This window comes from Columba livia, chromosome 1 (assembly GCF_036013475.1).
Source record: "Columba livia isolate bColLiv1 breed racing homer chromosome 1, bColLiv1.pat.W.v2, whole genome shotgun sequence".
NCBI lineage: Eukaryota > Metazoa > Chordata > Aves > Columbiformes > Columbidae > Columba > Columba livia.
The window spans coordinates 143,781,838-143,853,642 of record NC_088602.1 but is presented as its reverse complement, the minus strand read 5'-3'; the positions used below and the strand labels follow the sequence as shown (position 1 = coordinate 143,853,642).

General features: G+C 44.0%; 2 protein-coding genes across 7 annotated transcripts in view; both read right to left on the bottom strand.

The window, feature by feature from the left end:
• The window catches only part of TIGAR (TP53 induced glycolysis regulatory phosphatase), a 12,707-nt gene extending 723 nt beyond the window's left edge, over positions 1-11,984 (bottom strand). The window contains exons 1-6 of the mRNA XM_065034530.1: positions 11,845-11,984; positions 9,716-9,753; positions 7,375-7,496; positions 3,803-3,880; positions 1,210-1,320; positions 1-736 (exon numbers count right to left, since the gene is read on the bottom strand). The exon at positions 1-736 is cut by the window's left edge and continues 723 nt beyond it. Of these exons, the coding sequence (XP_064890602.1) occupies positions 281-736; positions 1,210-1,320; positions 3,803-3,880; positions 7,375-7,496; positions 9,716-9,753; positions 11,845-11,876 (837 nt within the window). The 5' untranslated portion in view covers positions 11,877-11,984 and the 3' untranslated portion in view covers positions 1-280. The remainder of the gene's footprint in view (positions 737-1,209; positions 1,321-3,802; positions 3,881-7,374; positions 7,497-9,715; positions 9,754-11,844) is intronic.
• Positions 11,985-21,153: 9,169 nt separating this feature from the next.
• On the bottom strand, positions 21,154-60,795 carry CCND2 (cyclin D2). 6 transcript variants are annotated; one of them, XM_065034493.1, is made up of 6 exons: positions 60,589-60,795; positions 58,517-58,737; positions 56,762-56,977; positions 53,902-54,061; positions 42,791-42,921; positions 21,154-25,337 (listed from the first exon to the last, which is right to left on the bottom strand). In XM_065034493.1, exons 2-6 carry the CDS (start codon positions 58,709-58,711, stop codon positions 25,182-25,184), a joined length of 858 nt encoding a protein of 285 aa, XP_064890565.1. In that variant the 5' UTR covers positions 58,712-58,737; positions 60,589-60,795; the 3' UTR covers positions 21,154-25,181. The 6 variants fall into 6 exon arrangements, with proteins under 6 accessions (XP_064890565.1, XP_064890551.1, XP_021144073.1 ...); XM_065034479.1 differs by lacking the exon at positions 60,589-60,795 and adding an exon at positions 59,621-59,867; XM_021288398.2 differs by lacking the exon at positions 60,589-60,795 and adding an exon at positions 59,213-59,501.
• Positions 60,796-71,805: the final 11,010 nt, after the last annotated feature.

Below are 71,805 nucleotides of genomic sequence, written 5' to 3'. Positions count from 1 at the left end.
ACAAAAATAAGTTTTTAAAACTATGCACTGTAAGAGCACATATGAAGGTGACTGGAAGTATTATGTTTCTGTTTATAAAGAACATTTGTGTTATTTTTCTAGTGCCAATTTTTATCGGGCACTAGTACCACACAAATTCTTTTAAGATGGTGAGCAGTTGCATGTCTTCAGTTTTGCAGTTTAGTGTCAATAACTCCACTCAGTCTCAGTCATTACTACAGATACCTTTCCCAAGCTTAGTATAATGGTGATATAAAACCACTTCCCCCTATAAAGACTCCTAAAACACTTTTGAAGCTACACATTCAGCTCCCACATCCACTAAGTGAGAGTCTTGATTAAGACAAACACATGTGATTTCAGGTTTTAACAAATTTCCATTTTCAAGTTTTACAATGAAGTGACTAACTCCTGTATTGGGACTGACCGAAGACAGTTGAGACTTTGTTAAATTTGTTGGCAAAGTACAGTTGAGATCTGAAACAAAATAACCAATCCAGTTCCTCATGTAGGCTCCATGACTCACCACTAATATATTGGCATCTAGTATTTTAGAAGCTCCACTGTTATCAGAGCTAAGTTCTGCTTCACTACAGTGATTTGTCCAAGGGAAAACTAACTGTTCTTCAGATGTTCCTGAGCTGCTTGCTGCACCATGCATGTCTTGTTCTTTCTGTTCCAATCCAACAGCTAGCTGACAAAGAAATTCAAAAAAATCCCTTGCACGTTCTCTTACCTAAAGAGAAAGATCAGAAGAGTACATTATGAAGAATGCAAAAGACTTCAGCTTTCAGAAATCTGAGATATAACTATTTAAGTTAGAAGACAAACATTTATCACAGACAAGTCTCAGAAATCACTAAGTTACTGAATGCTGCCAAAACTCCTCTGCCCTGCGAAGCCCAGGTTGAGAGCAATTGCCATCATCCTCCTGCAAACAAGAGGAGTCAGTCTCAGAACCTGTATTTTAGTTCTAAAGAGATTCCCTCCCTGGCAGCCACTGCAATCAGGTGAAGTATCGAATCATAAAATACTAGCTTGGAAGAAACCACAAGGATCATCTGGTCCAACCTTTAGTGTTTTTAGCTTGGAAAACAGCTACCTTTGGTAGGGCTAAGCTCTCAATAAGATGTTCTTAAGTGCACAATAGCTGCATCTACATTGATGAAAAGGCCTAGAAACTAGAACACAAATAAATAAATATCATACTTCATCCAGTGTTTCTCCTCCGGAAGGTGTGAATGAAGGACACTGCTCTCCAGCAGCCTTTGCCATAGCCTTGAGGTCAGTCAAAGGCCTTCCTTCTGCAACTCCGTATTTCTGTAAGAGGCAGGTTACAAAAAGCAAGTTTAGCAAGATACAAGAAGTCTCCAGTACAGCTTCCAAAGCGAGCATCTCTTAACAGCTTTGTTTTCTTGGATTCTTAAGCATAATGAGCAGGCTTAACTACCTCATAGATTTTTATCCCAATACTGGGGGGAGGAGGTGTCTTTATATCTGCTATTTAAGTATATATATATATACATGCTGGGTAGAGAAATACATTAAGAGCAGCATCTCGCTTGAAGTACTGTCATTCAAAACATTACCTCCAGCCTGATCTTTGCTTTGACTTTTTTTTATGCATTCTTGACACCCTTAGCATATAAAATTCAGATGTCTTTGTAAATGAGGTCACACAGAAAAAACCTCTGTTTGTAGTGGTTCACACGAGGATAAAATCCATTTACTTTTCATTTGCAGAAAGACCACAGGGAATTACCTTTCACAAGTAAAAAAACCAATAGTTCTTCTACAGACCTCTGAAATCTCCACAACCAAGGAAGAGCCCATTTTAAAAATCAGAATTTTTGAAAGAGACAAACAAACACAACAACAAAACCAAACAAACAAAAAAGAAAAAACAGAAGTTGTCCATCTATTTAAAAAAAAAAAAAATAAGGTCTCCTCCTGTTTTTTCAAGACACATTTCTACTGCAGACAGCGTTTTCAGAAAACAAAGAAAGCAAAACAGATCTTGAAGGCATATGTTAACGGACTCAGAGAACATGCAATTAACTGCCTTCAATGGTATGTTTATTCCCAAGACATCCAAATGCAGAACCCATACATACCAGCTAGTTATTCTGGATCACTGGAAGTCTCATTATAAAACATAATATTTATTATCTGTAATGTATTTTACAAGACAGATACACTTGGATGTGCATTACAATTTTTTACTCTGAAGATCTTTCCAAGGCACACCACTAACAATGGTAAAACAAATGAATATTTCTCTCTCTGAAGATTAATTCTTCACTACCACTAACAGATGAAAAATACATTCAAATGGAAAGCCTTGGTGTTTCCCTGAAATGTCCAAAGACAGTAAAAATGCTGCAGTTACGATTAATATTTTGAGAAAGTAGGAGCTGATGCTACACTGTCACTCAGTTACACACATTCCAGAAATCCAGATGTTGGCGAAGAGGATACAGACACATACTCAGTAATGAGGCTTTTTTGACTTCTGTGTCACTATCCACTTGCTGTGAATATGCAGTTAGCTGCCATAATAATTAATTTCTTACAATCTTCGGAATTTAAATGTAATGAAACACATTTTTTTCAGCCTCTCAATCCCTTTCTCAAAAGCAAAATATTGGCAATTTAAGAATACTAAAATATGAAGAGATAAGTGCTCTGAAGCTGCTGAAAATTAAATTCTAATCTTAAATATTTTTCCAGTATTCTCTCATGAAAACAAAGCATGAGAGAATGAAACTTTCATAATAGGGTCAATGACATACGTTCTTTTAAAGGACTTTGCTTCTTTTCATGCAATTCAAACTTAATTTCAGTTATCCAGAGTAGCAACTTAAAACTTCTGGCCTTCAGACACCGTATTGGCATTTCTGTGCATCCATACAAACATCACGAAAGGGAAAAAAAAGAAGTAACAGAGACTTCAGAGTATTCTTTCTAAAATACTGTATCATGACCCATAATTTTTTGAAAAAGTCATGTGGTAAAGCAACTAAAGACGACTGGGTGGGCATTTAACTTGCTGGTTTCAGAGGAAAAACAAGAATTTCTGACAGAAGAAGATCCAAATAGGAAATGCTACAACCATGTTCTGCTACTTAAACACTTATTTGCCTGCTGGCAATATGCCATCCCACTTTTGGTTTTGTAGCGTTTCCTTATTTAAAATTCAGCTGACACTCTCAGTGTAGGATCTGAAGGGTGATTCATAGCAGGAGAAACTGTCAGAATCTGAGTTCATTCTGATCAAGACCTAGTTAAAAACAGACCAGAGGAATAATTATGAGCATTATCAGGCAGCGAGACTAATCAGGAAAGCAGGTTGTTTCATGGGCAGCAGAGAGCTTTCCAGCGGTCTCTATGCAAATGAAGAGGTATGAACAGCTAAAAAGCCAACATCGATTTGTGTCATCAGGCTAGAAGAGGTAGGCAGAGGGAGTCATCTTTAACACTCTACATATGGTGTTAGAAAACAGAGCCAGGTTTTTTATTACATTTAAAACAATCCCCTCTACATGTAAATCTTACCTTACTTAAATAATTTGAACATTACATTTACAGCACTAATCACTAAATTTTGGCTTTGCCTCACGATTCTGCAAACAACTTATAGTACCCGATGTGAAAAGTTCAGTTTTCAGTGATTAAAAACACAAGAAATAGTGCTCTCCGCTGTTAAATCTACCATTTAATAACACAAGATACATATCAGCAGTAAGTTACATTTTCGACCTGTTCAGTGTTCAATATTAAAACAAACTCTTTTGGCACTTACTCTCTCTCGAAGTCTTGCATCATACTTGATTTCCAAATCTTTGCAAAACTTATTTTTTCCTAGAATTGTGGCAGCAGTCTAAAAAGTGAATATACAGTCACATTATCAACCTGTTTTCTCATGTGACAGATAACACCATCTCACAACACCACAGTCACTGTGAATCACATTAGTAGTACCTAACAACCCTAACAAACAAGATAAAAAGATTTTCAGCCAGTCATTTCTGTCAGAATTGGATATATGACCTGCATCAGGTCACAAAAGGCAGAAAAGCTGCAATCTTCTGAAATTTCTTCCACAATTCAAAGTCCAGAATAATTAAAGACAACTAGCAGCCATGAAAGTTGGGCAGCAAGATGCAAAGCAGCAGTAGGATTTACTGTAATAAAAGCCACATCTTCTCTTGTTACTCACAAAGCAATCATGGTGACACATTCTTTACACGTCGTACATGATTCAGACTCACAAGCAATATATTCCTAAGAACTGATCAGTTAAAGCCACTGCAAAAAACACAGCATCTATCAAATGAAATTACTTTTTGGCAAGTGGCTACTTAATGCACCTCAGAAATCAAATACTCTTGAAGCAGTTAAGAGGCAGGAGGTTGTTTTCTGGCAACATACTGAAGTGTCAGCCTAAATGTTATGAGGAAAAAATAGCCTGGATGGTTCACTTGGGAAAACAAAAGAGTGTCCCAAGCTGTATTCACCTGCCTTTTGATAGCATGGCCAAGAGACAGAGAAAACCCAAAGGGCTTAGTTTGCTTTTAACAAGTCTGGACGTCTTGACTTTCGTGCAATGTATTTTTTTTCCTTCCGAGGAAGCATGTGATTTTGGGGGTGCAGGGAGGGCAAGACAACTGATCAAAAGGAAATTCTGATGCTACTTTGGAAAAAGTATTGCCTTATACAGATTCTAGTGTGCTGGCTAACTTGCTCCTGTTCTTAGATGCACTGAAGTACGGTACTGGATTGACATACGGTTTTGACTGGTAATATCAGCTGGAAGTCTTGTGCAAATGTCCACATCCAATTGAACTGACATTCAAAGCACTCATTCTGAAAAGGCTCCTTGGATTCTGGCAAATAAGAAGCAGCCTTGTTGTACTAACAAGATTTTATGACCTATTTAATGTATTGCTTAGCAAAGGCTTTATGTTGCAACCCTGAATTTCTGTCACAGAGTAAAGTCAAAATTCAGAGAGGGTTGAATAAATTTCCTTGTATACATGAATAGCATAGTTAATTGTATGATTGTATCCTGAAATTTCTCCAGGACTCGTTCAGTACATAGAATAGACAACATTCACCTATTGAGCACTAATTCATACTCTGAACTGCAAATAAAAATGAATTTTCATTTAATGTGCTGAAACCAAAATCTGCCCTGAAGAAGACATTTAACTTCCTCTCATCCTTCCTACACCATCCATTACGAGAACACCAACATGGTTCAGAAACATTACCACCTTATACACGGAAAAGACTCAGAGATTTATTTTTTTTTCTCAGTTCTCAGAGCTCAACCTGTCCCAGTCCTGAACCAACCTTTGGCACTGCAGGGCTCTTTTCCCAACAGCATAAGGATCTCACAGTAGGGCCTCATAATAGCCTGCAGATGCTGGTGTTATGCTCTGTTAAGCTTACAAGTCTTATAGAGTTATGCTCTGTTCACGCCACATCCCAGTCTGCCCAACTAATCTATTTTTTATTTTCACAGTACAGGTTGGCCTGCTAATTCCTGGACCTAATCTGGGACCTTCCCTCCTAGGCTTATTCTTTCAAACAGGCTTCCCTCCAAAGCTTCTCTCTGCATTTCCTATACATGCTCACTTTGCATCTGTTTTTACTCTCAGGATTCCTGCCCAGCTAGTACCACTCTTTGCATATACTCCCGTTTTCTCCTATCCTGCCCAGGCTTGGATGTTCATCTGGCAGCCATGGGCAGTAGCGAGAGGACGGTGTACCACTCCTGATTCCAGTAACCAGTACACGCCCTGACTACAGCCGATGGAGGAGATGCTGCAAGGAAAACTAAACTTTACCACTAACAGTTTCTGTAAAAAACCAGTTTTTTTTCCACTTGTGCAAGGGAATTTGTGCATTCCTCTCATACTTGAACTATGAAGTGACAACTTAAAAGACACTTCTTCATAGATATTTAGCTGCCAAAAAAAAAGGGAGTTCCAAGCTAATGGAAACTGCAGATTTACACATCTTTGGAAAAACTTCTGCGAAGTCTGGATAGCTTGTCAAACAAGTGGCAAAACACATTTCCTTTATGCAAAGGACAAATTCAGGTCTGTCATCTACATTATGAGAGTGCAAATGCTTCTCATGGAAAAGACTGTCTGTAATACAAGGAAAAAAATTACCAACATCACTCTCAAGCAGCTGAGCATTCAAAATCAACTCCCCTAAGGCAGGCACCTAGCACAGACAGTCTTAGAAATGTTATAATGCACTACGAATGTTTTTTAATTACAATCACTGCCATTCACACACTTAAATGAAGCAATGTGTCAGGCAGTTATTATATATTTAAAAAATATCTCATTATTGCACTCCTCCCGCCCTCCCTCTGTGGTTTGTTTTCTGCCTAAGTGGTGCTGCTACAACAGTTTATGGGACTGTGCTGCAAAACTGATGAGCAGTATTGATGATTTAAGTTTTAAGAAAAAAAAAAAGGGGGGATTTATACCAGATTCTGTCGATCTGATTTACAGCAAGACTTCATAGACTTTTGTAGCAGGGCAACAAAGCAAAAAGCAAGCAACCACCAGGGCTATCAAGAATTGCTTACTAGTTTCAATCACATGAAGTCTCCTGAAATCATAGCATCAGTAAAAGAAGAAAGAATTAAGGATAAGGTTTCCACAGGAGACAGGACCTTCCTGGAACAGCTGATCTATGCCTCTACATTTAAAAGTTCAACTTCTCTAATTTTTGAGTATTTTGTAATCTTGTACACAAAACCATACATAATCCCACTCAGTAACTAACATTTTTTTCCAATTTAATTAAACTAATAAAGTAGTGCATCAAGGTGAGAGGTGTGATATTACTTTCCTGGCAAAATCCAACCACTCTGCATATTTAATGAACCTTGTACTGAGTTTACAGCATAAATTGAACTTGCCTATACTGGTCTGCATTCCTCAGAAAAACACAGCACATAGCTGCCATGCATGACAGCACAAAAATATCACAGCAAATTTGGTTTGTTTCTTCAAAGAAACTGATTTCAGTCTGTGTTACCTCTAAGTCCCAATTACTCCTTTAGCAAGAGCATACACACATAAAATAAAGGCAAATCCGTAAGAACAACACTGCACGACACCCTGCAAAGCAAGATAGCCTTCACTGCTTCCTATCTGAGCTGTTTCCATTGAAATTCCCTCACACATAGAGACTACCTTGAATTCTACACAACTTAAACTGCAGTTCTAAGTCCATCAAAATAGCTTTTGGCTCTCTGTCACTGTAGTATTCTGGCATCACCAATAGCAAATGAATGTCAAATTCTGAAGCTAACATTTACATTCAGTTGCCTCAAGAAGCACTTACCTGCTTTGCTCGAAGGAGGTCACTTGAAAAGACATGAGTAAACTTCACATTACTGAGAAATACACCAGCAGCATCCGCTTGTCTGAAACCAGTTGCAGAGAGCGGTTCATCCACTCCTTGACCTACAAAATGAAAACCCATCAACATTAAGACATGCACATTTTAGATCATTTAGCAGCTGAGCAAGCATGGCAGCAATAAAGAATCTGCTCGGTCGTAAGAAAAATGTTCCTCCTTCAATAAAGTCAACCCTTAGTAGAAGTCACTGTTCCTCTGGTGTTCCCTAAACTCTGCCACACAAATTGTATGAAAAAAAAGAGTAAAGGCTAGGAAGACAGAAGTATCGTTATTGATTGTATTTATATTAATGTATATATAAGACAAATTTAAGCACAAAACAGAGGCCTATACTTTCTAAATGTAAGTAGTCATTTCAAATCACTTGTCTTTTTTAAAATGGTCACTGGTAGGCCTCCTGCAAGAGGAATCTCACAACCAAAACTCTGTAAACAGATTTGTTGATTGTAAATAAGAAAAAAAAGACAATACAACTGAGATACTGTTGTTGATATAAGAATACATATATGCAAAAAGTATGCACATGAGGAGAGTCACATCCTGACAAACATGAAATGCCTGCTCCTCCCCATTCCTTAACGTTGACAATCCCTTGAAGAAATAAGACAAGAAGAGATTCTGTGTAAAGCGGAAAGCAGCACACACTCTTTGCCAAAGACACAGTTTCACAAGAATTTTACAGCTGATGTAAACACAATCTGTTGTGGTCTCTTCCTCTCCCCTACTCCACCTTGCACATTGACACTTATGCTCATGCAGCTGCATAACTGACGGAACAAACCTAACTGAAAAGCAGTAACCCTTCCGAAAGTTGTTTTCAGCCAGAGTAGTCTGTGAAACTTAACCGGCCACAAAGCTCTAGGGCAGCACTGAGAGAGCCAACACTTTGGTAATCCAGCTTGAATGAAACAGGTGTGCTCCTGTCACAGCTCAGAGTCTGTAGGAGAACCAAGAACTGTGCCAGAGGGACAAACCTTCAACAAATTGCTATGCCCACACTTGGACCACCTATTTTACTTTTGTAGGGAGTCAAAGCAGAGAGCATGTAATTCTCATTAGATCCAGAACAACAACAATAACATTTTGCACCAAGCAAATGAATAATCATTTATACCCTTCCAATAGTAAAAGACAGGACATCAGAAGTCCAGAACTTGAATTCTGAACACTTCGTCCGTAATTCAGCCATGTGAGAGCTTGTACCCCACTATGCTGGCATAGGTCTTACACCTCTCAAAACACAAGATGCACATGCTTCTCTAAGAGTTGGCAATGTTCACATTGAAGAAGAACCCACTACATGTCATCTGCCACAGAAGACCAGGAAATTAAAAAGACGTCATTGGTACTTCTAAGAACATAACGTGTGGGAGTATTTATTCACTTTATTAGTAACACAAAGCCATGTTGCAAGAACTGTACATTGCAATGTCAAAACAGAGGTAGGAAAATCTGGAAGAGTGATTTTTCCTCATAGCATGCAGCATTGTATAAAGTTTATTTATTCAGAATACAACTCCACTAGGTTCCTTGTAGCAGTGAGCCTCAGTTTTCCTACAACAGACATCCAAGCAGCTCAGTGTTTTCAGTTCTGGATGTACCAGTCAGCAGTCACTACGGAGAAATCTGTTTTGAAATGTTTTGTCTAAAGACTGCCTTTCTAAAAAAAGATGGGATTGAACAGTTCAAGCATTTAAACAACCTTCACTTTTCATTTTCATTCTTCCTTGCTCTACTGTAGGCTTTTTTTTTCTCAAGTGACAGATAACCTTCTTAAGACAATAGCCTCCTTTACAACATGACCTTTATCTATCCTTCTGCAGCTCCTTACCAACTCTACCGTATAAACGTGCACCTCGCTGGTACTTCACCATAGCTGCAGCTCTCACTTCTCATGTGAGTCCCAGGAGCCCTTTTCCCAGTCTTCATACTTCTGAGATTTAACACAGTGCTATGGGACATTGTGGCATCCCTAATAACAGGTGCTGCTATCACTTTGATTACAGGTAACCTTTTTTTCCCATTTAGAAAAAGGAACTATTGGAATACTATTTGTTGACATTCTGTGGATACCAACTTATAATCTTAATAGTTCTATACAGCTATCAAGCTAATGTCCTGGCTTACAAATAAAGTCCTTAAAGTTTGCAATATTATTCCATAATAATAATTAACATTTCAGTAGTTGGTTACAGGATTTCTCATTGTGCAGGGAAGAATAAATTTCCATCTCTAACAAGCTAGTAGAATAACTGATACTAACCTTGCAGTATCTTGTCTTTGTTGAATCTTGTTTCTCCACTGAAAGAGATTATAAACAAAAAAAAAAAATCTTCACTCAAAACAGTTTTAGTGAGTGTTCAAAACCATTATTGTATTAGATACCAACAGAAGACAGCAAAGTCTGAATATGAAAGTGAGACGAAGTACAGCACAGCCTCTTTACAAAATATGTATTTGAAGACTTCACAATAAACCAAAAACATTTTCAAACAGTCAACTCCAATTATGCAGTCAATATTTACTAAGACAAACCTACATGGAATAAAAGGAAGGAAAGTAATTTCTTTAATGTATCATAAATGCATTATAATTTATGTACTACAACAATGCCTCCATGCTGGAGAGAAGGACGATGCAGGAAGACTCTGAAGTCCTCTTACAAAAAGCATGTACTAGATAACTGGACGTGTGCTTTAAAGGGAAGCCAATTCAAGAGATTATTAAAGATAGCAGCAGAGCAGGCTGCACACCTTGAGGTAACACAGCATTAAGAAACGAGAGCTGGAGAAAAACTACTAGAATGTACATCACCTTCTTCAGGAATTAAAATATCTTATATTGGAAACCATAATTAATGGTATTTCAAGAGAAGAGTGACTAAAACCATGTGCAGATTTATTCAGGAGGGAAAAATCTAACTAAACTCAACATGAACAAAGTTAAGCATGCTGACTTTGTTGAGACTCCTCACCTGACTAAAATGTCACGTGCTTAAGTTTTTGCAGCACTAAAGCCAAGTGTGCTGCTTAGTTTTTATACAGAGAGCTATCACCACTGCTGGGCAGAAGGCCTCAAGATGAGCCACGAGTAGGTAACCGATCACAGAAAGCCAGTGTTTTTAAGAGAAAACACTGTTTTAGTATGCTTTAAAACTCTTTCCTGCAGAGGGGGCAACAATTTAATTCTTCAGGCTCTACCCACTTCCTGACAGTTACTTCCAGCCTCCTGAGGAAGGTGTGGCAGGCTGGATACGGTCCATCCCGCTGGTCATCAGTTGGAGCAAAATGGGCACTTTTCCAAGTAGCACTAAGATAACAGAGCATACGCAAGTACAGTCTAATGGAAGAAATTACATGGTCAGTGGAAGCAAGGTCAGGCAACATGGGACGACTACAGAGGACTACTCTGGGTTCTTCCCCCAGAGGGTGGTGGAGCACTGGAACAGGCTCCCCAGGGAGGTGTCATGGCCTCAAGCCTGACAGTGTTCAAGAAGAGACTGAACAACAGCCTCAGACACATGGTGTGAGCTGTGGGGTTGTCTTGTGCAGAGACAGGAGTTGGACTCAATGATCGTTGTGGGTCCCTTCCAACTCAGGACGTTCTATCATTCTATGTTAAGGAGAAGAAAAAGTTTAGCTTTCATAAAAATTAGAGTTAACTGTCAAATGCAGGCAGCTGGATCTACTTCGTCTAGTTAGTGACAAATCTTTGTCAATATCCAGTGTAGCTCGAAAAAAAAACCCCATCTTGCCAATTTTAACTAAGTCACAAACACCAATCCATTAACATTTCACAGCAGAAACGTTAGACTAACATTCCTAAATGAGCGGTGCCCCACCAGAGAGCTCTTGGCAGGAGAAAGGTCTTATGACCGGTCACCCAAGAGTTCACAAATAGCACTTACTGCTGTTATGCACAACCTCACACTTCCATCGATACTAAACTACGCTGACATAGCTTAACCTGCCCGGAGCAGACTCACGCACCTTCTCACACCTGCTAACACCGGCGGCACTGGCTGCTCAGCCCCTCCCGGGTCAGGCGCCTCCCAGCCCGGCCCACAGCGATGCCCCCCGGGGCCGCAGAGCGCAGATACCCCGCCTGCCTCAAGGGCCGGGCCGGGCCGGGCCAGCGCTCACTCCGCCCGCGGGCTCCCTCCCGCCGCAGCCCCGCCCGACTGACCGACCGACCGCCATGAGGCCGTTACCCCTCTGGGGGCCACGCGCGGCCAACGGACCGCCCGCTATCGGGGGGCACAAGGGGGGGAGCGGAACTCCGTTGACACCACGGCCCGTCCCGGCACCGGCAAGATGGGGGGGAGGGGAAAGCAGCGAGGAGACGGGGAAAGGGCAACACCCGGCACCGGCGGGGGTGTGCGGCGGTACTCACTGCCGGACGACGGTCAGCCCGAAGCGAACCATGGCGCGGCCGCGCAGACGTAGCCCCAACCTCCCCCCGCCCGCCGCCGCGGCCTCCTGCCCGCACTGCGGAGCCCGGCCGCCCCGCGCCCGCCGCTGACGTCATGGCCCCGCCCCCTGCCGTCCCGAGGAGGCGGTGGGTGCGCGGAGGCGGGAAGGGGCGGCAGAGCGTCCTCTCCGGGGCAGTTCCCAGCACAAAAGGGTCCGGTGTGTTCCGCCAGCCCCCAACCCAAACAAAAGCAGCTGCCAAACCTCTTGCCGCAGGGAGTTGCTCAGAAACTTGGTTGCGTCCGCTGCCGAGCGCTCGTCATGACGTCACGCAGGTGCTCAGACGCGCCGTTACCTGCCCGCTCTCCCAGAGGTTGATCCTCTCTCTCTCTTCCGCACGAAACCCGTTCGGCGCTGCAGCGCACGCGTTCATTTCCTTAATATTTGGCAGAGGCTGTGGGGAAATGTGCGAGTTCAGTCTGCGTTTGGTAGAAGGAAGCGTGAGGAGGGGGAAAGGGGCTGCAGGTCTATGGGGCTGCAGCTGTAGGCAGCGCACTCACCAGCCCTGAAAACCTCGATATTTACAGTCTTCATTTTTTAAAATGAAAGGGTAGCTGTATCCATTCTGAAGCATTTTTTAAGGTTTTAAGGCACGTGTTCTTACTTTACAATTATAATCAGATGGCTTTCACCTTAAAATTCTGGTTTTTCACATAATCTCATGTTTCTGAGACTGGAGACTTGAGTAAGTTTACCACCTTGCAGAAGATGTGATATTTGTAATATTGCCAGCGCTGTACCCTTGTGGCCAGAAAGGCCAATGGCATCCTGGGGTGTATTAGAAGGGGGGGTGGTTATTAGTAGATGTTCTCCTACCCCTCTACTCTACTCTGGTGAGACCACATCTGGAATATTGTGTCCAGTTCTGGACACTTCAGGAAGGTCAGGGAACTGCTGGAGAGAGTCCAGCGCAGGGCAACAAAGATGATGAAGGGAGTGGAGCATCTCCCTTATGAGGAAAGGCTGAGGGAGCTGGGTCTCTTTAGTTTGGAGGAGACTGAGGGGTGACCTCATTAATGTTTATAAATATACAAAGGGTAAGTGTCACGAGGATGGAGCCAGGCTCTTCTTGTTGACAACCAATGACAGGACAAGGGGCAATGGAAACAAACTGGAACACAAAAGGTTCCACTGAAATATGAGGAGAAACTTCTTCTCAGTGAGGGTGCCAGAGCACTGGAACAGGCTGCCCAGGGGGGTTGTGGAGTCTCCTTCTCTGGAGACATTCAAAACCCGCCTGGACACATTCCTGTGTAACCTCATCTAGGTGTTCCTGCTTCGACAGGGGGATTGGACTAGATGATCTTTCGAGGTCCCTTCCAATCCCTAACATTCTGTGATTCTGTGTGATCATGTTCAGTCTTGTTAAAGGTAACTAAAACCAGTAAGAACACTGACTGGCAACAGAACTTTGCTCACAGTAATATCAGTGGTTGGATAAACTACCCTAATTAAAAGTCAATTAAAGGTCTTTGAAGCCAAATCGTACCCCCAAGTACTCATTGACAAAGATGGGAGCTGTTCTGAAACAATGGTTTCAGACGAGCAGTTTACAAGCAGCACATGGTGTGGGCATCTACAACGCAGGTGTCCACAACCAGCTGGGGCCACGCTGGCCCTTGCCAGCTGAAGTTCAGAACCTCCACCTGTTTTCTGAAAAATGGGGCAGATTGTCATCTTCTTCTTCAGGTCCTTTTCACCCAAATCATTTCAGTTCCTGGGATGTAGATGGGAGATTGGTGGAATGCGGTTTTGGGATCTGTAGTCCTGGGATGGGTGAACTTCATATTAAAACTGTTGCAGATTGATTTGTTGGACAGAGACCACTTTTGCTCCACAGCCATCACCATACTTGCAAAATAGAGAGGAATTAGGGGAGTTCTAGAGGGAGAGCAAAGCAAACCTACCAACTGTGAAAAACATCACACACACTCTGTATCACAATGATGTTTTCAAACTCCAGAGTAAAGCTGACATTTGAACTAGATCAAATAAATCAGCTCTCCTCTTTTTGCCTTGCAGTGTTCTTTCTGGGCCAAATGACAGCATTTGTGGGAAGATGTAAGACATCACTGTTTTGTAGTTCACACTTCTTGTCTATGCATTACCTGCTGGGTGAGTAGGGGGATTCTTCCTTCAGTTGCTAGGGTTTGGCATTCAGACTCTCACTTTCCTTAGTGAGAGTGAAAAAGCAAAGCCATAGAAAAAAAAAGTCTCTGAAAAGCAGAAGTTGATTTTGCTTTTTCTTCCCCATTTCCCGTTTTTGAAGATTCATGAAAAACCATGCATATATCTTAGCAAACTGTAAGGATATGGCGTAGAGGATGTTTTCCTCAACACAGAAATACAACATTCACCTCAGGAAAAGTCCCTGTGGCCACAAATCAAAGGATTCAAAATTATTGATATTTTAGGAAATTAACCATAAAAATTTGGTCAACTCATCACTCTGTTATTTATGTAGAATACAATAACAGGTAATACATATTTTATGGCTTCAAAAAGCAAGGAAAGAAATTGGAAAGTCACTTAAGGGTGAACAGAGACATCCGAGGAGCTATATAGCACATAAGAACTGAGAAAATATCATTTAAAGTTATTTTAATCATTTTGATAATGGCAATTTATAATAGTCAATGAGCGCAAGGGCCAAATTGCTATTATTAAATAATAGTATTATGAAATTACTACTGGTAAAATGGACAAAGTACCAGAAGAAGCAGTTACAAATCATGTTTTTCTCCTCAGAAGGCTGAAGTTTTATGGATTGCAGACAGTGCGATTAACCAAAATGTTAGTTGATCAGATAGCTGAGTGTATTTCCTTTAGGCTTTCACAACCAGATGGAAAAAAATGCTATCTAAAAATCAGCCATTTGAGAAACTCTTCTGGGTTGCCCAGAGATCTGACCTAACTTTGAAACTGGTTTTTGCTTTAACACCAAACGAATTCTAAACAAAGACTAAAACATAATTTGTTTCATGTGATAGCAGTTTAAAAGAGATGCTAAATAAAATATTTTATGCATCCGTGGGTCTGTTTCATTCCTTTTTTATCTTCCATTGGCAGTGTGGCACAACCCTGTATTTCTGCAGCGCCTCTCCTCCACAGATTTCAGAACTGACATTTTCAAAGGGTGAAACTGGTGACATGTCTAGCCTCTAAATGAGCCAGTGCCAAATGACTCAGCTCTGACCTATTTGTATTGTATCACCATTAAAAACAACTCTGTTTTGCTATGATGGTAAGACCCCAGCTGTGTTTCGAGCATGTTTCAGAAGGACAACAAAAAAATACAAGCTGACGCTGTTAGCATCTGTAATCTTGTAAGTACATGTTTTGATACAGGTTCCTTGCAAAAGCGACAGCCTTTCAGGCAAAATTTTAAAGAGGCTTTGTCTGAAGTCACACAGTTTGGGTTTGTGAGAAAATAGCTCAAACGGCCTACAGCTTCTGACTTAACAGCCTCATGATTTTGCTACTAGATAGTGTTTCCCCTTTCCATTGTTTAGTCCTCTTATCTTTGCTCCTGTGTCCTTCATCTTTATATCATATACACTTTTTTCCTGAGCATTAAAATTCTGATTTTTCATTTCTTCCCCATCAGTAATTTCTTTGATCTGCTGTAGCACATCATGTCAGTCTATGTTCATGAGCCCGTTTTTTAAACTGACCCATTGAAACTGCTTGTAAAGCACAACTGCTAACACAAGCACTGTTACTCATCAGATGAATAGTACTTTGAGGAAGTCATTTTGGGAAGAAGAAACTTCTGCAGAGCTGTAAATTAAAATTTTTGAATGACAACACTTTTTTTCTATTTAAAATTTTAAACTTGAATGATGTTGACTATCTGGTAAAGTCCTCATTATATGGATCACGTATCACTAACATCAGACAATTTCATCCATCTAGTTATCTCAGTTATCTAGTCTCCATGAAATGACAGTTGGCAATTAGGAACACAAAACTGAAATCATCTGCTGGACTTTCTCCTCTGCAGCCCACCTGTCACTCAGGATCTGATCTTGCTTCCTGTTCTTACAAGTACACTGGCCCAGCAGGAACTGGGGCTTAATTTCTTCAAGGCTTATTCCACTCCCACTCCTCTCCCTGTGTAATATGCCTCTCAAAGACCTGCTGGCACAAAGAAATACATAACTTGGTCAAACCTGTCGAGGGTTTAGATTGCAGGGTGACAATAAAACCCTGGCAGATGTATTGTTAACCTCCTCTCCGCCCCACTTCCCCCTTTTGCCCCTCCCTCTCCCCCCTTGCCGCTAAGGACAGGCGATCGGGAGCGAAAGAAGGACAGAGAGAAGAGAGTTGGAAAAATTAAAGATGTTTTACTAATGCTACTAATAAGAATAGAGAAAATAATACAAAATATACAAAACCAATCTTGAAAGTCCCAGCAACTGCAGAGCCGGCAACCAAAGTCCTGGATTGGACTCTGCAGCCAACCGGAGCTGGATTCAGTCTCTCACTAGGCCTGAGTTCGCAGGGACGACTAGCAAGGTCCTCTCCTAATGTCGGCCATAAGCAAAAGGGAAAAAGGGATGAGATCCTCATGATCTCCCACTTTTATATGAAGTATTCAAGTGAATGGAATGTTATACTCTGTTGGTCAGTTTCTTGGTCACCTGTTTCTGGTTGCCCCTCCTGCGAGATGTCCATCCGTGCTTATCAATAAGTTTGCATTCCATTGCTATGTTTACCAAAACATGTATCTGGTGCTCCAGAAAAATGCAGCTAATATGAAGGCTTTAGCTGACAGGCAAAATTCACTAAAAGAGAAACTTGTTTTTTAACAAAACCAGGACAAAACCCAAGCACAGAATTTGTGCTGTGGCCGGTTCTTGAATGGGGCAGGCTGGAGAACATGGCTGAGCAATACCTTTGCGGCAACTACATCAGTTGCTTTCATGGAAAAGTAACTTTAGGAAAGTGTTTAATTCTTTTTAAGACAGCTTTCACGATAATATAGCAGCTGCAATCAGGGAGCAGAGCCAGTCCCTTGTGATTGCCTGGCTGAACAGCAAAAAACTGTGGTCCTGTAAGAACAGCATTTCAGACCAATTTGCCCAAACTCCCAAGTTTAAGTCGGCTGCAGACGTTCTGGTTGATGGAGGTGTTCAGGTGAGCTCTTGGAGAAGTGAGAAGGTTCAGATAAACATTTGACTTTCTAGAAGACTCGGAAACCCCAGGCAGCTCCTGGAGGAGCTCCAGGAATAGCTGCAGCTGTAGGAGTTACGTTACCGTCATCTAGCGGTCCTCCAGCAGTCTGCACCCGCAGGTTTGGCTGTCCAATTATAGCCAGTTCCTGTTTAACAAGCTTTGCATTTTGCTTAGATCATATATTTAATCTTTTGCTCTGGTGCTGCTAGCCATCAGGGAGAATCACACCCGAATTTCGTGCAATTTGTTGCAAATTTCTGTAACGTTAGCCAAGCCTTAACCTAAGCTTGGGAAACTGAATAATACCATCAGGGCACTTAGGAAAGATCAATACTTCATCATGTGTAAGAAGCAAATCCAAAGAAATTGAAATAAAAAAACTTCTTGGAGAAGCAAAGAGGTGTAACTTGAGGAAGCAGAAAAAATTGTGACAATTTTTTTTACAGATGTGCTGGGTAATAATCCTGAATTCACTACTCATCCTCCAGCTAGTTATGTCCACCTCACAGTATAGCTCAAGTTCTGAAGACTCCAGTCATCAGAAAGGTCAATGTATCGCTCTTCAGGGATGCTTACTAGTCTCCTGCCAGATGAACCAGAGTTTTTGCTCTAAGAAGCATTACCAAGTAATCTGAGGAGCTGCAACCCCAAAGCCGGCCAGTCTGCTGACCTTTCTCCTTCACTGCTCTGTCCTAATTCTTCTTGTAGTTTCTGCATGTTACATTTTGGAAGAGCTCAAATAACATACCAGTTTATTTTTAGAGAAAACTCAATAGCGAGACAGAGCTATCACTGCATCATTTCCACAGAAGGACAGACATTTAAGGAGACAGACATTTTCCCCTTATTATTTTCCTTTATTTACTGTGCTGTGCATCAGATCCTTTATCTCTCTCTATCAAGTTGCAGCAGAACTCAGAGCACCCACTCATGGCAGGCATCTTGCATATAGACCTCATACCTAAGCATAAATACTTCAGCATTACGCACCTTAATTTGTAAGCCTAACAAGTCTTGATTTAATGTATCTGCTACCGAGGGACACCCCTCCCCATGGTGCACCTGAAGCCCATGCTAAATGCTGGCCTGATGTTCTCCCTGACAAGTGTCTGTACCAAGACCCCTGCAATTTTCACACTTTGCCCCTGGCAGCATCAGCAGTAGCATCAGCTGCCATGCAGCGTTTTTGGTGTAAAATTACTATGGTACCTGTGCCCCTGTGGCTGCATGCAGCTGACATGCAAATCACCCTTGAGAATGCTTTTAAATATATTGTTATATTAAGAAAAATGAAAGGGTGTGTGGAGTTTTTTAAATATTTCAAGAAGGTACAAAGTAAACCGGGTATAGCCAGCTTTCTCCAAAGATCTCCAAAGGGACCCCCAAAGTCTTTTTAAAATAAACTTTCCCTTAATTGGGAGAAATGATTCAGTGTGCTGTGGGGGGCAAAGAAGTAGAGCATGGCCTATTTGCCTTCGTGCCAGCTGGCTGGCTTTGATTTGCAAACAGCGCAGAGAAGGCTCTAATACAATTCTCTAAAAATTGAATGCAACTACTCTATGTTTATGCCTGCAAGTGCCTGCAGAAGGGTGTGAAAGTAACAGTCACCTACATGAGCATAGCCATACTTTTTCATGGCCTGTCTTTTCCCTCTGAAATGTAAGATTAAAATACATCTTTTCTACCTTACTATCTACATTGCCGTTAAGCAGTCCATGTGTTCGAATGTGCATGTGAGGTGCCCTTTGTCTCTCCCGCTCTTTACCTATAGGACATTCAAGTTATGGTATGCTTGAATATGCTTGTCATTTATGCATCCTCCAGTGCATCCTTTCCAGGCAGAGTATGGATGGCTGATTGGTTGCGGCTGCAGAGAGCAGCCTTCAGTGACCTAGGGAGTCCTGTGTGCTGATTTTAACAGGATGGAAAATCAAATAGGATTAAAAATCAACAGCAGAGCTCCCACTGTCTTCAGCAGGGATAGAATTTTGTTCTGTTTGTGCTGGTTGCTTAAGATTCATAGGGAATTTAGCTTTTTTAGAGCAGAACAGAATGACATAGTTCATGGACAAATTAAAAAATACACCAATTGTATTAGCAGTGTTTGAAAAGACTCCTGCAACAAATTATTAAGGATGTCTTTTTTGAAACACCAAGGAAAATTCCCTGCTTAGAAAGGAAAACTGCATTTCTAGTCCCTATAGAAAGATTTAGAGAAATACAAAATCAAACATAATCTAACTCGTATACTAAGCCTGGAAACATTGAGCAATTTGTGGTGTTTTTCTCTTCTGAAATTTCAGTGTTAAAACTTTCCTCTCTTTGCCTCCACAGTTTTCTTAAACATAAAAGTCAGTCCAGCGTGCAGTTGTTTGAAAGCATGATTTTGCTATGTTGTCCCACCTTAAAATCCTCAGGTTGTCCTTATGTAAAGTATAGGATCATGATGGGCAGGAATTGTTTGCAGATGGTAAAAAGACAACAATGCAAAATGGTTTCACAGGCCACATAATGGAACTTAACCCTATTGTATGTGGCTTCTCAGCATCCAGCCAGCTTTCTTCAAAGGAAGGGAATAGGCTGTTGTCCAACTAATTTCAATTGTAGCTTCTCCACACTATATTCACTAATTCTGAAAACATACATTTACTTAAATGACAACAGAACATCTCTTTTCTGCTAAATCTCGATCTAGTAAAACCTCTTAAAACTGCAGCACACAGCCATGAAGTTCTGGAGGGGCTATTGCTGACCCGATAGCAGGAAAGGAATTAATCCCCTAAAACCTGAAATCAAGTTGGAGAGCATCTCTTTGAGCTTTAAACCATAAATGTAAGGTGCACGAACAACCCTTACAAGTTACACCTAAGAAATGCTGCAGATTGCTGGTCATGTTGTTAAGTAGTGGCCAGAGGAATATGAGGACTCGTGATGCTTTAAAATCTCCACCTTTGGTGCCGACAACCTGTGAAATATGAGGCTCACATGTCACTTTGCAGGGAAGTCTTAAAAGACTTTGCCTGAAGCCACAGCTTCCAAGATTTGTGCCATTATCACTAGCAAGGTCTGTAAATCCTGACTCACAATCTCATTATTTAATTTGCATTTCCTATCCTGTCCATATTTTATTTTTCTATTTGTTCATGTCTATTTATTTTTGCTCGTATGTTTCATCTTAGCAACATGTTTTTCGAGTATTTTTCCTTCTCCTTGTTCATTACATCTTCTAGGGTTTTTTCCTTTTTATTTTTGCTTTCATTTTTCTTCTCTGGTTTTGGATGTGTTACTCACTTTATGATAGTGTTTACTTTTTCCCCAGTATATCTGCCCAAGTACCCGTTCTTCATTGTTCAGTGCACATTTGCTCTCCCCAGGGATGCCCAAGGGCCTGGCATCCAGGAGATGACTGCTACTGGATGGGAGTGGAGAACAGACCATGAGGTGAGGCCAAGGATGTGACATGGGACATTGGTCAATTCACAGCAAGCATCCCAAAGCAGGAGACATGGACAGGGCAGAGGGAAAGGGCGAGCATCCCACCTCCTGGGCGCAGGCTGAGGACAGAGACTCGGCATGTGGAGGCTCATTTCTTCCCTCTGGCTTCACCACAAAGCCCTCTCCTTTTCCTCACAGTTTGCCCAAACCTTATAGGAAAAAAAACAACATAGGTTTTGCAGTAGCCTTTTAAATCCAACATGCAACAAAGGGGAGATTTAAATATTTACATTAGTTGCAAAACTGTGCACTCTGTGTACTTACAAGGACTTTTCCACCAGCTCAATTTAATTTCCACAATGTTTTTGATCCAGCAACTTACCGTTTGTAGGACTTTGCTCTCCTTAAATCTCACAGGACTGTTTCACACAAGAATCATGCCAGAATTTGCCTACGCAGTAGGCAATGAGCTAGGTTGTAGAGGAAAATTTGTTCTGTCACTGCAACATTCAACAGTTCACATTTTATAAGCCTGCTAACACCAGCTACCTAGAATCACAGAATCACATCTCCTTCTGCACCATCTTCACGCTAAATGAATAAAACCAAGACAGGCAAATTTAGGTCAAGGTGAGTTTATTGTCCATACAGCATACCTAGTCCCGCCAAAACACTTTTCTTAGAACCATCTTTAAACTAGTCAAAACAACAGATTATTAATAAAAATGACAACACTGAACACAGAAGACCTTTTAAAAGGTAATCGAGACTACACTGTACCAGAGTCTTATCCATCGAAAACACTCTCGCATACTTTCTAAATACTTTTGTTTACACTGATCATGTCTACTACTGCACTTTCTAGCATCCCCTGACCATATAAACATCCACACCTCTTAAAGAGCACATTGTGAGAGAATAACGTTGACTTGATATGGCATCACACTCGATAAAGCAAAACAAAAAAAAAAAAGTTTGAGAACAGAAACTGTGCAACCGAGAGTGATTTCTGAGGTACATGAGAACATGGTAATAAAACATAGTGGAAAAAATCCAGTGGCCAGGTAGTTTGCTGAGTAATGTAGAACTGTCCGATTATTCAAGCATAAATCATCAACATTGAAATGGGATTAATAGTATTTTTCTCTTTCACAAGCATGTTGGGAATATAAATAAATTGATTATGAGGTGCTCCTACACTACAGTAATGGGAGGGAGGGCAAGATCATTAAAGTACCATCAATAGGAAGCTGAGATAAATGCTTTTAGCAATTGTGCCAATCCTTTGGCACTTGCGGAAGTGTAATCAGCAATGTATTTTTTTTTATTCATCAACAGGAAGATTTATGATTTCTGCAATCCAGGGAAAAAATCATTTTCAATAATAGTATCCATTTTTTTTTAATGTTAAAAAGAAGTACTAGGCAGTATTTTAATTTCGAATGCTACTGTGAAAATGCCCAAATTGTAGGTTTTTCAGACTTCAAATACAGTACACTCCTGGGTGCAACCAGACGGTTGGTATTTTTTTGAGTATGTCACTGCAGCTGGACACTCGTGCCCCCAGTGGTGACCCACGCACACCTGCTGGGTCCCTGCGAGGGACTGGGGCTGCCAAACCCCAAGGGTGCAGCAACTCCCCTTCTTCGCCCCTCTGACCAACGTGCGAGGGGCTGACCTTGATGCCGGACCTCACTCCACTTCCCACCAGTGCTTTGGAGCCCCAAGGGGACAATACTGCAGAGGGGACCCCTGCCTGGGACCAGGACACCACAGGAGGTGGGACGGAGAGCAGGGGAATGCACCCTAAATCCTACTCCTGCCTATTCTTCACCTGCAGCATGGAGGGGAGCAAACCATGCACATGGGATGGATACGGTGCCCAGCGTGCTGAGGCCATCCCGCTGTCTTGGGGACCACCTGCCCGCTCCCCTGTGAAACCACGTTTGCTCATGCAGAAAGGCTGTCAGGGAATGATCTGACCTCTCATTTATGCGCTGCATGTGGCTCCTAAATCTCGCTTCCACAAAATTAACAATTTTTTTTTCCTCCAGGAGAGACACCATCGCTGAACTTCAGGTGCTCCCAACATGGAACATCAAGGTGGGAGGTCACGGTGGTGAGAACAAGGCTGTCCCCAACACCAGTTTTTGGGAATAAGGATGTCCCAGACCAGCTCTGGCAGAGAATCAATGCATTTTTTCCACTATGAGTAGGATACCGAAGACCGAAACGGAGCCAGCGCCCCGGCTGCCTGCAAACTCTCCCCGGTGTGGCCGGAGCACGGGCCCCGGGGAAAAACCAAACTGTCACGTTGTGAGGTATTGTGAAAATGGGAACCATTTCTGTTTTGTCCAGTAAACCTGAGGTAAGTATACCGTCTTTGCAGGATGTGATTGAGAAGGAAGAAAAAAAAAAAGAAAGAACGAAAGAAGGAAAAAGATAAAATAAAAAAAATAATCATGAACACGCTATTAGGAAAAAAAAAAACCGAACAACTGTACAGGGCATTTCCAGTAAATCAAAGAACTCATCATATCTCCACTTAACCATCTACTTCAGGATTTGAAATTTAAGCAGTAAAATAATATATTATAAAAATGTTTATAAAATAGCAGCACACTCAGTGAAACAATACAGCTAAGTACTGTTAATGTGAATAAGAATGAAACAAATCATAGCTTCTTAGCAGCGCAAAAAAAAAAAACAAAACCAAAATCAAAACAAAACACCCCTCCCCCCAAAAAAACAAAAACAAAAAACCCCAACAAAACCTTAGAATCTTAATCCATTTTCTACCCTCATCTAGCCAAATACGGCTGAGTCCATTCATATAATATTCTTCAAAGTAGCATGTTCTTTCTGGATTTTTGTCTTAAAAATGCAAACATTAACATTTCAACCAACAGCTTCATACTGTGTAATTGCAAACTGTTAATACAATTGTGCAAAAAAAAAAAAAAAGTTGCTCCAACTCCTTTGCCTTCTAAATGCCTCTTCGTTACAGATGGAGCAGAAAAATAAATTCAAGTACAATGAATACACCTTTGCAATAAAACTCCAAGTCACACACCTTGATGTTTACCACTCGTGTCTTTTGCACCAGCAATTTTCTTTTGTTGTCCATAGGTAAGCATGCAGGTGGTATTAAGATCCTTCTGTGACACTGAACAATACAAATCATCGGGCTTTTATCCGGAATGTCATGACAGGAATGTCATCTGAAGCAGGTGTTGGTATTTCCAGCAACACTGCAACTAACCAAGTACACCAGATACTGGAAAATATTGACTATGAAAAGCTATATGCTTTGCTTTTGTGACTTCTTATTTTTTTTCCTTTTTTTTTTTCTTTTTTTTTTTTTTCCTCGGCAAAATCGTCATAAACCATCTCATTTAATCCCTTAGGAACAATTTTCAAAGTGCTTTTCGAATGAAATGGTTTACAAAAATGCTCACTGTGGATCAATAAAGTTAATGAAATGCTGAAAAGTGTGTAGGGGCGGTGGGGGAAGATGGGCAGGTAGAAGAGGGATCAAATAAAATCTCATCTTCTTTAACACAGTGAGGATATGTTAAAAAGGAAGATGGACAGAGTGTCATTTAAATGTCTTTATGGCCAAGCTAAGGAGCTGCCAAAGGTTAACACTGATGTGAAGCATTAGCGCTGTAAAGGACTATAATGCTTTTCACAGATGATCCACCACATCTTGCAATCCAAAGGTCAGAGGCAGTCTGATTAGCGAACTGGTCAGAATTAATTGGTGCATTTCCCCCATCTAACATGAACACTCAATAACTTTGGCTTGGCCCACAGCTGGGTAAACGGGATTGCCCTTATGCCAAAGATGCTGCTGTGCTTAGAATGAACCATTTCTAAAGGAAAAGTAGAAAAAGTCAAGAGGGGAGAGGGGAATTTGAAAACAAAACAAAACAAAACCAAACCAACCCAAAACCAACCAACCAACCAAAGAAAACAAAACAAAAAAAAAAACACCAAAGAAAAAAAAACACCTGCTCTTCCAGCTGGCAAAATAAAGCATCTTCTTTCTTAGGTAGCAGCTACCACAGACAGCAAGAGTAAACAAAACTAACATACAGAGATCCAACAAACACTTCTGACTAATAACAGAGGTGACAGATCAGCAAATCTCTTCTGCACTCAACATGGTTCAATTGCTTCAGGGATCTTTTCCCACTTTGCCCTAAACCCTTTATTCTATTGCTTTGCAATCTAGTCAAGCCGTAAAATCGCACACACGATTCCTTTCTTAAATCTAAAAAAGGGGTGTATGCACTAGGTCATAATACACAGACAAGTATACTCTACTTTGTTCCCACAAACGCAGGCTTATATTTATCTAGCTACTTTGTATGCTTTCATAAGCATTTAATATCACTGATACATAATCAAATAGCAATTACCAAATATATTGTGGGATTCCCTTCTGTAGAACATCACAGGCACCAAATGCTTTTTTTTTCATTATTCAGTTTTTGTATTTTTTTTACCTAAAAGAGCTTTAAATACGTTCTATGTGGGAGCAGATTAAAAAAAAAAAAAAAAAAAAAAGAAGATTTCACTCTAAAAATAGTAACAAAAATAAAAGGGCGGGGGGAGCAAGCGTGACTTTCTGTGCTGATGTCCTCACAGGTTGATATCTCTCACATCTGTGGGAGTGCTGGCCTGGTCCAGTTCGTCCACCGTCTTAGAGGGGTTGCTTTGCTGTTGCTGCTGCCGAACTTGCCTAAGGCTGTTTACTAGCACCGCCTCGATCTGTTCTTGACAAGCTTTAAGGCAGTCCTAGAGGATAGAAAGCAAATTGATCTGTTAGTGGAGATATGTAGGTTTATTTTCCTTACTAGGCTAGTAGACATTGGAAGAGCATCAATCTGGTATTCCCAAGGAGCAGCTGCTGTGATGGAAAATGACCTTGAATTCTCACAGGTAATCACCGTGTACAAACTCCATGGGTTAAACAATGATAATGCCATATTTATCAGAATCTCCAGATTTTAGTAATTCACCTGTTTGTGCTCATTTATGTGGTCTTCTTGAGCAAGAACCCAAAGCATTGCAAAAAACGAAGGGCAAAGTACAGGAATTTTTGCATTCTGCTGTGCAGGGTTAGGTGACTTGCATTGGTCTTCACTACAAATAAACTGCACTTTTCTTCTGAAATAACCAACATGTGCTATACCCAGGTCACACAGACAGAGGCACTTCAGTCTTACCATCAAGCAAACTGACGGTAAATCAAAGGAGTTTTGAGTTCCCTGAAAAAGCGCAGTGCTCTGTCTGTGTTTTTATCATTCACACATTTGGGTCCCCAAGGCAAAAGCAAAAGTAGGGTCTGTTTATCTGTGAAAACTCACACAAGTGGAATTAATGACGCAGCCCCAAACACGCAGCCACGTTATCATTCTCTGAGCGCATTCCAGAGAAAAAAAGAGATTTCAGCAGCTGAGGAGAAAGAGGAGGTGTAGGGTACAATCCCATACCTTCAGTCTGAGAACAGCATTATTTTAACAGCCCTACGAGTATTTATTTGTGATAATTCAAAGAAGACATTAAAGCAAGTACAGCTACTAGGAAAACATTTAAGTCAAAAATGCACAGCCAAGCCTCAGAGACCACTACTTTACAAATTATACTACACAACACTTGGAGAAAGAGCAAGATACAGTACAGCAACACAAATATTACAGGATGTTCTGCCTTCTTGATAATATGCCGGAAGACCAAATAATATGGATATTTTAAAAAAAAAAAAAAAGAGTGAGAAAGCATTGATAAACACTTCGTTATAGCAGAAACTGAAAAATAAAACCCAAGCCATGACTGTATAAACACAACGCCAATTATGGGCAGCATGCTGGGGATGTGAGAGTATCAATATGACACTGTGTAGGTGGGTAGATGGTGCTGCAGTAAATGCTTTTTTCTCAAATGAGCTCTGTGAAGTCCTTCTACAATACTGGAACAGGTATCGATCCCATAAACTCACTAAAGCCTCAGTCTGTGTAAGAGCTGGGTCTCTCACAAAGACTTCAGGCAGCACAAAAACACAGTTTTTGGTAGCAAGGAGTTTCACAGCAAAGTATTTTAACCAGAGCCCTGGCAGCACCTGGCAGGGGTGGTGAAACCTGGTATCACCATTCCCACTTCCAGGCAGAGGAGCTGAAGGACAGAACTGGGGACTGACCTCCACAAGGGCCCACGGATGCTGGTATCAACCCAGGAACTAAGTATGGGATGCAACTGCAGCTCTGGGGACACCACCCACGTTTTCCACGCAACACCAGGTTACTCAGGAGAGTCTGAAGTATTCATGTATGGAGGTTTAATTTGTCATCCTAGGCAGATTGGCAAAACACGTCAAATGCAGAGTATCTGCTCCGCTGACGACATTTACATTCGTGATGGGCGCAATTAACTCTGGTGGGTCATGTACACCCATTTTTCTTGGCGACTAGCCAGCAGCTGCTAGCTGCAAAATTATGTCCTCTCCTCATCGTGAAACAGTCCTGCTTTATATAACAAAGCATCATAACCTTTCTCTGAAGGCACATCTGCCGAAGAGAGGCAGTGATGGACAGTTTTTCAAACTGATCCAGGAAAAAGGGGCTGGATGAGATGCTGGCTATATTAGAGAGAAAAATATTCACAGTGATGTGGATCACACCAGATACAGCCAGAGTGAGATGTCATCGAAATGTATCTGGGCTACCTGTGTGCAGTATGACTCAGAAGTTGGTTCCCTCAGTGTGGTGAGTAACATCAGGGTGAAACAGAGAATAGGGCATGGTGACACAAAAAAACTCTGCTGCAACATCCTGTGCATGTGGTGGGCAGACTGAGCCCTCCCTTTTGTCCCAAGAGCTGGGGACTGCTCCTGAAAAGGAGCTGTGGTCCAGTTAACTGGTTCATAGCTGTACCACACCTTCCGCAACACCGCTCTGCTACAAGTAATGCTTCTCACTGCAAGTAGCTTTCCCAAGAGCTAAACTTTCCCACGATTTACCCTCTGCCTCAGGGTGGCTTTTTTATGGGAGGAGAGAAACCACTACAAAACATGCTGCTATGTCAAAGGAAAGGGTTAAGGAAAGCAGGTGATTTTACCAACATTAGGCAGCTTTTAACCAAAGTTTCCAATTGTCTTTTTTGGAGCAGATTAAGTATAATTAGAAATTGGCATGGCACATGGAGGGAGGGTCAGATACCTTTTGATACCCTCAAGAAATGCAGCCAAGGTTAGCTAAGACACATGGCTCAGAAAACTGCATACTACATTCATTCAGAGCCCTTATGGTCAAGGAGGCCCATGCTTTGAAGGAAGGCAAACACCGTCCTTGGTTGCATCTAAGCCCAGCTGAGCACAGGAGGGTCCCTGCAGGAGTGCACAGGAGTTCCCTGCCAGCCCAGGCACCAACATTTCCTTCCTGGGGACACCAGGTTATAGGAAAAATGGTATGTATGTGCCATGCCACTGGTGCAGAGTCAGAATACAGACAGAGCATGATGTCAAAAGAAGCTGGGACATGGAAGGTTTGTTTAAGATGGCCTGGGGAGCACTGAATGCTGAATTCAGGCATCTGGCTGTAGGCTCCTCATCTCATGGAGTACCACACTCTACTCCTGAACTCCAGCTGGCACCAGTGTAACCCCCATACAGCAAGGGAGTTCTGCAGCCTGCTCTTGGTCACATCAGTCCTTGCCCATAAAATGGAAGGTCTCCTGTGTCAGAGGTGTTGCAGAAATCACCCAGAGCTCTTTGTAGCTGCCTCTGGGTTGTGCCCTGATTTCCCTCACTCCTGTAATTCATCCCAAGACTCTGAGCAGGAATTATGCTCTTGGAAAACCAGAGGTATCTCATGGGTAACACCACTGCATTGCCACAGTGAGTGCATAATCACAACCATCTGCCACCAGTGAATAACCATGGGGCTCAGAACCACACAGCACTTGGAATGTCAAGTCGGCTTGGTGGGATGCAGATATCACTGGTGTACTGACAAAATGACCACTCAAGAGAAATGGCAGAAAGGCTGTGTTGGCAAACCCTGGTCACAATGTGCATGATTGCCTGCTTCCCCTTCCCTGGGACAGGACACCAGCTCATCCCAGCACCCAGGCTGCGGCCCTGGGCTGCATCTCTGCCTCCATCCCCACACCAGCACCCACCGCCTCTCCCAGCAACCCATGCGGCACAGCTCCTCCTGGGGCAACCCTGCCAGCAGGAACTTAACCCAAAAACCTGACAGTTACCCAAAACAGGGTTCAGGCATCAGTTTCATTACAGCTAAGGTTTGACAGAGGGTGGTGCGCCTAAACCCAGGCCTCCCAGAGCTGCCTGGCAGGCAGAGCCCTGGGGCAACTGCCCATCCCTGCCTGCACTCCCATCGGCTGGGGGCTGTGGTCTGCTGGACTCCTGCACCTGGAGACAAGGGAAGCTTTAGTATTAATTTACTTGGAGTGGAGCAGGAAGCCTCGGAAAGTGAGAGACCGAGGCAAATGCCTCATCTCAATGGGGCTCTTCCTTTCCTTTCAGCAAAAGGTAAGGAGAAGAGGGCTTCTCTGTCTGTCACCACCTTCCTGTGGCTGCTGCCAAAGATACTTCTTTTAAGGTAAGAACATGTATTTCTGTTTAACCAGGTAAAGTTTTTTTATTTATAGCTAGGGCTTGCTCTTGCATTATTCGGGGCTTGATGATTTCCTAATACTGGATGGAATTGCTTGTTTAACAATAGCAGCTGGACAAATTCCTCGGACTTTCTTCCGAAGTACCTAGCTGGCAAAAGCTATCAGAAACTCAGATGAAAAAAAGTCTGCCACTATTAGCTTGGGTGGGTTTTAGGTCCACTGTAACCATCCACCTGTTTGTGAGAAGGCAATGGCAATAAGTCACTTCCAGGGTCAAGACATTTTCAAATGGAAAAAAAGAGCAGGGGCACTACTTTGGAGACACTTGTAACAGACTACTTTCATAATGCATTTTTTTTTTTTTTTGGTATAAGAATGTCTTATTTTAAAGCTCAGTGGTGCACAATTTCATAATAGTATGTCCTTCTGAAAATAAGCCAGATTTTGTACAAGCAGCTTCAGACTGGAAAGCTGAATGAGGCAATTTCCTTGCAGCCAGGCTTGGGGAAGGAAGGGTGGTAACATGCAGAACACAAGGCTTGAGCATTTGGAGCCAACTTTGTCTGTTTCTAAACACCCTTATATATGATCATTTACATCGTTATTATACAAACTTCTGATGATCAATATGACACATCATTTAATGTATGAAGAGAATAAAGTCTCCAGGTAATTCTATAGACAAATGGTTCATTTCTGATGTATTTTGTACATAAAACCAATGAAGGGGTCCAGACTGGAACTGTTACAGTTTGCATGGATTTTATTTCATATGTGGATCCACAGGCCACAGATCTATCTTTTCTGTCATGTGTTAGCTCTGGTCTACACTTAAATTTTGAACTTAAAATGACGTACCAATGAATTATTTGAAACAAAGAACGCTATGGCAAAATGACCAGCATGTTGCATTCAGCATTAAATAGCTTCCCAAAAAAGTGTTGCTGTTTGCATACTAACACTCAGGTTTTTATTAGTCCGAGTAATACATTCTGTTTAATTAGTCTTGTCCATGAAGCATCCGTCCAGGAGCTGAAATTGTCTGGCTAGCACAAACCCGAACTGGTGAAACCTTTCTTTTGCAAGTTGTCAAGTTCTACAATCAAAATCTAGTAATGAAAAAAAAACTAATACCAGATTCATGAGTGAACCTCAGTCATGCAGCAAAACGTGCTGGAACACACCAGTAGATGCACACTCCAGTACTGATGATGGAGATACAATAAAATCATCCACATGATGCTGTGACTGCAATCCTGGAATCCTGGCTCTGTGCACCATCCTGGTTTGCTGAAGGTCACGCACAGGCCCACATCACTGCTTCTGCTGAGGTATTCAGGTGACACGATGGGTTTTTACTCACCGTGGTAGCTGCAGGACAAGAGATGATAGCTGGCACAGCACAATGGCAGAGTGAAATTGACGATCTTAAACACCTTTTCCAACCTAAACGATTCTGTGATTCTGTGCTGGACAGATTTTAGCAATGTGTTTTATGCCCGATAAGATGCCAACTGAACTTGCCAATGGCTTTTTTAATAAAGTAGAATTAGCAGAAGAAGTTTACACCTGGCAATGTGACATGAGCAAAGTGCTTGTACTCTCACATGAAAAATCCTAAAACCACATTTGATATGCACTTGAACCACTGTCTCAGTCTGCAACTAGGTTTAAGATGTATGAAGTACACCAGCTGAATGGTAATCTTTTGCGTGAAAGGAAAAAAAATGAATTTATCATTAATTTATCATTAGTGTCTTATCAGCCCAATTGTCATAGTGTGATACAACAAGTGGCTTATTTTATAGATGGGGCTACCACTTCTGTTTGCTTCACTGGGCCTTTCTGTCAATCCAGAGTTAAGTGACACATTACAAAAAATACAAAAAAAACCTATCAGGACAAACAGCCTGGCCCTCCCATGATGCAGTGGTTTTAACCCCTCCAAATTTCATGTGGATTTGCTGCATGTGTACATATTTCACTGGTGAACGTTCATTTTGCAAGCTTTAGATAACACTGACAAGGAAAGTTAAAGCTTTAAAAAACTTAACAAAGAAAAAAATATGAATTGCACTATTTTCAGCAAATCTTCCTTGAAAGAACACTATAATACACTGAAGAAATGGCCCCAGATTTTGCAATACAGGGACTGGGCCATTCCTTCAGAATATTGTAGGGCTGCCTTTGTTGTCTTTATAAAGAAGTTTTTTAAGTGTGTGTCACATGGATCAACTTCCCCATTCTTCTATATGGTCTAGTAGTTTTAATGATTAAAATAGTTCAGGTACTTTCCATTCCATAGTTTTATTTTTACTTCAGCATGTACAGAACTAAAAAGGCAATTAACTTTTGGGTGCTTTTTTTTCTGAGACTTTTTCATCCCTGGGTGATTTTACTAGCACACTTGAAATGCATGTGAAGGAAAAGAAATGCTTTTCTGTGTCTGACGAGGAGTGTCCTCATGGCTGTGATTGAAATGCTGGCAGTGAGGATGACTGGCAGGGGGAATCAGCAGCGCTATGGCAGGATCTACTTCAAGTAAATAATAATTGGGGGTTTCAATTTCCATTCATGCCAATCTTGAAAGAAAGTGCAAACACTAGGAAAGATCCCGCAAAACACTATACATAATTTTCTTGAACTTTTCAATACTTCTGAAATATATTTGCCCTATACTGCCCCCCAGCTTCCAGTTTTAAATTGTTTGTAGCACACTGACAAGCTATTAGGGGAGGCATCCCACTCAACTCAACCAATGGGCTCTCGCTTTGCACTGGTAATTACTGGGATTTTCAGTCCTGACTGCTCTAAGTTCCAGGATGACCCACCTCATCGTGACCCACACAGCCTGTCGCCCTAGCTTAGTACCAAGTTCAGCTTTACTGAGTGCAAGACATCCTCTCCATTTTGCAACATCATGACTGGACTGATTAAAAGGGGGGGGGGAGGAAAAAAAAAATAGGAGGGTATTCAAAAGACATAGCTGTTTTAGCAACTTGGCTTGAGTTTCTCCCATAGACTTTATCTAGCCATTTTCAAGTCTTCCTTGGTACCTCATCCAAACCGAAGGTGATAGACAGTACCTTGTGGATGACAATGGTCTCTGCATCAGGTCCTGCAGTAACTGAGCAATAGTACGCCACCTTCTCCACAAAGCAAAAGATCACTCCTCTCAAATGCCAATAGTGGAGGACTATCATGAGAAGTGAACTATTTCAGCCACGCATCTTTTCTCTCCTTCTCCATTTTGAATCAATCCAGAAGCTCTGCAGCTGTATGCAGACTGTAGCTGTGTATTTATTGCACCTACTCCCATGATGACAACCACTCTAAAACACATTTAAACCACCAGCTTCATTTCACAGCCAGGCAGGGCCGAGAAACGATAGCGCAGCCCTGGATCCATACTGGTCACCTAACCACAGGTCTGGCAGACCATGGGCTCCTTGTGCCCGCAGCCACCACAGCTTCGCCGCTCGCCGACCCCGGCAGGCAGGGAGGATGCTGTCCAGAAGTGATGAACTGAGCTTTGGTCCCTTCCACAGTGCCTCAGGACACAGAGCTTTTTGTATCGTGATCTTTAGATTCCCCTTTTGCATTTCAGTTTTGGTCTTGCCTGGGAGAAGAAATAAGCAAGCTTACCCCAGCAAGGCTCCTAATGTTTGTCTGTTTGTTTGTCAAAAACTAAATTTAGGGAAACATCTGGGTACATGGCAACTGGTCTGAGCACTGCAGCCACACAGCTTTTGCGCATCCAAGATGGCACTTGTGGAAATACCAGTGTTCACAGAAAATGTGTTACGGCAGTACTTAAGGAAGAAACTGAAGACTGCAAAACTATTATTTAACAAGGTTCCATTTTAATACTGTTAAACTTAAATATTGCTTGTCCCTTGACAAGATCTTATCTTTATGATGAGGTGCTGTGCATCAGCAACCACAGAATAACTAAGACCAGCACCAGCCAAAGCCTGAGCCAGTTAAACAGCTTTGATCAGACCAGTGAGAAACAAGTGAAGTGACACCATACCTGGGACGTACAGATGTCCAGCTGCGAAAAACAGAGCTTGGTAACCCCAGGGAATCTGGCAGGGATCGGCACATCTGCCATTGCCACCACAGCCCCGGCTGTGCCGAGCCCAGACCAACAGCAAGGCCAGGTCACTAAATCTTTTGCAATGTCAAGGCTGAGGACAATCTCACTCTGCCATGGAGTGGGTCATTTCTCAAGGGCTTTCAGAAACCAAACTGCAACCCTACTCTCCTTTACAACCAGAAACAGCAAAATAATAGTAAAGCTGTTGTTACATATAACATATGCATACAAACAATGCAAAATACTGAGCTATAACCCTACCGGATGGTTCTTAATGCTCCTGCATTTTCTGACCAGATTTAGAAGCCTGAATAAAAATGCTGGATACTTTGCTGAGGGCTCCAAGTCCCAAAGATGGGAAAGCTGCAAAAGCCCTCTGGAGTTTTTGTGTTAAAGGGTGGCTGGTTTTCCACATATACATTAATTGCTTCACAAATAACTGTTAACGCCTGCAATCTCTTCCTCTTTCTTAAAACCAACTGCAAAAGGGAAACCAGAAAAGAACTTTTTTTAAGTGCGGGACCTGGTATGATAAATTGAAAAGATGCTGGAGATATCTGAAGTGACAATACTGTTCACCCGTCATGTGTGCATTGCTTGGATAATTGAGGAAAGCAGCAATCAGACATGCATTAAAGAGCTGGGATTTACATAAATTCCAGCATGGAACGTGTCATCTGTACTCCTAAATACAAAAGATGTCTGGATTCCTCTGCTGGTTCACATTTAAGCCCCAATTCAAACCTCTCCAAAGCACATGCTTCATTGTTGACATAAACAGGGATTCCTTCCCAAAGCAGGGCCTTCGTGTGACAAGTGCTGGCCTTTAGCTTGCCGACATTCTCCAAAACAAGAGCTTGAAAAACTGCTATGGGAAAATCATGACCATTTACTGTACCTCAGTGATCTCATAACTAATGGACACAGTTTAAAAACAGAAATATTTTCCCTCCTAAATGTGTCTATTTTTGCTACAGTAACAAAGGGCACCAATTACAGATAAGTGTCTATGTCTCTATTTTTCCATATGCAAGTACAGAAAATAGTGATTTGCTGTTTGAAAGGGCATTTAATGCAGTCTCAAAAAAAACCCAAAACAACAAAACCAAAACACAAACCTCCCCAAAAATCCAAGACTTATCTCTGCCAGAATCTCTCCACTTACTATTGCTACATTATCGTAATGCAATATGTGAGGTGACTAACATGAAGCATCTGAAAGACGGCACATTTTTCTCTACAATTTTTCGGTCTTTTCAGCACTTTCAACAGTGTACTTTCTAGATTCAGTTCTACTGTTTGTTTCAACAGTCAGTTTGTTGGTTTCCTGTTGCTGGTGTGGGTATTTCTCATAGCAACAGGAGGGAACAATGTTTTCAGAACTGGAAAAAGTGAGAGTGAAGCCAAAGCACTGGCAGTGTGATCCAGGGGCAGATGCCATGCCTGAAATTAACACTCCCTGCTTAATGTGACTTGGGATTTCAGGCTAATCAACAGGTAGACTTTGCAACTGTGAAAAGTAGTGAATTCACCCCGCGACAAAGAATGCCGCAAGCGCTTATTGGAAAAGGGGATTAAAATAGAAAAAAAGCTGTGACAACCCGCCTGCGTTACACAAAGCTGTATGAGCCAAGCAAAGATTCCCTGCTGGAGGTCGGGGGCAAGTCTCTGACCATAGTCTCCATCGCTGGCCCGTGAGCTCCTCCGGCAGCCGCGATGCTTTGGGCTGTGGAGCCGGTTCCTGGGGGGGGCCCCGGCTTCCTCGGCGTGCCGGCCGGGGCTGTATTTATGAATGGATCTGACGGAACTCCGCCATGAGCCCGCGGTGTAACTGCATCACCCCATTGTTGCTACACACGCACAGCACTCACTGGGGAACAAACAACTGAATGAAGCGGAGCAGCTGCCAACTCAGGCAAAGACAACTTAGGAAACTATCTCATTCTTCCTTTCTTTGGAGGCTATTTGGTCTGTTGTTTCCTTGCATACAAAATGTGGTCTGCAACAAATAAGGCAGGATAAGATACAGCGAGTCCTGTTACTTGGTTCCAAAACCACAGGCCCTGAACACTACAAAGGAGGGGATAAACGGTGTATGTGCTCTAGTGACAATGTTTAAATGCTATCCATTCTAGATGGATTATTTTATACTTCAGCTCAACAGAAACTGAATTCTTGAGCATGGTGGTTCTGAATGTTGTTTCTGTGCAGAAATTTGCAGAGATCTTTATGAAGGGAGTCTTCAGACCTTGGGAAAAAAAAAAACAAAACAAAACAAACAACCCAGCACAGACATACATAGCACATTTAAGTGGAGATATTTTAAATGCCATTTTAAATGCCATCCAGTCTTCAGAACAGCCTGACTCCACATTTTAAAGGGCTCAAGGCCAGCTGTTAGACAAGACTTTAAGAAAAGATTGGTTCCATTCTTCTTTCTACTTCAGGCCTTCAAATACGCTTTGGATTTTCAAAACCACTCAATACACAACAGTTCCCATCTGGGAAGAGACTTTTAAAAAAGGACGTGAGCCCATGTACAAGCCCACATGTTGGCTGTGCCTGAAAACCTTCCCCCTGCAGCTGATGCCAGGGACAACTCCTCTTATTGTCCAGATGCAACCTTGAAAGCTGAGCTCTAGGAAGAAGATGCTCCTTATGTGCACATACAACCTTCACTATCACACAGAGTCAACCTGGCCTGCCCTTCTAGCAGCTATGGTGCTGCAGAGTTCACTACACAAGCAGCTACTAACCAGCTTAATTTGGGATCTAACCTTGCCAGTATTTGTAAATGATGTAAGCCTGAACACGTTTTTAATATGAGATAATCACTTCTATGTTTCAGTTCGCTCAATCTCATAGAAAGAGGTTGGAAGGGACATCTCGAGGTCAACTAATGTAATTTGCTGCTCAGAGTAGGTTTATCTTTAAAACTCATTTGTGTGCCTAATTCTCAGTGACTTGAGCCTACAGAATTCTGCCCGAAGACGCTTCGTACCAAGTAGAGGCCTCGTCTACCTACCACTGCAGGAGTTCCGTGAGCTCCTCAAAAACCTTAATGTACTTCTCCTCCACCAGGAGGACTCAGAACAGACTCAAGGGAGATACCAGCAGTAACCAGATCAGGGCATGCATGCCCTGCACACAATTTATGAGAATGCTCCCAGGCATGGTCAGAGGAGCTGGTTCCAGACCCATAGTTAGCGAGGTGACATGCTGGACTGACAGCTGCTCTTCCAGGAGGTGAGGATGTAGATCTGCCCAAGAGAAGTCTGTGGCAAAGCAGAGCACTGATTGCAAGGTCGTAAGATGTGCCCTACCCATTCAGCTATCCTTCCTCACATCCCGTAATTGTGCACGGCGGGGATGCTCGTATCCTCCTCTGAAGCATCTGGCTCCACCGGGGACAGGATACTGCATGCACTGGAGTGCTGGTCTGGGATGCTATGGAAATTCCTGACTTCCCCAGTTGTTTATTTTTCCACTGCAATGACCCACTAAGAGATGCACAGGGAGCTCCGGCGTTTCCTGTGAGCAGGTCTGTTAACTCTTTGCCCACCAGCCTCTCCTTTTCCTGAAACAGCAAAGGAAACATTCCCACTCTCTGGCAGCAAAACAGCCCAGAATATGCAATCCCCATCCTACAGAGCTGTGTGAAGCTGTGTGGGACTGGTTCTTAGCTATTCTTTGTGACAATAATGATCAGAAAAGGCAATTTAGATATACCACACAGAGCTACTTTCGCTACCCATAAGGCTGCTGACCTTCTCAGTTTCTCCAAGAGTAGCTACCCAGTGTTTGTTCTCGTAGATGGAAGGCATAATGAAACTGAGGTTTGCATGGCCTCATTGTCACTGTCCCTTCAAACTGTGACTCAACCTTCACCAAATGGCCCAAGGCAGCTATTTATCAGAAGTAACCGTTATCCCTAGAACGACACTGGCAGGATGCCGCATACTATCTTGTCAGAAGTCTGGAGCGCTGCTTTGGATTCATACAAGAATAGTTGACACCAATCTGTTTTTGAAAGAAATGCTTGTGTGTTGGTTGTCTGCTTACTCAAGGGTTGGGTCCTAAATTAAATGCTGTTTATTAATAATGTATTTTTGGGCTAATTCTTAATGAAACACCTATTAAAAAACATTATAGCACTAAATGCCAAACTCCAGTCTCAGTTACACCAGTGTAAATCTAAAAGAACTCCACTGATTTCAATTCTTGGTTTACGCTATTTCCTAACAAACAGATAGCACCCTCAAATTATTATTATAAAGCAGTTATTAAAGTTCAGAAAAGCTCATTGCAGTTAAGTTGCATCAGGATTTCATTATCATTCTCTATTTTCATACGCTTGCAACTTTGAAGCTGAAATTTTTCATGCTTGACATTTTTTGGAGAGCCAATGAGAAAGTCCCATCATCTGCTTCCATGCTAAGCAATCACACACACCAAAAGAAAAAGATGCAGAAGCCCCATGGACCCCCTGATTGGGAAGGACTCTTCCCCAGCTCTCTGCTGTCTCCTGTGGGCTACCAGGAGGCACAGTGTAGAGGGGGCAAGGAGCAAAAAGTTTTCCCTCTGCAGAACTATAATTTCTGTGAGTTCCTTTGCTTTTCTACCACGTGCTGCTCCTGAAGCCTAGGAGCTCTCGTTTCTTCCTCTTCCCTAACCTCCTCTTTGAAAACAAAGTCATTCACACTGTGAGGATGAATTAATTGTGTTGCTGCAGGAACAGCTCTTGGGCGTCAGAAATTAGGAAGTGAGAGAACTGAAGCTGTTCATTCAACTTCAATTAAGTCCCAGCATAAAATATATTACAACAGTCTTTACTCTTCATTAACACAGCCTTCGGCTAACTCTTACACAATCTAGCCAGTACATTTTTTCCAACAATACATTTGACAGATGAGGATGGTATTACTACCTATTGCTGAGACTGCCCAATACTTCCCTGTGACCCTGTTTTCAGTTACTTATTTCTCCCTCAAGCTTTAATAAGCGGGATGAAACTTTGCAATCCAGGGCCCTGATTCCAACCCAAAAGTTACAGGAAAGTATCTACCAAAATATTTCTCCCATTTCCAAATAGCTGGCTAATGAAAAATACACTATTTTGCCCCAAGTTAAAAATTCTGTCCACCTTTAGTTGGGCTGCAACTTCAAAGCTTGCAGGAGACAGACTTTGAGTTAAAGCCACCTCTGCCACAACAACAGAAACATCTTGATAAAATGACAGCATGTCTAACTTCTGCAAAGACTTAAATTTTTTAGCAATTACATTATCTAGAAGCTCCTTTTGTCCCAAGTGTGCCCTGATTTGGGGGCTGAGTGAGACTCTCGCTCTGTGGTCTGTGCTGCTGTGGTCTGAGACCCTTCTTCTCTTGCGAGATGATGTAACCAGTAAAATGTTAACAGCTCTTTGTTATTTGGGAAGAGTATTTATTTTTATTTTTTTTCAAAGTCATACATGCTCAGCCAAATTTGGGAAGATTTTCACCAGGATGGCAAAACCACATTTCTGACCAAAAAAAAAAAAAAAAAAAATCTGCTAATTTCAAAGAAAAGGCATGAAGAAATTTTCAATGCAAAGAAACATCATCTTTTTTTTTCCTAGCCACTTAAGAACTACTAAGCTGTTCTGACAGGTATTTACTTTCAGACTAAAACAATCAGGATAGAAAAATTCAGCATGAGAAAGTTTGTCCAATCTGCAAGATGCTGAAAAAGGGCCTCACATTAAGAAGCATTGGGATGCTCAAGAAAGCTTCAAGTCCCTCCTATATGATAAATAACATAAGCTTTAAATGTGTATCAATAAATAACAAAGAGAAAATACAGAAAAACTCCAAAGACAGCAACAAAGCCATGTATACCCACGCTAAAGTAGTTCTGAGTATTATGCTCACAACATGCTTGGAAAATCAATTAACCTGGGCTCTACCATACCAAGGAGAAAGAAAATTCCAGCAGAAAGACACCCTACTGTGACTTCTGTCCCTAACAAGTCTTCCCAAATATCCCCGGAACCCAGACCGAGCAGAGGAAGAGTCTGCTGGGACCCCGATTCAAGCAGGGCTCTACATGTGAAGCAGCAAGGCACCCACCAGCACCCAGAAAGAAACACAGAGAGACGTGCAGCAGGAACACTCGTGGGTGTAATTCCCCCCGTGAGGCGCAGGTGTGCAAGCCAGCAGCTGCATCTATCCTTGCAGGACCTTCTGAACGTGACCCCATGCAGCACAATTGCAGTAACTCAAGGGAAAGGTGACTAAGGAACAGGATACCGCAGCAAGGGTTGCGTCAGGAAGCGATGCTCAAAATGCTTTTGCTGGCAAAAATTATGGGTAAGGAAGGGAAATGCTCTTCCCTGTGACCAAGGAATCAAGGTAGACCTAAATATCTTGCAAGGTCCCAATGAGGTAGCCCTTGTGGACCTGGCCCATGTGTCAAGCCTGCCTGCCTGCACCTAAGAGCTGAGTATCATCAGCACTATGCAGGCCTGCCCATGCTGAAAAGGAGCAAAGAGGGAAAAGATCCTTGTGACTGTACAGGGAAACTCTTACAAGAGATGAAGAACAACTCTGAACAACAAACTCCCTGGCATCTCAAGAAAGATGAAGCCCAGCTATTCACAGCTACTCAATGGTTGATCAAAATTCACCAAAGACGTCAAATACAAATATACCAGCAAGGGTTACTTTGGCATATTCCTTCCAACAAGTGTTAAAATACTATGGAAACAATATCAGAAGTTTATCTGGAGGTCACCAATATGGGGAACATGGTCTGGTGATGGGAAGACTGGAATCAGCTGGAATAGGAACAAAACTATGAGCTCTGCTCAGGGTATCTATTCTAGGTCTGGGTTTTGGTGGTACCTGAGCACCTCTTGCCTCTGCCTTCAAAAAGGATTTCCAAAGGACTACCCATCAATTTCTGCTGGCAGTGATGTGCTCTGTTCTGCTTCACAGCAGCAGAAGTAGGTGCTGACCTTGTGAAGGCTCCCCCTAAGCTTCCCAATTACTCTCTTCTCCCGCACTCTGCAAGCCTCCCTTGTCCCTCCTCTGCCACCGTAAGGGCTATTTGTGTTCCCATTCCTCACCCCAAGCTGTCATTCTCTCGCTCTCATTGTTATCCTTGTCCTGTTGACTACAAAGGTGGTTCATTGGGCTGTAATATCCATAGCTGTAGTACAAGAAGCTCACAGACAATGACAGTTCCAGATACTCCTCTCATCTCCATCTTGCCCTGTGGTCCTGCTCTGTGCCACGGTGCACAGCTCTCCCCACCGTTTGTGAGGCTGCTCTTTGAAACCTATCAGTGAAACGATCCAGCTTAGAAATCAAGCAAGCTCCCCTTTGTCCCACCAGCTCCAAAATAACAAGAAGTGGTCCTTCCTCCCTTCTTTAAGCTGGATCAGTTCCGGGATGGGTTTGAAATACAAGGATATGGACAGTTGTGTGAGCATAGACGAGCAAAAACAAGCACAAAAATAAGCAGCAGCCCAGCAGGAACAACTTCATCTGGCATCATCGTATAACAAGGAAAATGACAGTGGTGGGGCACCAACCTTTCAGACACTCCATGCATGGAGTTAAGACATGGAGTTATACAAGAAGCTCTTAGTGGCTAGCAACATTTTCTTTATTCTGTAGATATTCACAACCTTGGCTGAAGACAGCATCTTTGCTAACAAAATGCTAGCCTCTCCCTAAATCCTCATCTTCCTCCACCTAGTTTCTAATGTCCCTCTCACATCTACCCGCTTGTCGTACGACTCCTCCCAGACATTTGCTGGATGCAGCTTCTAAATCATCATGTTACATCCAGTCACACAAACATCCAAGGAGAAAATTTCATTCAGGCAATAACTTCCAATATCAGTATCAATAACAGATAATTCTTATTAACCACATAAACGAAGTAAACTTAATGGATTTATGCAGTTTAAATGTGACAACTGTACAAGTAAGCTTTGTGCAATACTTGCACCAGGCAATGCAGCCTGCATTGTTATATAGGATTCTCCTCCTTGCATGCTCCTGCTGCTTACTGTAACATATCGCCACTCTGTTTCTCCATGTTTATATACAGACACAACAGAGCAATTACCTGTGTAAAATTTTCATTTACACTGAAATAAATGTATGTTAATTTTCTACAGCTACTTGATTTACATTGTAAGCATTCAGAATCGGAAATGTTCCTTTTTCTCTGCAAAACCCAGTTCCAATCAAAAGAAATAAGAAGTCCCAGAACGGCACTTGAAAATTAGGATCAACTTCAATGAAAGAAAGAAAGAAATAGTGAAATTCTTCCCTTTTTTTTAAAGGTGACTACTCCTTTTTAACCAAAACATAGAACATTTGTTGGAAAAACAAACCTTCTCTTGACAATGCTATCACAAACCTAATGCACAGTGTATTTACCCTGCAAAGTAAAAGCAATCAAAGGATTTGTAGTTAGCATATGTTAAGGACAACAAATTGGAAACTGATACTTTTATGGTAAAAAAAAAGCATCATCTTATTAGTGGCCTGCATTTCAGAAAGCCTTACTCATTTTCCTTCGAGTGAATTTCATGATGGCTAAACATGTCAGCTTCACAAGAGATGAAACTCCTATTTATTCACAGACCAAGCGGTTTGGATTTGCAGAAGCATAAGCTCTCCCCACAGTGTCCCACCGACACGAGGATGCAGCAGGAGATGCACCACTCCTTGGGAAGGCACTTTGAGCGCTCCTTTCAGTCCTCCCAACTTTCTGCTGAGACTGCCAAGTACAGCTGTCAGGTTTGGGTTTTTCTGACGTCCCCATCAGAATCTGACCCCAGACCAGCAAACTCACTTCTGACTGAGCTTGAGCACCACTGAACTATCGATCACATTGAACGACTGATCAGATTCACCTCTCCTACAGAAAACAGGACTTTCTGACAAGGAAAGAAATGCCCTTCATGGGGCAGGCTTAACGAAGTTACAGACAAAAATCCAGACAGCCTGGGCTGCACCTGCTTTGCATCCTGCCAGTGGAGGATTAGCTCATTATTCTCTTCCTCATTATTCACTTCACAAGAGAAGGATATTTAGATGGTAGCTCAATAAGGACGAGGAGCAGTTTCAAGGTTGCAAACACAGGACTGATGCACATACTGATTTGCCTCATGCACCCAGGGATGCTGTTTGCCTGCTCACCCATCGTCCGGGGCGGTACCAAGGCAGCTCCCCCCTACAGCAAGCCTGACCATCAGCCACAGTGGGCAGAGCAGGATGTCCACACCAAGCTGCTGAACAAACGGTGAATGAAAATCGATCCTGCAGGGGTGGGAAAGGAGCTTTGGACATCCGAAGCACCACAGGCAAGGTGCAGGCTCCATGCCTGCAACTCGCTTTCTTTGGGAGGTCCCCACTCCTTCGCTCTTTTGGGCTTTCAGGATCAGACTGCGTTTGATGGCCCTGTTCTCTACCGCACCCACAGAAGTGAAAGGAGAAGAGGAATGTGGGACACTCACCACATCTGTGTTTGTGATCTTGGCCAGGAGGTCTGTGAGGCTGTCCCCATCATCGAGCTGAAGGCCACAGATGGCTGCTCCCACACTTCCAGTTGCTATCATTGATGGTGGGTACAGGGCAAAGTTAAAATCTGCAAGAACAGATCTGGGAATTAGTCCAAGCCCAGACAAGAAAAGCTGCAAAACATCAGAGGCAAGCAACATAAAAAAAACCACACCCAAGAATAAAAAACAGGGAAGTAGAAGAAAGGGAAAAGTGCCACTCTTTTTGGTCTGGTGGAGCTCATTAGTCATACTGCTCATCACAAGCAGTCAAAGGAGGGGTAACAGATCTGCAAATTAAAATGGAAATGCGGTTCAGTCTTTTCTTCTCACTGATGCATAAAGTAAACCTGGACAATATTTAATAGTCTTTCCTTAGTTTTAAAGAAAAAGAAAGAGAAGAAGGAGGCTTTCTGTAATTTATGTCAGAAATTTGGGTCTTGGTCACATTAGAACTCTCTGTATAACCGTAAAACTAACTGGAATAAGGTATCACAAAAGACCAAACTGAGATTTTTAGTCACATCAATTTTTAAAGACTTAATTAACTTGAGCTTTTAAAGACCTGTCCAAGAAAGAGCTTTTAATTAACGATTCATCTTTACCACCTTTGCAATTAGTAAGTGAGAACACTTAGAGCCCATAGCTACGTAACCAAAGAAAAAGCAAAGATCACGTTTGTCATTACTGCTATTTCTTAACAAACAAGTTGAAAATACATTTCAAAACTTCCTTTCACACATCTGTGTGGATCAGGAGAGAAATGAAAATAAAACTAAATGTTCTTGTGACCTTCATAAAACAATTTTATGTTTTATGAAACTGCCATAGACTCTGGCTTATTGACATGTTCTACTAAATACCATTTCTAGGAGATCTTCTGGATTACTGATACCTTCCAAAAACAAAACCTGGTTTGCAAGTTCTTTGGTTCAACAATAATCCATTAACAATCCTTTCTCTGCAAATTTTCAGCTGGGGGGGGATGGAGGAGAAAGAAGAGGAAACCCAACTAAGTAATACAAAATAAATGACAAGCAATGTATTTGGTCTATTTACAGAAATGGAATGTTACAGAAAACTGCTCTTCTGTTAAGGGCAGATCCCTGGCCTTCTCTCTTCAGCTCCACAAATTCTGTAACCCTGCTGATGTCTGTGCGACTGTTCAAGTTTTAGACATATGGAGATTTGTTCTCAGGCCTCCCAGACTCTCAGTTGGCAGATACTGCAAATTGCTGTGGAGATGGCATGTTCTTCTCCAGCCTGGAATGTGTCCCTGGGACCCATGAGAAATGAAGCAGTCAGGTAAGAATGGGACTCAGGACATAACGTTCATCCAGACGGCACAGAGGAGGGATGTAAGAAGTGGGGAGATAAACCCTAACGTGGATTTATCTTTCCCGCAAAGGCACTAGGAGACGACTGCCTGCAAGCTCACCACTGCATGCTGCTGAAGTCCACCGTTTTCCCTACTGGGAGAGCTCAGCAGACATCACCCTCTGACAAACACTTCTGAAGGAGCAAATTCCCACTGATAGTAGCAATGAGCTATTATTATGAAATATATATATGTCATTATTATAAAAATAATAATTATGCACTACCGAGAACCCACTGCACATAAGAAAGCTAATGTTTTTGGAAATTACATTCTATTTCCCGCACTAATGAGTGAGTCAATGAGAAAACCTTAACTCCTACTTATCAGTATGGGATGCAGCCCTGATGATGCTGATCTCGGCACATGGTGAGGTAACAAGAATTGCTTTCGCATTTATTTCACGTGCATTTATACATGCACACGCAAGGGAAAGCCCCATCCTGCCTGTAAATGGATGACCAGGGAAAACAGACAAGACTATTTGACACAGGGCACACGCGCGCCCCAGAGCGCACCCGATCCCCAGCACCTCAGCCTTTGGTTGCACTTGCCATTGGGCCGGACCTCAAGAGCAGGTCACAAATACAGTGGGATTTTAAGCCCCCAAAACAGATCTTGTTTTATGCTGTTTTGCCTCTTTTCTTGCTTATTGCTGCTGACAGGAGGCCCCAGGACTCGGCACTGGGTAAAACATTGCAGTAACTTGTTCCTGTAGGTTGGTCTGGTAGGTAGTGGCTCCACAGAGGAAGTGTGATAGCTGGGCCACCAGTTTACAAAGCCCAATGGACAAAATGTCCATTTTGTAAACTCCAATGGAGTTTAAAATGTCCAACAGGAAAACCAGGAATAGTTAAAGGACTTAATTTATGAGAGGTTTTTCTAAAGATCATAAATGTTTATGTGCTTGCGTGGCTGTCCTGAGTCTCCTCCTAGTCCATGGAGGAAATAACAAGTGTCTATAAAATTTAAGAATGTTCAAACATTTATGGAAGAGACCTGGCATCCCCAAAATCTGCTCTCATCTACATAGTGATTCATGAGCAATCCCACTGATTTATTTAGAGAATGGATAAATTAACCCAGACTACATCTCCATGGGTCTGTTTCTCCTCTTGCACACACCGCATTTGCTTGGGTTTGTGAATCCTGTGTGCTCGCATCGGCATGGATGAGGCTGCACATGGGCCAACGTGGCCCTAAGTTGGGAAGTGACTCCCAACCTTTGGACTTACCAAACCATTTCCTAGCTATCCATGGGAACTACAGGTGGCAACAGACTTTCCATAATTTACTGCTCCTTGTCTCAAGTTTCAGGAAGATGTAGTAAAAAGATGAAGTGCAACCTCTCAAACTCTACCGGTGTTTGGAGAGTCCCTATGGAAACTATGATGCAGCAGGTGAGAACGAAAACCCACCCCCTCCCACCCACCATTTGAGTCAGCAGTGGGGAGAAACAGACCCACTCGGAGGCCCAGATGGACCCACACCCTCATGTGTGGTCACTGAGCCCCCACGGAGCAGCTTCACCCAGCCCTGAGGTGGGCAGACCCAAGCAACAGGGATCTCCCATGTCTTGCACCCAACGCTCAGCACTGGCCAGGCACTCTGGGCTGAGTGAAGGACACAGCTCCAGCCTGCCCTCTGAACTTCCTTGCCTCCCAGGGGCTTGCATCAAGACCTTCACATTATCCAAATGCCGGTTTTCTCCTGGTTGATTTTACATCTTCTCCCGGAAACCGTCTTCCTAGGAAGCTGAATAAAGAGCCACAGTGCCCCTGCCAACTAGCACTGCTGTAGGTCCGCTTCCACGTGGGGTCACATGAGAACATTTCTATGCCCAATAACCTTGTTAGTTCCCTTAATGTCATTCATAATGCAAATGAGACAGCGAGCGAATGGCCAGAGGCCCAGAGTGACTAAAGCTCAGCATCCAGAAAGTCTTAGATTGCCTCTAGCTCTAAACTAACTTCCCTCTATAACAAGCACCATAAACTTGGCTATCAAAGCTACACATGCCCAGTCTTTGTTGTACAACAGGCAGCGATTTGTATCACTGGCTTCTATTTTTAGCATATTAATTAACTACTGCAACTGGTGAGGCAAGTGTCTCCAACTGGAGAGTGTGGCACCATTGTCTGAAGTCATCACCTCATCTCGCGCTATTGAAAATCATGGCAGTGACCCTCCTGCTGATATGAATTTAACCTGACATGCCCACAAAGGGATAGGGGGTGGTGCACCAATTTTGTGCACATGGTTCTCCACATCACCCTGGACCCTGTTAGTGTGGAAAGAGCTCATTGAAAGAAAAGAAGCCACATTGTGCTGGGCCACCTAGAGGGTTGAATAGAAAAGGCTGAGGAAAAGAGCAGGCAGCGGAATAAAGGCCGTAATTAACATATTTCCATATTCAAGCAAAGCAATAACTACGTGAAATGTTTGTCAAGGTGCAATGAAAGCATAAATATTAAGTACCGTATCCGAGGGGACGCATAACCCCCCTCTGAGTCCTTTACATTCCATCAAGAAATTCAAAACAAGCTTTTTACACATTATTTTCAACCATAAACCTCTATCCCCACTTCCCCCATGACAACAAGCCAAGTCCCACCAGCCTCACTCAGTTTTCACCCAGGTAAAACTTCTCCCAGAATTAAGTCAAAGTTTGCCCTGAGATTTAAAAAAAAAAAAAGAAATCAAAGTAAAAAGGGGAGAGAGAGGACTTAAACACAGCTGAAACAGATGCTCTTACTTTAAGTCCTTGTTGGAGATCTTGAACCCTGAATTACAGAGGGAATCTTGTAAAAAGAACTTCTTACTTGACACCTGAAGCAAGGCTATGGACTAAACACTTCTTTCGGATCTATGCACAACCTTGGCTAACAAGCACCCAAAGCCTGTGCCGAAGACACGGCACTGTCTCTAACTTTGTTGTGATTTATGCAATTCTGTGGCAAAGCACAAAAGAGTCTCATTAGAAGTCAGAGGAGTAGTGCAACAACGTGTAGTCTACAAAAATCTGAGCACACGAGCACGTCAAGGAAGAACTGGGTTATTAGAAAGCAGGACTTGTTTTACCTTCTAATCCCAGGCAATAAACAGCAGAAACCATACCATTCCCGTATAGGTATCACTTTTTCCTAAAGGACCTTAATAAAAACAACGGTTCAACCTTGCGCAACTCAACTAACTTCAGTGCTGGAAAATACAAGAAGCCGATATAAGAAACGGTGCCCCCTGAAACACAGCCACCTCTGGATCAGGCAGCTGGAGCCATCGAACAAATTCAGGGTACCATCAATCTGCACTCTGCTTTCAGACTGGAGCCAACACAGCCAGGGCACACACATATGCACATACCGAGGACGTTCTTCTGCCGGTGTGGCACACGTAAGCAGTGGCCAGGTTTTAGGACCCTGCACGCCGTGGCCGAGCTGTTTTGCTGGCTCTCTCCTGATCCAGTGGACTTCATGACCTCCGAGCCAGGAAAATGTAAGGTTTGACAGTGAGGGAACTAGAGACAGGAACCCAGAGAGGTCCTGCAAGGGGAAGCCCTAACTTGCAGCCAACAAATGAAAACTGCCGGAAGGAAAAGAGCATTGACAAATATCCAGGCTGAATGTTCTCGGTGTGCCAAAGCCAGGTGGGAACTCTACCTTCTCACAATGACCCTTGTTACGACTCTCGACACAGGTTGTTTGTTTGTTTGTGGTTGTTTTGTTGTTTTGGTTTTTTAACAGCCAGTTTTCATCTCTATAATTTGATAGAGGTTTATTTTCAGAGTTGCAAATGGAGAATTAGAAACCCCTGTCTTGAGGAAGACAATGCTTTCATACAGGGGAAAAAAAAAAAGAATGTTACCTCCACGAGGAGAACAGAATCATGACAGTCATCTACATGGGCTATAAAATTATATAGATAATAGTCAAATTTCACCCAGCCTCAAACGTTACCCAGCCAATGACTCTACTATGAGGACAAGCATGCATCTACATTGTACCAGGTAAGTTTAGAAGAAAGGTCTAAGGGAAAGATATAAGCAGTGAATTTAATTCTTGCCTGTTGTGATCTAAATGCAATTCCAGCATCAGTGTGCTACCTTTTTTTCAAATGCAGTTGGGTTTTACAGCATTGGCCATTTTTTTTCTCTTGCTCTTGTTATTTCTACAACATACAGCAATTTTTCCCCATGTTAACTATCGCTGCTTTTGAAGGCAAAACCAGACAACTTTTTAGCCCGTAAAAACAGTGCATGGCAGTGCCAAGTACAATCAAACAAAAAATTGTCAAGTAAAATAGGATGAAGACCTGCTTCTATTCTTTGAGTAGGCAGGAGAGCATATGCCTAATTCTGTTACTGGGCTACAGTAAGGCAAAAAGTATTTGGCCTTTATACAAATGGGTCTAAAGTATCCTAAATACTAATGCTACATCACAGCCATCCAAGTGAGGTAGAGAGAGGGAAACACGTTAAACAGTGTACGTAAAGTATACGAGTACTTAGTAAAACCTGCTTATTAGCTGATCATAAACTCTATTCCTGAACAACTGTTTGCACTGGTTTTTAGTTTCATTTATTCTACACCTTCAGTAAGGAAGATGAACCAAGGATCAAGATTCTGTTTGCACATGAGCCATCAAAAGGTCAGATCTGCAGCTGGTAGGAAGGAGGGCAACTTATCTGGCAGCACAGGAATTACACCAGCTTGTATCAGTGGAGTCTCTCTTCCTCCATTTCCTTCCACCTCATCTTCCCAGATCTGATGGGTCCTACAACCTAAAGAGTGAGTCTGCTCACAAGAAACACTCCCCTGCTCCTGCTACTTGTTGATGGAGCTTCCATGGTTCTTGTGGCTTCATTTCTCTGGAAAGCTCAATATGCTGATAGGAGCTGCCTCTCCCAGGAACAAGCAAGAGCCTTCTTTTGTATGGCAACAAATCGATATGGATTATTCTTTCTTCTGTCATGCAAGATGCATCTGTGTAATCACTGCCACTTTGCAACATGTATTTTATTTCTAAGAGATCAATTCACACAACAAAGCCTCTGTGGACTTCTTTCCCTCTGCAAAGAATAGGTCCTGAATAAAACTTGTATCATACTTTTATCCTCTGCAGGGACAGACCCCAGCTACTCTTATATTGGCAGAGATGGGAAGGATGCATAGTAGACTTGCCCAGCAGGAGTCCTGAAGACCAAATATGCCTCTTAGTGATACAAAGCATTCCATGTGGTTACCCTCCAGATCACTAGTAGGGTTTTGGGCCTCATCTTGCAGTCTTAGCTCAGACAACACTCCCATTGACGTCTGCAGAACTTCTGTCTGAGTGAGGACCCAGCACTTGGCCCAGAAGTTTTAAAAAAGCCTTCTCAGCTTTCAAATGCAGATGATTAATGTCCCAGCAACAGTGGGCAGAGGTTTGGCACACACTACAAAACTGACTTAAAGCTGAAATTTTCCTTCACTTTCTTAGCCTCTTTGCCGACACAGGCTTTGAAAGCCACCAGTCTATGAGATGCTGCATTGTATCCATCATGGGAACATCTCACCTGCCATAGGACTCGGCTGAAGCACAGGACAGACCATGCAAAGGGCTGAGTCTAGGAATCCACACAAGTTGCCTTCTGTCTCTGCAAGTCTGCAAAGCTTTTTGCTTCCAAGTTTTGCATGCCACTTAAATAAAACACTGAAAACCTCACTGAGATGAACCTCTCTTTTACAGTTTGCATTCAGAGATGTACAGCTCCTCTTCTGGAAACCCTGACTTGTGCAGCCTGTCCTCCCTCAAAACCCACTCCCTTATAGGCACTGAGATAGAAAGGGCTATCCTGCGCCAAAACAGTGGCACGTACGGCCTCCAACAAGAAAGCATAAGGCAAGGAAGCCGCTGTCCATCTGTGACTCTGAACAGCCTGGAAGAAATGACGGACACACTGAAGTCAAGGAAATAAGCAATGGTCTTCTTCTGGTCTGCATGCAGCTCCATAACCAGTGCCCTTTCCCACTCCTCTAGGAGTGATTCCTTGGCTTGGAGCATGGCACATACAAGCAAAGAACCCCAGAGAAAACATTCCCAAACTAGGGAACACCATGTGAGGAGACATGGGAGGAACACAAGGTACAAAGCAATGATCCCAGAGAGCAGAAGAAGGATGATCTCCATTGGGCTCACAGATAAACAGGATCCTCCCATGCTGAAAAATTAGTAAGCATAAATTTTGCCAAGCTTTATTGTAAGGAGGGTTCAGATGCAGGCTCTTAGCGCCTTTAAAATGCAGAAGACTCCTGAAGGAGGTTTTAACTTGGATGGGGAGCCACTAGTGGGATGAGATAACAAATGACATCATGACAGACTAGGCTATGCCAGTGCTTGTAAATCTATATGTGCTTCCCGCACAGCAAGCAAGGCAGCTTGAAGAAAGCTGGCCTACGCGTGGGCAATTCCCAGCCAACAGATCATGTTTTTGCTTAATGATGCACCCTGTCTGCATGGCCATGGTGCTGGAAGCACAGCCAGAACAGGCTGTGGGTGAATACCACTTCCAGTCATTTGCAGTGAAGAAAGAGGCTCCTGAAAGCATTGTGGGTGCAGGGCAGGGGAAAGAGAAAACTTCTTATTCAGGTTCTGTCTTGCTCAGCAGCCGTACATTCAGATGGGACCAAGAGCAATGAGGGATACACTCCAGTTTCAGCCATGCTCATGCGAATCCTTAATCACTGCAAGGACTGGGGAGAGGCTGTGTATTTAGATCCATGCAGCTTGTTTCACAAACTGGGCTCAAAATAAAGACAGAGAAATAGAGAGAATGCCAACAATCTAGAAAATGACAAAGAGGAATATACAAAAGAACTGAATATCACCTCCTTCTGTGTAACATTCAACTGGAAAGGAGAATAGAGATGTGTATCAAAATGATTCAACAGCACAACATCCAGAACTGTTAATGGCTGCTTCCCCATCTCCCTTAGGTGATGCAAAATATTGCAGGACCAAGATCCCAGGTGTCTCTGTGAAGGCAGGGAACACCCAGGAATTTCTGGTATACCGCTGTTGCTGCAAAATCAAAATGGTGCAGTTCGTAATGAAGAACTCAGGCTAGAGGAGAAAAGCTAAAAATACGCCAGATTTTGCACGATGCACTGCAGAAGAAGAAAAAAATACTTGAGAGATGAGAAAGCTGCACTGAGATTAATCAGGAAATAAAAAGATACTCAGTGCTGTGCTCCAAACCAGAGCTGTTAGCCAGCCAGCAAGATCAGGTCTTGCGACAGTAAAAAGACAAAACTGGGCTAAAAAACTGCATGGAAGGAGCAAGGGAAGAGGCAGACACATGTCAAAGGAGGTCATCGTGCTGAAAGAGGGCGAATGGGGAAATGAAACAGCAGGCTTAACCCAAGCCAGTGGAGAGCAGAAGCTTTGAGGGAGAAAGGGAAAGAAGAAACAGAGTGGCCAATGAAAGCTCTGCAACAAATAGGACAAGAAAAGGAAATGACAACTGGATCTGGAAGGAAGTTTGATGAGAAGGGGCTTTTCTTCACCAAGGAGGGCAAGAACAACTTTTGAGAAGAATGGCAGTGAAATGGAAATACAGTAGTAATAACACAACATTTCTATAATGGGGCAGTATCTTGCTAGTAAACTGGAAATGAGGGAGAAAACTGGGAGTGAGGGCTTGGTAAGATCTCTGCTTTCAAAACTACAGTGGTTTGTCGGTCCTCCTCAAAACTACATGCCAACAGAGCGGTCTGTGGAAAATTAGATGAGAATAAAAGAAAATCTACAGCCACCACTATTGTGCCCTGTCTTCTGGGAAGCTCTGTATGCAGCAAATTATGTCTTTCACATGCAAGAAAAGAAACTGACTTGTTGCCTCTTTAAACTCCCCGTAAAGGACTTCAGTTCCTGCATTGGAGACTTACAACATGAGAAGCAGATCACATGTGGGAAACAAATGAAAGAAGTGCATGACTGGTTCAAGGGTTGGAAAGGAGATGCTATTGGGTCTTGGTAAATGGACTAGTAAATCATGGAGCTAACTGTGAAAAAAATAATGGAGAAAAGGTGGAAAGAAGCCACAGACTTTGGAAGTTCCTTCACGGCCCACAGTGCTGTGATGATCTGACTATAAGGAAAACTGCAAGGGCAAAGGATTACAGACCAGAATTTGAAAAGTTAAATCGTAACTAAATCTATGTCTCTCAAGAAAATGTCTTCTTGGAAGAGATAAAAATAAAACACAACACAATTGTAGGAGGTTAAAGTGAATACAGAGAGCGAAGATTGGTCTGGTTTGGAAGACAACATCCAGGTACATCAGAGGTTGATGGCTGATGGTGTTGTGAGGAAATGTCCACGAGAAAGACCACCTTCATTAGAAGAAAAGGAACAGTGTGAAAGAATCCTAGGGAAGGAGAGTAGGCAAAGCTGATGTGACAGACTAATCCTACGGTAAAAATCTAATCAGTCCAGAAATGACTGATGAATTACCAAGAGTGATCCTGCAGACTTGGAGCACATTGATAGCCAAAAACTCAACTACCCTAACTCAGTCAATGTAAGATGCTCTAACACAGACTGAAAGAGGTAGCAAAAACTCACCTGCATTGTAAATGCAGTCACTACATCCCAAATATCGAGCAGACATATCAGCAGACATTCATACCAACAGCTGCACACCGTCTTCCTTTTCCCTCTGCAAACACGCAGGCAAAACTATTTCTATGACAAAGGACTAGGTATGTCAAACTGTAGTGAATGCAAACACCGAGCCATATACTACTTGATAATAACCCTGGAAAACACTACATGCTGTTTATCTGTTCCAGGTCTACAGGTTCTAGCTTCTAAGTGGTCTAACTGTTTATCCTTCGGATGAAGATTAAGAGTACACTTATTTTCTAAAAGTCAATGGAAGGAAAAAAAGAAAAAAAAACAAACAAAGAATTGTGTTTTGCTTACAGGTATAAATTAAAAGTCTCTCTTCCACAGAAAGAATGATTGTCATCTAAATCTTCAGCAACTGTATTCAGACAACCATACAACAAAAGGGCAGTGTAATGGTTCCATATGAAACAGGCTAGTTTCACCGTGTTCTTGGGAGTGAAGTTAGAGAAAAAACCCAAATTAAAAAAAAAAAAAAACAACAAACTTTAAAAGTTGTCATTCCCTATGCTTCTGTAATGAGCTAGCATCAAATATACATTAAAATACAATTTTTGCCTTTATCTGGACAGCATCCAGTTAATTAAAAATGTACAAGCCCACTAATTTAATGCATTAGCCCACAGCGTTTTGGGCTAATTTGCCATAACAGCTTCCAGTATTTTGGTTGTCCCATATCTGTCCTTACAAATGACCTGTGGCCCTTTAAAAAAAATTAAGTGAACAGGCAAAGCAGAAAATCACACCGTCTAATCCAGTCTTATGGACTTTACCACAAAAGCACCACGCGTTAGTAGGAGCAGGACGGCAACTGCACTACATCCCCCAATTGTATGGATCCTGTTTATACGCCATTTCAGAGCTTGATTCACGAAGCCTTTTGTGAACGGTCCCACCGGCTTGAGTGGCTCTTCCCACGTCACTTAAGGATGGAGGGGGTGAGAAGCCCTCGTACCATCAGCGACTCATCTGCCCTTTCAACTGCAGGGCCAGCAGCAGAAGCACCCAGAGCACCTCGGCCTACCTGTGGCACAAACAGCAATGAACGTTTGCGCATGCTTCCGGATCAAAAGCAACTTGTCTTTAGGCAGAGGCAGCTTCCTTAGGATGTGTTCAGTGAAATCGTGCGGGGTGACGGCTGCAAGGTTCCACTTCAACTTCCCCAGCACCACCAGCTCCCATTCCTGCAGGGGGGTAAAGGGATGGGGAAGGGAAAAGAAAAGCCATAAGCAAACCTGGAAAACAAACCGCCTCACTTATTTCTCTGATTGTAATTATATCACTGCTGAATTGGTTTTGCTCAAACATTTTTTTCCATATGTCCCTACTGCTTTGAAGTTGCTGACTTTTTTTGTAAAAAACACTGGAAATGTCAAGCTCTACTGAATATAATGAGACCTGGCAGCTCCTGCCAAGATTTTACTTTTTTTGTATCCAGTGCTGAATGCCCACCCAGAAAGTTTAGCCTGCAATTAGATATTGCCAAGGTCACTGTGGTCCTTTCCTAGTAACTTCTTTTAAATGGCTATAGTCCTTACTTTATAGCCATTTAAAGTCCTAGGGAAAACCATGCACAAAAATAACGTAGATGTACATAGTTTTTTTTAACACTGGGGAAGTTAGCTTAATGGCATTCTCTCCCAAAACTGTATTCAAAAGCTCCTGCAGATAAATCTGGTGGTACTTGAACTACTTCAAGACAGGCTTTGCAGAAAGGAAGTGCATGTAACACAGCTGAGCAGTAGCCTGTGTAAATTATCTGCCAATAAATCACATAGGATCCATTCCCACATTCTTTGCACGCCCAAAACTTCCAGTGAAATCGAAAGAAAGCTTGGGCACATATGTAACTCCTGGCCATTCCCTGCAATAGGATTACATGTAGAAATGGTACCTAATCAACAGAACTGGCCACAGGGTTCAAGCAGGGCTAGACCTGCATGCTTCAACATTGAAAATAAGTTTTGAATACCTTACAGTGCCCTGCAGAGTGAACAAAGCTCAGGCCTTGAACTCATTTTTGTCTCATGCATCAACCATTAGTTATGAACTAAATTCTATGCACTGGTTCTTGAGTCCTGATGATGTGTGAGCCTGATGGAGCCCAGCATGGAGGGGAGCCCCAGCTAAACTTGTAGAGCTGGCAAGTCAAAAAAAAAGTCCCTTAGTTTTGCAGCCGAGGAGACGTCAACCAGTGTTGCTGAGAAACCATAAACATGGACCCCACAATGCCATTTCTGCAGTCATTTCTCTGAATAGACGCCTGCTTTAACAGCAAGTTACTTTCCTACAGACATTCCTGCTGGATTATGACAGAGCGCTCCATAGCTTGAAAACTCATGTTCACGTATGCAACTGGCCCCAGAAACTAGATTTATTTCTCAAGAAAACCTGTAGAATGTTTGAACATAATGGCAATTACATTAAGTAAAAACTGACCTTTGCAGCATTACTAATATGGTATGTTTTGGTATAGAAAGGCACTTATTCTAGAAGACTAACTACAGGGAAGTACTTTAAACATGCTTAAATCCAGGTGGCACAAAAAGGTAGGCACACTGTTCCACATCTTCTTGTGCGGCAGCCACAGCACTTGCTGCAACGCTCTGGACTATCAACAGGACACCTCACGTCTGACAGTCATGGCAAGGTTTGCAGTGCAAAGCTCTTTACTCCCCAGAAGGATGAAGTCCCAGCCCCGCCCCGGGGGGAATTCCCACTGCCTTCACCCAGTGATTCATAGGAGAAATTCTCCTGGGATTCCGCTGGCTAGTGTATTCACCAGGATCTGTGAGAACAAAGCTATCTGACTGGATATACGTCTCACCGAGAGGCTTAAATACTTGCCTATGCTCTGTACCATGGAGCGCTCTGCGAATATTAATTATTCCATTAAATATTTTTAGATTCCTTTTGTTTCTGCTTGCACTATGTCTGAATTGCACACAGCAGAAGTACCACCATGAAAAGTACCAGACGTGACTTTTACTCACGGCGATGCTTAACCCGAGCTGAATGTTCATCTCGCCACCTGCCTCAGTAATAACCTACAGGGGAACCACCTTCGCAGAAGCCACACTGGCAAGCCTACGGCTTCCCAAGTTGTAACACCAGCCGTTTACTCGCTGGCATCAGAGCCTGCCTAGATCCCACCCGACAGCAAAAGTCCTCCTGGCGTTTAGCAAGGACAGTAACCCACCCCGATGACACCGTCGGGCACCTACAGCAGCTGAACAGGCTGGGGGAGGAGCGGGCTCCGCAGCCGGCGAACCCCCGGAGCGGATCCCCCCGGAGCGGATCCCCCCCGTTCCGCCGCCGCCGGGAGTGCGGGGCCGCCTGGCAGCCGCTCCAGGACTCAAGTCCCGCCCGCCGCCGCTGCCGCGTGTCTGCCGCCAGGTGGCGCTGCCACCCCGCGCCGCCCACCCCGCGCACGTGCGCCCGGCACCTCCCCGCCGGCCCCGCGAGGTCCCCGTGCGGGGACACCCACACCCGCACCCACGGGGGGACAGAGCGCGTGTGTGTCTGTGTGGAAGGCGGGGACACGGTCCCCGCCGGCAGCGCAGTGCCCGTGGAGGAGGCGGGGAGCGGGTCTCAGCGCCACATGGCCGGGCGGCTGCGGAGGAGCCAGAGCCACCAGGGAGGTCCTGCCTGTCGCTCCCGCCCCAGCACCACACGCCCGGGGTTTTGGGTCGACCCCTTTCGTGAACCTTTAGCATTTTTTTTTTTTTGCAATTCACAGCGTGTGTAAAAACCCGTCAAAAGCGTGATTTTTTTAAGGGAGGGCAGTGGCAAAAGTGACGGCTCGCTGTGCAAGAAAGGGAGAGGGAAGGTGAAGACCACCAGTGCAAGAGCTGTTGAAGAGAAGGTGGAAGGGGGCTGCTTACCAGCAGCTCTTGGGGTTTGATGGAATTGTCCGTGTATATGCACAGTTTCTCGGCTGTGAGGGGGATTGTCTCTTTCAGCTTCGAGGCCAGGAACATGCACACTGCGCCCAGCAGCTGCAGATGGCACTTTCGAGTGGGCACCACAGCTAAGAATCTGTCCAAGTAATTCATGGCCAGAGGGAAAACTTCTTCTTCACACTTCTGCTCTTCACAGACCTGCAAAGCGAGGAGCGTGGGGAAGGGAAGATGGGTTGGGAGGGGGATGAAGAGAGACAAACATAAGAGGGAAAAAATAAATAAATGAGTGATCCCACAAAATAGACCATTGCCTCCCTGCTATGGCTCCTGCTATTTTTGTTTCCCGGGGAGCTAAATTTTGGGGGAGGGGGAGATCTCTGGAGAGGCTGGGAAGGCTGTCAATCGGCTTTCACATTCCTTTAGTTCATTCAGTAAGAAATGAATTCAAGACACTGTGTGGGAGAGCCGAAGAGCCCTATCCAGCAGCAAGCTAGCAGCCTCCGACTTTTTTTTTTTTTTGCGACCCAATTTTTTCTTTTTTTTTTTTTTTTTTGATTTCGTCATATTTTCAAAAAATCGATAAAAATATTAAAACTTCCCCGGGGGTCCCGGTTTTGGTGCCGGTGGCATCCTGGGACGGTCCCCTATCGTTTCCGACAATTGCAAAAATTCCCCCGAGGGGTGTCCCCCAGCCCTGTGCCCCCGATCCGGCGTGGGAGGGGAAGGACGGGAGACACAGCGACGGCGAGGTGGGGTGGGGAGAGCCCGAGCAGCCCGGCTCCTTTTAGCAGGAGCGAGCGAAAAAATTGTTTCAAAAATTTACAAAAAATCGGAGCTTGGGAGAAAAAGCACAAATCGCACATGAAAACCAAGCGGGGAGCCTGTTCTTTCCAACCCAGGTGTTTTGGTCCGGGAAAGATCTCCCCCAAAGGAGATCCGAAGGGGCAAATGATGGGTGGTGGGGCCGGGGCAAGGCAAGCGAGTCTGCAGGGATCTGGGCCCGCTGCCGCTCCGCCTGAAGTATCGGGGCGAAGGGGGGATTCGCCGACCGCTCGGACTGCCCCAGCAGTCCCCTGCCAGGCCGGGGGGACTGGGGTGCAGCGACGGGGTGCACTTCCGAGCCCCTTCTTAGAAAGGAGGGGTAAAGACGGGCTCGGCGCCTCCGAGCAGAGTTGCATGCAGCGCAACATGGCGAAAAAAAGGCACGTCCTCACCACTGCATACGTGGGCACAAAATCCTCGCTGGGCAAAACGCGGGGGGCACCGGGCACCCTCCGTCCCTCGCCCTGCCCCGGGCGCAGCTCCCTTTTCCCAGAAAAGCCTCCATCTCAAGCGCTCCCGGCCGCCCGCAGCCGGAGGCGGCTTTTCTGTGCTTTTTAATTGAAATTGACTTTTCCAACTTCCCTTCCGCCCCCCACCCCATTTCCTCGCCTACAGCACCCCCGCTTTGCGGCAGCCCCCCGGAAGGGGCAATTTCCACCGGGGTCTGTCGATGCTCCCCGCGCCCCTTCCCCCACCGCAGCACACCGGGTGAGCTCAGGAGGTAGTGAAGGGGAGAGAAGACGCAAGAAGAACCCCCACCGCGACCGGAGGGGCAAGAGGCTGCAGGGCGAGAGGGGGACGAGGTGTGGCGGAGGTGCTGCCAGCGACGAGGAGCCCGCACCCGGCCACCCTGCTGCCCCCCTGCCCCGGCCGGCACCGCTCCGAGGGGCCGGGGGAAGGCACCGGGATACAGACCTCCAGCATCCAAGTGGCCACCATCCTCCTCATGAAGGGCTGGATGTCCTTCTGGACGCATTTGAAGTAGGAGCACTGGGGCAGATACCTCTCCTCTATGGTTAATAAGTTGTGCAAAACGCGGTCATCGTAGAGCAAGTTTGGGTCAGGCAGAGCTCTCCTCATGGGATCCACCTCGCAGCACAGCAGCTCCATGTTTCCAAAGAGATCTCCCTCTTTCTCTGATGGAAAAGTTTTTTTTTTTTTTTTGAGGGGGGGAAAGGGGTGGGGAAAGGAGAGGGGTAAAGGAGGAGGAGGGGTAGGTGGGTGGGAGGAAGACGGCAGGGCTTTCCAGCTCGCTCCTGCCTCCCTTGAAACTCGTCTCTCTCTCTCTTGATTTCTAGCCTAAAGTTGAAGCAAAAGTGACGCAACTCGCCAGGGCAGGCAGTTCTCTCTCTCTCTCTCTTGTTATTATGGAGAACAGCAGCTGGTCAGACGTAACATCAAACGCGTTTTTTTTTTTTTTTTTCCTCTCTATAAGCTAACAAGGAACCAGGAGGCCCTCGTATAGGGACACATACACAAATGACAGCTTCTCTTTTTCTTCCTTCCAGCAACCAAATTAAATCCGCTCCACACTTTCCTCTGCGGGTGCCCGTCTCAATCTATTTCCCCTCTCTTATTGTAAGAAACTACGGGCTTTCCCTCTGTACCTACCGAGACGATGGTGGCGAAGGATGAAATGTCCTGGGGCTCAGCAGGGTGCCAGATGCACGCCCCGTTCACGCCGCTCAAGCCCTTGATTCACTTCTCCCCCCTCCCGTACCCCCTTAATCTGCAGCTGCAGGGAGCACACAGCTCCCTGCTAACTGCAGCCTAACAGCAAATCCGAAGAACACCCCAAAGCTCCTCGAGGGGTGGGGGTTCGGCGGCGTTCGCGAGCTGAAATCTAACAACAATCACCATGCTACTTCCTCCGGCATACATACGCGCTACTAGCAGGGGAACCGTTTTAGCACGGCATGGCCACACTGATATAACTTTCTAGGAAACGCAGCGAGGGAGGGAGGAGGGAGAGAGGTCACCGGGCGGGGGGGGGGGAGGGAGAGAAGTTATGTCCCGTACCGGGTGACTTCCACCCTACTCGGACTTCGCCGCCGTCGCAGTCGCTCCCCGCCTGCAAAATGTGTCAACTTTGCGAAGTCTCTGCCGCTGCCTGCTACGGAGAGCAGAGGCTCCCGAGGGGGAAGGAGCTTCCCGGGGCCGGCAGGGGATGAGCTGCCCGGGTGGGCGCGGAGCGGCAGCAGCCCCGCGGGGCATGCGAGGAGCACGCTCCCCGGAGCAGCCGTCCCCCCCCCCCCCACCGCGCCCCGGGCGCCGTGGAGGTGGGCTAAGCTGGAGGGAAAGAAATACCGCCTTAAAAGTGTGAGTGGGGAGTTTGGGGCGCCGCTTCCCCTCCCTCCATTTGCATAGCCAATAGCTCTGGGGCTCTCGCTGCTGCGCGCTGATTGTTACCGGGCAGATTATATTTTAAGGACGCATGCTGCCCGCCACCGAAAGCAGCCCGGGAGGAAAGGGGGCGAGGTGCAGCCCCCTCACCTGACCGCACCGCCTGTCCCGGGAGCGGCGCGGGTCCTGCCGGCATCGAGGAAGGCGGGCGACCGGCCGTCGTTGCCCGCGAATGGGCAAGCGCACCCTATCCCTCGCCAGCCTTCGCCCCTCTGCATCAAAAAGGATGGGAGGGATGGGACCAGCTTTGCCGTGGGTGGCATCTCTGCGGAGTCCAGCGGCAGGGGGTCCCCTGCAAAAACCGGCTGGAACGGCCCAGCACCTAACGCGCCCGTAGGAGCAAATGTCTACTTCGCCACCAAAGAGCCAGCAGGACTCCCATCCCGTCCCCGGCAACACAGAGCCGGGCCAAGACAGCCAGGCCGAGGCAGCCGAGCCCTCCACGCGTAACTAGCAGCATTTCCTCGCAAAATCAGTTCCGCGCCCCCCTGGTCCCGGCCACAGCTGAAACGAAGTGGCGGCGGCGGCGTCCGGGCACTGTGTGTGGCCCCTCGCCCGCGCACCCCCCCGAGGCGGGAGCTTACCGGGGCCGAGCCCACCGTAGGCGGAATTGGGCAGAGCTTTGCCCGGCAAGACTCGCGTATTAGGAGGGAGAAGGAAGGCAGCGAGGAGGGGGCACCCCCCGCCGTACGTCGAGGGCGGTGAGCGGGGACCCGCTGCGGCGCGGCGTGCTCCGCAATGAAAGGCTCTTTAAGTTCCACCATTCATTTCCCCTTCCTGGCTACTCCTGTGAACAGGGAGCGTGTTGTGTCAGCGCACGTTTTCCTTCTCCAAACTTAAATTCATAAGCGCTCCCGTCTGGCTTTGTAGCCCGACAATGCAGCGATTGTGATTTATGTGGGTTTCGGGGGGGAGGACAACGGGTGTCCTAATTGTCCAGCACCGACTTTCCGAAGTGGAGTGATGTCTGGGGCACGGCGCGGCTGCCGGCGGCGGCGACCAGGGTGAGGGATGCGGGGGCCCCCCGCTCCCTGCGATGTGGCGGCCGCCGGGAGAGCACCCAAGAGCCCCGCGGGCGGGCAGCTGCCTCCCCGCCACCTTGCTGGGGAAGGGGTCCCATTAAGGAAAAACAAAACAAAACATAACCCTACATCAATAAATGGAAGCATGTCAGCTCTGCACGCGGAGGTGCCGCTGATCTGCAGCGACGTCATTAAAAAGACAAAAAAAAACCCACCCCAAAACACCAAAAAAAATCCCACCACTTTTTCGCCGGTGGGACGGCCTTTTTATACTCCGTACAGTTTCCAAAGGGGAAACGCCGGTCCTGTGAAACGCGGTGGGCGCGTAGGCAGCCTGGGCGGCCGTCGGGCGCCCCGCGGGCGCGGAAACCGGCGTGCCCGAGCTGCCCCCTTCGCCTTGTCCCCGTGCCCACGAGCGCTGCTGCATGCGTTTGGAGGCAGCAGATGTTTTAACAGCCTCCGTGTAGAGATTACCGAGTGCCATATGTTAAATACCACCCTTCCCCCCGGAAAAAAACAAAACAAAACTAAAACTTTTCGCACTTGCTCCCCTTCTTTTGATGAGCTGCTTCGCCCGTTTAAAAGCATAAATGATTAAATCAAGCATCGTCGGTATATGCTTTTTCCGTCGGCGGCTCCGGGAGCGGCGGTGCGCGCAGCCCCAGGTGGGCGCTCCCGCGGAGCAGCGCTGCGCCCTTTGCGGAGCTGCCGCCTCGCCCCGGGACAGCCGCGCTGCTGGCCCTCCCCACAGCCCGGTGGGAGGGGATCGTCCTGTCCCCAACCTCACCGCAGCCGCCCGGGAGCAATGCCGCGGTCACCACTTATGTTTTGGGAGTCCCTCTTCTTCAGGTCATCAAATTGTGGTGTCACCGTCTCCTCACCATTAACCCGCACTCAGTTATCACGAAATCGGTAATATGTAATGGTATTTTATTGGTGTTAGTCCGAGAGTGCTTTAAAACCCGGCGACTCGCGTTTTTTTGAAAAATAGATCTTTAATTCGTCATCACTCCTATTTATTTCATTTATTTTCTTTGCGAATCCCAGAAAACCATCTTGAAGGTGCTTCGGGGGACAGCATGGGATCGAGCTTTGCATTTGAACTGCAGACCAATAGACATGTTGTGTGTGCGCGCCGGCGGCCGCAGGTTTTTTGTTTGTTTAAATGAAATAAGTATTCCCTTGCAGCGCTTGAAACCTGGAGTGTGAAACGTGAGAATCTGAAAGTGAAACCGACTGGAAGCCAGAAAAGCAACAGATGAATGTGTTTCCACTGTCCAAGCTGAGGAAAGCCCCGAAAGGAAACAAACACTGTGGATAAGGAAATGTGTAATAGATTTAAAATAAAAATATTCCAGCTTCAGTCACTGGAAGCAGCCTATCTTGGTAGTTTCTTTCTTCTTTTTTTTTTTTTTTTTAATTTTAAATATCTGATTTTTAGCCATTCAAGGGTAAACTCCATAATTCTATGCTGTGCATTCAACAGGAACAACATAATAAAAATCATATTTTCTTTCCTCTGTTTTCTGATTAAAGACTAGAAAATTATTTGGATACCTCAGGAACTGCTGCGCATTGCCCATGCATTTTCAAGGAGTTATTTTTCATTGTGCAGGCAATTTTCAACTCTAAATACATGTGTAGTGGCTGCTTTATCATTAACAGCCGCCTTAAACAACATAATTACCGAGCAGGTGAAATATATCCTGTAATAAAACTATACCTGTCTTTAGAGGGTGATTTTATGCAGGCACAACAGTTACAGCATTAACTAATGAATTATGTGTGATTGCTGAACATATGTTTAATTATTTACTATTTTCTGCTTTATGCAAAGTTTCTTCTTTATTATTTCCCATTCCTCAGCTTAAACTTCTTCGAAGCAGTAATTAGAAACTGTGCTTTTGCAGTGCCCAGTGCAAGGAGTGCACAACTCCACTCTCAGATTTCTTACTGGAGGTGATGGGAAGGGACTCAAAAGATGAGCTCCAAGAATGATCGTGTACCTGAGACTCATGCTTAAGGCTGGAAGACTTCATAAATTCATTTCAGTTAGCCCAAAGAGACTCCCAGGTTTGACAAGAACACAAACTAGAGAAATCTGGAGAAGTTCAGGCAGATTTAGGATGACAAAAGTGGTAGCAGTACATTTAGGTGAACAACAATGTGGGCTTTTCAACTGCAAGTTTAATTAATCCCTTGATATTTTATTTAGGGTTGTGTCTTTAAGTTTAGGTGGGGTTAAAGCCTAAACATTAAAATCTACCACAAATCACAGTTGCAGAGTTGAAGGAGGAGCTACTGAGTGGGGTTCTGTGACTAGTTACACCAAGAAGAAATCAGATATGTAATCCCTGTGATGTATTGTGGCCTTAAAAGTATTGGATCTATGAATCTGTATAAAACCTATCACCTGCGGTAATGCAGGCACATGCAGAATTAGGGTGAAATTCTGCAGCAAAGGAGTTGGAACCGACGAGAAATTTCTGCTGAAGCTGAAAGTCTAGGATTGGGATTTTTCTTGCTATGTGGGAGACAGGGAAATTTTTGTTTTGCTTAACTCTCCTGGTGCCACAGCCTTATCTTGCAGGGGTGCCATGTACTTTGCAGTGAGTGCTTCTGGCTCGATTCTCTCCTCGGTGAGCTGGGTGATAATGCTGCTGTGCATTTGCAGGGAGCAGGAACACGTAACAGGTGCCTCCCACACACCAGGAAATCAATTGAAAGGGAGAGCACTTGACATTTTTTACAGGATCGGGCCCCTGGTATGCAGAACTGTACATAAACACAATCATTCTTTTTTTTGCTAAGTGGTGTGGGGAGAAGCGGTGTGTCTTTTGGAGCAGATGTTTGACAGAACAAGAACAGTTCTGACAAATTGCAGGTATGAACCATTGATATGTCTTTCATCACTAACAGTATGAAAGGATCTGAAGGTGACAGAATCAGCTTGCTTTTCTGCTTAAAATTGACTGTGATCTTAACCTCTTGCATTCTGCTGTGTGATTTCTCTGGTCTCTGGGATATTTGTAACAGTGAATTTAAAGAAGGCTTCCACATTAAATGTGCGATCTTTTTTTCTCCAATTTTTTAAGCATCTTGCTGTCACATGTCTTCCTTCAGAAGTAGTGTTCTGACTTTCCTCTGTGGTCTCTCAGTCTTGATCCAATACATGTAGCTTTACTTTTACCAAAACAAATGTGGAGCTTCAATCCCATTGTCTTTTCTTTCTATCTACACTGAGGCAAAGATTTTACATTTAATGTATACCTGTAGCATGCCCAGGTCTATATATACAAACAGGAGAAAGGGAAGGAAGACCTTCATAGCAAATTGGTCCTTTTATGGGGAACTGGGAAGGGATACTGCATGCCTTGTTTGTCTTTACATTGCTGTTAGATGCTAACTAATCATATTTATTCCTAGAAGGAGCTGTATTTTGAAAGTAAGTATAACAATTCTGTTAATCTGCAGTAAGAGAATTACCATTGCACAGGGTCCCATGCTGGGTAGTTTACTGAAACATATGAAGCACATATTGTCTGGCAAATAGCAAGAAACTTTACATGGAGCTACATCAGTATGAGATTTTGTTTTGGAACCCATGTGAATGACTGTGTTAAGTGACAACTTGTTATGGACATAAATTGGACATCTCATTCTGTGCAGATGTATAGAGCACATCTGAGTTCTGAAAATAGATGGATTTTTAAATGAAAGAAAAATTATGTTTCACCTCAGCACTTGGCTTATTTCATCTCTAAAATCATCAAAACCTGTCCATAAAAAAAATATTAGTTTCACAAGTATTCTGACTTAGATACCCTTTGATACAGTATTTTGGATGTCTCCTTTGCATTCTGGGGACTATGAAATACTCTCTAGATCTGTTGACTTTGGGTCTTCTTAATGTAGTCAAACAAACAAATAGAATGAAGAAAGTTTTATTACTTGACACGCAGACAAGCACATAAAACCAAATGAAAACAAAACAAGAGTAAACCAAAATAAAGCACTGTAAATAAAAGCCCACTATTTAAGTAAACAATTTTATTTGTTAATTTCCTCTTCTAAAACTGGTAAATTGAAAGCTATTCCACAGATAAATAGTTCAGATATTGTACTACTCTGCTCTATGTCAATTACATCTACACCTGGGAAAATTAATTACTTATAAAACAATAATAGCCTAAAAATATGACCTTGCATATAGTATTGATGACCACCTGAATGCAGCACTATCACTTGCTTCTTTTTTCTCTTTCTCTCCTTCTCTTTTGTGAATGCAGTACTTTATTTCTGTAATGGAGTGTCTCAGCACCAGTGTGCTACGGATGAAGAAGTATGTGTTTTGAAGTTAGTAATGAAATTAAAGCATTTTGAAAGGCTGTGCCCCTTTTCACAGTGGCAATTAACACCCAGAGTCCTCAGTCACTTGCCAGGTGCCACATGGCTTTTGAAGACATGGTTTCCTTGAGAAGAAATGGTGGGTGGTATGAAACCCCTCTCACCCATGAGTTCCTTACCATTCCTCGCCACCCCAGCTCCTCAGGCTCAAAACTGCTGCCCTTGTTGAAGCTTTGCTGGGCACTTGTGTGAATAATGGGGAAAAAAGACCTCAGGGACTACTGGCCTTCTGCCTTTCTGGAAAGGGGTGATGAATGTCTTTGTTTCAAGCCCTAGCCCCAGCCGTTCCAGATCTAAGCTCCCAGCACTTTCATGCAGGAAGTTTTTGGCTGACTGAGGTGTTTTGCTAGGCATGGTGAAGGTCTTGTCTGCTTTGTCTGAGCTACATACGAAATCTTCAAGAGGTTCCTTTTTGTTCTGGGTAAAACTCATGATGTTGCTTGGGCAGGGGCTGAGACAGGAAAGCAGCTGAAGTGATAGCTGCCCTCCTGTTGAAGTGGAAAGAAATTCTCACAGGTCTCAGCAAAATCTGCTGCTGCTGCCCCTAGACAACTCCCAAAACTCCTCCAGCCACCCACAGGAGCAAAAAACCACTTTGCCAGGGATTGCAGCATCAGGGTGACGATGAGTGATTTCTCAAGGGCTGCTTCTCCCAGGGCTATCAGAAGAAATGTCCTCTCCTCTCTGCAGCTCTGCTACCTCGCTTCTACGGCATTTTGTTTTGCTTTTGACTAGGAAACCCTTTTGCTTGATTACTGTTTTCCCTGATTCTAAAGTTGGCGTTCACAGGCGTACACAACTTCCTGTGCATGACTTGATGCTCCCTAAAGGGTGGTGCTGCCTTTCGTCTGTTTTACTGGATGTAAATATGCACAGGTCTGAGAGAAACGTGTCTCATAGAGGGTGTTAGTTTGGAAGTCATCTAGTCCGATACACTGTGCACAGCAGGGCAACCTTGCGAGATAGATTGGGTTGCCCAAGGCCTTGTCCAGCCAAAATATCCAAAGATAGGGATCCCACAGCCTCTCTGGGTAATCTGTCTTGCTGCTGTATCACTCTTAGGGAAGAAGAACCTTTCCCTTGTACCTGCTCAGAGTTTGCCCGGCTGCAACATTTGTCCATCACCCTGAAGTTTCCTGAGTATTTGAAAAACAGCAAGAAGCATTGATAGGTGGTTGCTGTCCCTTGACATAACTCCATATACATAGATCAGGAAGTAGTCTTCAGGATCTGTAGACAAGGGTTTTATTGGTAAATGGAACTAAACCACCTTATTAACTAAGAAAATCACTAGCACATATTCCATACCACTCTCCTTCATTGAAACCTTCAGATGTCCTCCACTGTCTCCTCCCCTGTCTCCATTCTTGTTTTGTGAGTTATGCTTTGTTTTCATCCCTGATGTTGAAAATCTGTACCCCCAGCAAAATTCTGTTGTGCCACTGTCTCATTTCACTGTATACTGAAACTCTCACCTGGGCTTTCAACTCATCTTCATGTGTCAATAACCCCTTTGAAGAGGGAGTTGTTTCCTGGGGCGATGTTCTAGCTCCTCATCCTAATCTTCAATGCTTCCCTAGGTATTGTCCACTGACAGAGTCAGGGTAGTGGGCTAGAGGACATTCAGGCTAGACATCAGGAAGAAATTTTTTATAATGAGGTTGTTAAAATACTAGAACAGGTTGCCCCATCCCTGGAAACTTTCAAGGCCAGGCTGGATGGGGCTCTGAGCAACCTGATCTAGTTGAAGATGTCCCTGCTTATGGCAGTAGGGTTGGACTAGATGGCCTTTGAAAGGGCCCTTCCAACCCAAACTATTCTATGATTCTGTGATTCTGTGATCTCCCCCATCAGAGTGGATGTGATAGGTATTATTTTAAAATAATCTATACACAATATAGAATCCCAGTTTCATTTTGTATATTGTCTCTCCCCCTTATATTCTAGACTGTCTTTTGTTGTTCCCTTATCTCACAAACATTGCACTAGGAAAGAAGGGAGTGGAGCTGGTTTCTCTGTCTATGAATAGATGGACTATTAGAGACTGTTGGCACCTGAATGGGCTCGTTAGCTTCAGATAACACAGGAATTGCTCCATCCTTGAAAAGGTCAGGCTACCCAGCTTCTCTGGAGCAGGCAGGGATTGAGGGAAAAGCAGAGCTAAGAAGCCATATGCAAAGAAAACTTAGGGAGGAAAATAAGGAAGAGATACATACTTCTGCAAAAGGTGAGTCCTTCAAAAATGAGACAGTACCTGAAAATAGGAGCTGCAGAAGAAAGGCTTGAATTTCATGTGGAGAGACCTTGTGCAGGAGTGAAAGAAAGTTCTCCTGAGAGGACCTGGAAAGAGGATGATAAAGGATGGTGAAGAACCAGGCACAGGAAAGTGCAGATGGGCTCTTCTGTTGCATTATTCAGCTCTATATATTTTCTTGCATATCTCAAGTAGAGATTGTTTATTTTTAGAAATGTTACACAGTCGATCTGCCATGTTTCTTAGCAGATGTTTATCCCTGAGGTGGTAAACTACAAAGTAGAGGGCCTACAAGAGTGGAGTCTATGCAGAAATAAAAGATGAAACTCCTCAGAGCTGGGAAAGCCAGAGTTAGTCTCCTGTTCTGGCTGTGGGGTCTCAGGGACAGTTGCTTGATGGACAACCTGTGTTCTGAAAACACACTTAGAAATCTGCTGTGGCTAGGATCTGTTTGGTTTAAGGAAGTGTAAAAAGCAAGAGTCCAACATGCTGTGACTAAGCCCAGCAATATTATGAATAATCAAAATAAATAAATAAATAAATAAAAGCAGGGTTTGAAAGGATTTAGCAGGTTTGGGTGACTCGTTTTTTTTTTTTTTTCTCATCTTGTCCTTTTCCCTGTGAAAGTCAGGGACAGATTGAAATCTGCTGACTCCAGTGCTTAGAAGATTGTTCAAAGGACCCAGGTCCTGGCTCAGAGTTTCCAGACCCTGCTGGGAATCAGAGAATCAGAACATATGTCCAGAAAAGCATCAGATACCTAGAGAAAGTTAGAAGGAGATGTAATTTTGCTTTTCTTCTAAATTGAATCACAACTATAATGTTTGGTGACAACATTCTGATGCTTACTATAACTACAGCGCCCTTTTTTTTTTTTTCCTCACACTGCAGAAACAGCATATTCTTGTCATGCAGCTGTTGCTTGCTTGTGTCTTCCTTCTGCTTTGGGTGGATTTTCCCATGTTCATATCCGTAGCTTTTGAGTCCTTCTGTCACTGAACAGCTGCAGGCTGATACTAGATAGAGCTGAATTTTTTCTGTGTTCACACACACAAGCAGGCTTGTGAACAAAAGATTTTTAAGAAAGTTGATAAATGGACAAGGTCTTTTGGACGATGCAATGTTTCTAACATTACAGACAATAAAAATCCTTGTACCCACTTAAAGCGAAGGAAGACATAACTCAATTTGTTTTATCTGTGAGTCTCCAAGCTTTTCCCTACAGGCTTGAGAGAGGATGTTCTATAATGAACTCATCTTTCATGTGACAGAAAGGGAAATGCTATCTCACAGCCTAATGCTTATATTTCTATCTGCTGTTTAACAGAACGTTGCCTTCTAAGGGGAGCCCCTGTTTTTAGTGGTCAGAGCTTAACTGAGGATCAGGGTTTCCCCGGTAGTTTCAGCTCTGACACGTGCAAATCACATAGCTTTCCTCTGTCTGCAAGGAAAGAAGATACAGTTATCTTGACGTACGTCCATCTCAGGCATGCTCTGAGGTTTGATTCAGTAAATTTTGCCAGCTGTTCGGCAGGCAGAGGATGGTGGGTCTAGCCAGGCACACTGGTTGCCATTGTCTCCTGAGCAGGATGGAAATGAGAACGGTTGTGGAGAAGTGTCATATACACTTGTCCTGTTCTTGCATCTCTCTCACTTTTCCTTACAGCTTTGGATTTTGCCTGTGCACCCTGGGGACATTTTTTTTTTTTCCCGCTTCCTTAATTTTTTTTTCCATTCTCGAAGTAGTTCTTCCACATGTATGAAAAAACCCATCAGCAACTGACCCACTTAGCTGGCACCATCCACTGTTCACTCTTGCACAAGTGGGCACAAGGACAGAGACAGATCCTGGTGCCATGTGAGGGGATATCACGCCAAGTGTGCTTGGGTGGTCAACTCACCCCAGGCAAAGTGGAGGAGGTATTTTTTGAGGAGGGAAGGGGAAGACCAGAGTGTCCAACAATGGGTTTGGCACAGAGCTGGCCACTTTTTGCCCCCTCTGCCAAGGGGCTTTGCCAGCATGGACATTTGTATGTGCTAGGGAGGGCAGTGTGGGCTCAGGACAGGGGGAGGGATATGCAGACAGATGGACAGGGGAGGGTAGCAGGGTTGTGCCCAGCTCTGCTCAGCCTACTTGAAACAGCCCCGTGTCACAGCTGCTTGGGCCCTTGCCAGTAGTGGGCTCTGGTGTGAGCACAGTGGGAGGCAGGGGAAGCACCAAACCCTGGCCTGATGCTGGAAGAGAAAAGGAAAGCAATAAATGAAATCTGGGCATAGCTGGAGACGTGAGACCGGGCAAGGCAGGTCCTTGGTCTGAACTGGCTCAGTTGTGCCCCATTGTTTTCCTGCTTTGCTTCATGTGTCTCTTGTCTTATGTGTGGTATTGCAAGGTTGCCAGGGAAAAGATTGTGCTACGGATCTGTGTTTGTGCAGAGTTGAACACACGTCCATGTGCTAGCAAGGAGACCTATGTTCAGCTCCACCTCCTCTTAGGGCAGCCTGGTCATTTTAGACACGTGGTTCACTTCTCCATCAACAAGAGGGCTGTGAGGAAAAATATGTGAAGGCTTCCATGGCATTCACCTGTTACAAAAAGTTCTTGGAGCTTATAGAAAGGTAGAGTGAAAGTGTTATGAGATTTTTAACAGCTTAAGATAGTGAAGCCAGCCCTGGCAGATGTTAGCCTGCCAAGGCATATTGCTCTTTTGGTGTAGGTCTACATGCATTACAGCCTTGTGGAAAGGAGTCAGACTTGAGAGACATTTATCCCGCAGTCAACTGAAAAAAAATGCAATGCTCTGGCTGAATTAGCTCTTACACTGACTCACACAAAGCCAGAGCATCAGCTTCTGCTCTGGAAAAAGTATTCCCCATTTTCACCCTGTGAGATCAGGACATGTAACTAACTGAAAGAGATGAGAAAAAGAAGTGTAAAGGGGTAAGTGATATAAGTGACACAGCTAGCCCACTGGTAGCACTTTCCAACAAGTGTGCACTTTCTCCTCTACTGTTTTTTACATAGGGAAAGTTCTCCTTATAAAACATAGTCTCTTCGCCCTCCCACAGACCTTTCCATGCTGCCCTCTCTTCCTCAACCCCCACAGAAACTTGGCAGTAGCAAGGCATCTGATGTCCTGCCACTGCCACTCAGCATGCTGAATGGTACCACCTAATTTCCTCCCTGGGCTCCCTGCCCTTCGGTTCAGACCCACCTGCTGCCTCTCATTGTAATGCTGCGTGTGTGGTCGGTACCATCATGGGAGCCTGGACTGTGGTTACTAACCCCACTTGGGACAGTGGTCCCCAGCCAGTGCAGATGAAGTGTCATCCTAAGAGCAAGGTCTCATGCTGGGGAGATGTTGCTGCTAGACCTACCCTATTCCAAATGCTCCTCATTTGACACTGAGACCCTAGGAAAAGGTTCGTCTGAATTGTTTTGTTTTCTGCTTGTACTAATGATGGCTTAATAGTGGTGAATGCGTGGACCTGGCAATGAGAATGAGCAGAGAGAACTGTGTGACACCTTAGGCACAGAGGCAATAGGACCAGAGAATAAAAGTCAGAGGAGCAAGAGGAAGGTGAATTTTTTTGTTGTTGTTTGTTTTGTTGTGGGTGAAGAGGCATGTGGATGGGGACTTAAAAGTGTCAGTTCCATGAAAAGTGGAGACCAGCAGTGAAAAGCACAGCTTAAATTTTACATAGGGTGTTGTGCCAACAGGAGCTAAGCTTCAACAGTGGGCACTGATGGAAAATGACAGCTGCGATTTAAGTCAAGGAAGGATTCAGGGCCATCTTCCATCACATTTTGACAGGCTGCAGCATGGTACTGGCCCAGAGATAGTGCATCATCTCAGTTGGCAGGAGGGGGAATTGAGAAATCCGGCAGTAATCTGAGCAAAATAAGGAGCTGAGGTTAAAGAACATAGTATTGGCGACAAACCAAATAACATAGAATGCTTTTAGCTGGAGACTTAAAGGAAAGAAAAGATGTTGGGGGCATTGCTTACACAGTGATGTGACTTAATATTTTACACCCAGGAATTTTTATAATCTGTAAAACATTATTAATGGAGACAGTACTTTATAAAAAAAGCCAGAAATAAAAATTTTGCTCTGAA

Coding starts and splice junctions, on each gene's coding strand:
- CCND2 (XM_065034493.1), bottom strand. CDS start 58,711: ATGGAGCTGCTGTGCTGCGAGGTGGATCCCATGAGGAGAGCTCTGCCT. Junction 56,978..58,516: donor TGGCCACTTGGATGCTGGAG/GTCTGTATCCCG, acceptor CTCGCTTTGCAG/GTCTGTGAAGAGCAGAAGTG. Junction 42,922..53,901: donor CATTGCTGTTTGTGCCACAG/GTAGGCCGAGGT, acceptor CTGTTCTTGCAG/ATTTTAACTTTGCCCTGTAC.